The sequence below is a fragment of the Micromys minutus genome, assembly GCF_963924665.1.
Source record: "Micromys minutus genome assembly, chromosome: 1".
NCBI lineage: Eukaryota > Metazoa > Chordata > Mammalia > Rodentia > Muridae > Micromys > Micromys minutus.
This window is the reverse complement of record NC_137969.1, coordinates 70,299,305-70,363,573: the sequence shown is the minus strand read 5'-3', so window position 1 is coordinate 70,363,573 and position 64,269 is coordinate 70,299,305. Positions and strand designations below refer to the sequence as shown.

At 45.0% G+C, this 64,269-nt stretch overlaps 1 protein-coding gene across 1 annotated transcript; it reads left to right on the top strand.

Moving 5' to 3' along the window:
* Window positions 1-11,015: 11,015 nt before the first annotated feature.
* On the top strand, window positions 11,016-34,956 carry F11R (F11 receptor). The gene is made up of 10 exons (XM_080929297.1): window positions 11,016-11,142; window positions 31,329-31,397; window positions 31,499-31,606; window positions 31,782-31,928; window positions 32,156-32,361; window positions 32,517-32,619; window positions 32,739-32,846; window positions 33,558-33,570; window positions 33,889-33,940; window positions 34,061-34,956. Exons 1-10 carry the CDS (start codon window positions 11,082-11,084, stop codon window positions 34,094-34,096), a joined length of 903 nt encoding a protein of 300 aa, XP_080785423.1. The 5' UTR covers window positions 11,016-11,081; the 3' UTR covers window positions 34,097-34,956.
* Window positions 34,957-64,269: the final 29,313 nt, after the last annotated feature.

Sequence of the window (64,269 nt, the reverse complement as noted above, 5' to 3'; positions counted from 1 at the left end):
CGGAACACCTGTACACAGAAAAGGAAATTAAAAGTTTATAATGTAATCCTTTAGCTTAGAAGAGCAGGCTGGCTCAAACAGGAATCCAACTTTCTGATTTTTCAAGTGCTTGAAACAACGTAATCAGACAGGCCCTGTTTTCTTTGCTTGCGCCCCTCCTTCCAGCTCTGGACAGCAGCCAGCAGCCCTCCTGCATCATCTGCCTCACCATCTACACTCCGTAACTTCTCCAACCCCCTGGAGTCTTAGCTTCAGTCATTGACCCAGCCCACTTCCTCCTGGGCTTCTGGAGTTTAGCCAGACCCTGTTGCCTTTAGTTTTTGTTTGCTCATACTCTCCAGGTGCTCAACTACTGAGCCTTGCTCACAGCACCCAGTCTGCAGATGAGAGGTTTTAACCTCAGGGTCCTGTAGGTGGCAGGTGTCAAGTTTTCCTCCCAAAGTCCAATCTCTGGGATAGATTGGGAAATCTCTCCCTTTGTGAGTCTACACACTTCTTCCATCATCTTTTCTTTTTATTTTTAAGATTTATTATATGTAAGTACACTGTCGCTGTCTTCAGACACACCAGAAGAGGGCATCAGATCTCATTACAGATGGTTGTGAGCCACCATGTGGTTGTGGAATTTGAACTCAGGACCTCTGGAAGAGCACTCGGTGCTCTTAACCACTGAGCCATCTCTCCAGCCTTCCCGTCATCTTTATTATGGATCATAGTAATTCTTTACAGTTTTATAATCATGAGACAACAAAATATAAGCATAGTTCATTGAAGGATTTTGTTTTTGACAAACCAAACAGGATCTTAGACACTTTAAACTTTTTAACTTAATCTGGTTTGGGGAGACAGGGTCTCATGTAGTTGAGTTGAAGCCCTGACACTTCTGTTTCCACTGTTCTGCGCACTAACATTCCAGGTGTGCGCCATTTGATGTAGTGCCAGGGACTGAACCCAGCCCTAAGACTGTTTTATAAAGCATTACTGGTAAGCTGGTTCAGCCAATAAAGGTACTTGCTGCTAAGACAACCTGAGTTCATTTCCCAAAACCCACAGGGCAGAAGAAGACAATCAACTCTTGCAATTGTCCTATGACCTACACAAACACATAAATAAATATAATTTCCAAAAGCATTTACCGAGGGCTGGGGAGGTAGCTTAATGGTCAAGAACACTTCCTGCAGAGGACTTGGTTCAATTCCCAGCACCTATGTGGCCCGTTGCAACTGTTAGTAACTCCAGCCCCAGGGGATCTGATGCCCCCTCTGACCTCCCCCAACACCAGGTACATACATGGTACACAGATATTAACACTCATATACATAAATAAAGAATTTACTAAAATAAAATGAAACTTCCTTTTTAAAACAAATTTTTAGGGGGTGGGGTCTGGCTCACAGTAATCCTTCTGTGTTCTATTCCATACTATTCTGTCGTGTAGCTGGTCCCTCAGGAGGAAGAGATTCCCAACATGGGTCCCCCAGAGAATCCCTCGCCTCCAGGCCTCGCCACACCTCCATGGGCCATATCCCCCCACTCTCTTCATCCTTTTCCTAACACTGGTGCTGAAACCCAGGATGTCATCTTTTCACAACATACAGTTTATAAAACATGTTGAGGTTTGCCTGGTGGCTAATTTTTGTTAATGGTCAATGATCACTTAAAAGATGGTATGCTGGGCTGGAGAGATGGCTCAGCGGTTAAGAGCACTGACTGCTCTACCAGATGTCCTGAGTTCAGTTCCCAGCAATCCCATGGTGGCCCTGTAATGGGATCCGATGCCCTCTTCTGGTGTGTCTGACAGCTATGGTGTACTCATATAAAGAAAATAAAATCTTAAAAAATAAAAGAATGGTATGTTGTCAGGTATAGTGGCACACACCTGTAATTGTAGCAGTGGGAAGGCTGAAGCAGGAGGGTAATGGGTTTGAGGCTAGCCTCAACACAGACATGGGGGTACCTAAAGAATTCCTATTTCAGGAGAGCTGGTAGTGGTGATTAATGTACTGGGAATCCTGGTTTCTTAAAAACAACACACACATAAATATTGTAAGAACATGCTTTTGTTTTAATTCCAGGTGTGGGCACATGGAACTTCTTTGTAGCAGCTGACTGTGATTTGCCTCGTGCTCTAGCAGAGGCATGGTTTTGCCAGCTGCAGATAGTTTCTGTGATTGTGTGGCATTTGGAATTCCCGCAACTTTTCAGAGGGTCTGTAAATGCTAGGGTCCCTATAATCATGGTTGGTGGCTGGTGGTTATCCAGGGAGGTTAGTTCTGGTTTGTCAGTGGTTGTACACAAAGAAGAAATAAGACATTAGATTCAGGGTTCTCTCTCTCTCATCTTTTCTTCTTTATCTAGTGATAGGGGATAGAACTGGGGGTGAGAGATAAAGGGTGGGAAAAAGAAGAACCCACAAAGTAGCAAAGACTAGCTACAAGTGGTACCACAAGGTGGACCTTAAAAGTTAAGGATACAAATGGGAAAGCTGATCTCAAATGCTGTAGAGAAAATGGCAAGGGACAAAGGAACAGATACTTTTATTCAAGATACAAGCCCCTCCCCCCCAAATTATTTTGACTGCTACTGCTGGAATACCCAACCCCACACCACCACTTTATTCCTAGAGGGGTTTTTCTCCTCCTCCTTTTTGTATATTCTGTTTCCGAAGGAGGTTGGAAGAATGGCTGAGTCGTCGGAAAAATGCAAGTAGAAATGGAGAAACAAAAATGGCTACAATGGGAAATCAAAAGGGGGTCATGTCATTCTGCTCTCTCTTTTCTGAAAGGGTTGCAAAGTTGGCAGTGACACTGGAGAGGTTGTGGGTGGGGTGCTAGTCCTTGGGAAGTGAGGCCCAGTCCTGGTAACTGAGCAAGAGAGCAGGAGCTTCCTGCACGAAGACGGAGAGAAAGAAACTATACTGGAGGGCAGCTGAGTCAGAGAAAAACTGGGAGAACAATCTTATGAAGCAGCCATTTTAAAAGAAAGGGTTAATCTTGAACTGTGAAGCCAGAATTAGAGAGGAGGGGGTAGTCTGGGGTTACTAGACCACCGTCAGCTTTCCCAGTGGTCATACAACATAGGCCTGATGATGGAGTGAAACAAGGTTATGGTGAGACAGAATGGCTCAATGATAAATCTAAGGTTTCTTCATTGGCATCACTCACAGATGAACACAGCAGTCGCCTAGGATGGCAGGGCAAAGCTGAGTGAACTTTAACTGTTAAACTTAAGTCCTACTTTTCTCTAGTTACTGTAGGGTGTACGTAAGCAGTCAGTGCATTTAAGTTAAAGCAGTTGAATTATGTTAAGCGATGCTCTTATACATAACTAACCTACATGGAACACCGTTGATGCATGTTGAAAAGACATGCTTTTTTGTAAAACTATAGGAGCTGTGTCTACAATTAAAAGTGAAATAGTTGATATGTTTGTTAATTCTAAATTCATTTGATAACCTGTAAGGCACTTGAGTTTAAACCTCTTTTTCTTCTTCTTCTTTTTTTTAAGTTAATGGAGAAATTTTGAGGCTTAATACCATTACTTTTTATTTTTGGTCTTGGTGTTTGTATAAAATTCTGAGGCCTTGATTTAAATCTTTCATTGTGTTGTGATTTCCTTTTAGGTGTATTGTGCTAAGTGAACCATGTCAAATAAATCTTCCTTTTAAAAGCTGAAAAAAAAAACCAAAAAATACGTTTTTTTAAAAGAAATATTTATTTCATGTATATGAGTACACTGCTGCTGTCTTTAGATACATTAGAAGAGGGAGATGAATTCCATTACAGATGGTTGTGAGGCACCATGTGGTTGCTGGGAATTGAACTCAGGACCTCTAAAAAGCAGTCAGTGCTCTTAACCGCTGAGCCATTTCTCCAGCCTCATCTAAGGTGTTTTAAAGAGTGTAATATTTCATATGGGGTGCACTCACCTTATGTGAAACGAATTATAAATAACTGGGCTACTCAAAATAGAATTATTCCTCATGAGTGGGATTGGTAACAGCCATACTAGAGGATGGCCTGCCCGTTGTTGTAATGGATGATGTGGTGGATGGAAGAAGCCTTGAATATTTAACAGTGAAATTGAACGAGAATGAATAGTAAGAGATCAGTTTCCTGGTGAAGGGCAGCCCTCTGACATACAAGAACAGATTCAATTTGATGACGTTACTACACAACAATGCTGCTTAGTGGCTTTAAGAGCTTGGGACAAAGTTAAAAAGCTTGGGGAGGGGGCGATACATTTACAAGGATTATACAAGGCTCTGGAGAAGCTGCCACTGATTGATTGCTTTATTTATTTATTACAAAGATTAGTGTCAGCTGTGGAAAAAGCCATACCAGACACTGACATAAGGAGATACTGATAGAAAGATTGGTGTATGACAATGTGGATACTGATTGTAAAAAGGTTATTAGACCATTAAGGGTATGGGCAGCATTCCATGCTAATATAATAGGTCAAGCTAGAGTTCTCAAATATCAAAGTGACTGGTGCTTCAATTACAAGAAATATGGTCATTTGTAAAAAACCTTGACCAAGCTGTTAAAGGTCTCAGATTGCAAAATGTGAGGTGGTTTAACTGTGGGAAATATGGTCATTTGTAACAAAACTGTGAACAAGGCATTTCTAAGGGATTTGGTTGATCTAAATATAAACCAGAAAGAAGGCCTAGGTTTCCAGAGGTGTGCAGGTGATGAGGCAAGGTTTGGACCAAGGTATGTAGGTTCAAAACAAACATTCAAGATAATTTTTTAAAAGATGTATTTTTATTTATATGAGTACACTGTAGCTGTCTTCAGACACAGCAAAAGAGAGCATCAGATCTCATCACAGGTAAGTGTGAGCCACCATGTGGTTGGTAGGATTTGAACTCAGGACCTCTGGAAGAGCAGTCAGTGCTCTTAATCACTGAGCCATCTCTCCAGCTTGAGGCCCCACAGCAAAACTTATAAGCCATTTCAGCCAGTGAGTAACAAGATCAAAATATTACTTGGTAATTGTAGATTGTCCTGAAGCTGTTTGTATTTTAATGTTAATTCTACTTCCCCAAGAAGGGCTGTTTAGTCCTGTGACTCCAACTGAACCTTCCCTTTTTAATTAGTAAAATATAGGAAAGCCAGTGACTGGGTGGGGTGAGGGAGTTGGAGAGGGCTGTGAGGTCTGAGGAGGTCAGAGGACGGAGGGTGAAGGTCGTGGCAACGTGAAATTTCCCAAGGACCAGCTAGACCCAGGTGATATTGGTTCGAGTTAAATAGCTATGAACATTAAGGATTTTATAGGTCTAGTATCTCATACAGTAGGGCAGTTTGTATCTTTGTCTACTTGATGTAATTTTGTTGTGAGGGTTTATGGATTGAGAGTTGAACATATAAACTTCTATGAAAAGCTATGGGCTGTAGAATTGTGTTTGTGGGATTTTGGGGTAGAGAAACACCCTGGGACAGAGGCAGAGAACAGGTGGTAGAAAGCTGGCAGGGAAGGGAGTTACAAGGACGAGCTGGGCCGTGACGGCTCTGACCGAGGGCCAGAGGTGCACTTGGCTCCATATCAGGGTCCGGTCTGAGGAGTGAGACCTCAGGGCTGGTAGAGAGATAAACCGATTTTTCATTTTTTAATACTTACTGCAACAGGTATTAGAGATTTTAATGCAAGCTACTGCAGGCAGCATAGGTCACAAGGTAAATGTCTTAATCTATTTCCAAAAGTCACGGTTATAAAATAACTACTGGGACTTATGGTTCTTTGCAGTTGGGGAAAGTGGGGATGACCTTGGGAAGGAGTAGATTAACTTCCCAAAGAGTCATTGTGCGTCCAGGAATTATACATGAAGCTTACAAAGGAGAAATTAAAATTATGGAGTAAATAAAAAAAAAGAGATATACAATTTAATGCAGGTGATGGGATTGCTCAACAGCTACTGTTTCCTGACATCAAAGGCAAAGCAGGAGAAAGAACAGAGAGGGTTTGGAAGTGCTAGAAAACTGTATTCTGGCAGTTGTTAATTATCAAAGGCTAAAATTTCAAATTGCAAGTAAAATGGTATTGAAATGGAAGTTTTGGTGATGTAACCATCATTTCACAAAAATCTTGGAATTCGGAATGGTGGCTTCAAAAGGTTTGCACCCAGTTTCTGAGGATTGGAAAGTTATCTTGGATGAAACAGTGTGCTATGGGTTAAGAGTGTGGGACCAAAAGATCAAGGATGTTACCTAAACATTTTAGGGGGAAGGCATCTTCTACAGCAGTGGGGTACTAGGATTATTTTCCCCACAACCCCAGAAACAGCCTACGAGGAAATAAAGGGTGGGAAAAAGAGCCCCAAAAGTAGAAAAAAAAAAAAAAAAAAAAAAAAAAACATCTACAAGCAAAAAAGAAAAAAGGAGAAATTAGATTCAAGGACCAATGGATGGATCTCTTCCTGCCCCCCCAGCACCCCTTGTTTCTTTCCCAGGGAGTGAAACTGGAGGGGGGGATATATATAGGGTGGGAAAAAGAAGAAGCCACAAAGTAGCAAAGACTGGCTACAGGTTAATCTTGATTGTCAACTTGGATTGGTTTAGGAGCCTGATGTCTCTGAATGTGGACCCCTGGGCTGAGGTCCAGGACTGGACAAAAAGAAGGCAAACTGACTATCGATCAGCATTAGTCTCTCTCTGCTTTCCTACTTCAGAGGCAGGGTGATCACTTCCCTTTTCTGGTGCTGTTCTCTCTACCATGCCTCTCACTGCACAGGCTGACTCTGCTGCATGCCAAAACAAACCTTTCCTACCTTAAATTGCACTTGTTGGGTATTTTGTCCCTCAATGGGAAAAGTAATGCAGCACTAAGCAAAGAGGATAAACAGACAAGTTCCATCCCGGAGAATACAATACACATGAGATATACTTCTATGGACCAAAGGTTGAAAATGTGGAAGCTACTGAGAACAGTTATCACCTTAAAGTGGTAAAAACATCCCTAATTATGACTCAAAACTGGAAGCCATAGAAGAAACTGAGGAATCCAGGCATGGTGGGGTACACCTTTAATCCCAGAACTCAATAAGCAGAGGCAGGAGAATGAGACGGGGGGGGGGGCAGGACGCACCCAGTGTCTGCATCCTGGTCTGAGATGTGACCGTTTGCTTTTGCATGAATTTCTGCCATTGTAAACTGCCTGATTCAAGGGGGTTGGGGGGGACAAAACAAAAACCAAACAAAACAGACAACCCTACGAGAACGGAGCTGATGCAGGCAGCATGCCTCTGGAGGATCCTCAAAAGTTCCAGGTTTAATACACCTCTGTGGCCCATGTCGAGGATTCTGTAAAAACGCAGACTAGGTGTCCCAGTTAGGATTTCTACTGCCATGATAAAACACCAAGACCAACATGAGCAACTTGAGAGAAGGGTTTATTCCAGTTTGTAGTCCATACCAGGGAGGTCAGGGTGAGGATTCAAGGCAGAAACCTGAAGACAGATTGATGCAGAGGCCATGGAGGAGTGCTGCCTACTGGATTGCTCAGCTCCCTTTCTTTTACCATCCAGGTCTACCAGCCCAGGGATGGCACCACCCACAATAGGCTGGGCCCTCCCCCCTTGATCACTAGTTTCCTCAACTGAGGCTCCTTTCTCTGTGATAACTCCAGCTTGTGTCAAGTTGACACAAAACCAGCTTGTACAACTACCAAAAAAAATAATAATTAAAAAATATATGAATAATAGCAGAGGAGGCAGGCAGATCTCTGTGAGTTTGAGGCAGCCTGGTCTACAAATCGGGTTTCAGGTCAGGGCTGTTACACAGAGAAACCTTGTGTAACAAACAAACAAACAACAACAACAACAAAAAAAACAACCAAACTCCAAAACCAAAACAAAACTAAAAACTACAAAAGCAATATGGCTGGCAGCCTTTGTGTGTCAGTTCCTGGTGGGGGTGGGGTGGGGATGGGGGTGGGGCAGGCCTGTGGAGCAACATGCCTAAGTTTTACTTAGAATACTGTGATCCCTATCTTTCCCATGATTACCCGTCTGTGGGGAAGACACACTGCAGTGGTTGGAAACACAAAGAGAATGTGATTACCAGAAGTGGACGGAAGAGCAGGCCCACAGCACCTGACTGATCAAACAATGGCTGCATTTCTACAAGGTAAGATCCCTCCAGCTCCAGTCTCTGCTCCTCGGCCTGCAGGGGCCATGTCCCACCTTACCCCAGCCTCCTGGGTCCTCCTTGGCCTGGCATGAAGCCCCACATGAGAGGCCCTCCCATAATGCCAATGTTGGGCCCTCCTCCTCCTCTTGGGATGATGCCTGTGGGACCAGCTCCTGGGATGAGACCACCCATGGGAGGCCACATGCCCATGATGGGGGGGGGGTACAATGATGAGACCTCCTGCCCGCCCTATGATGGCGCCCATGGCCTGGCATGACCAGGCCACAGGTAAGAGCAGAAGCGCTCACTCTTTGTTGTTCTTGTTGTTTCACCAGGAGATCTTGGTGCTGAGCCTGAGTGTTTACTAGATGCTTGACAAAGAGCCTCCTTCCAACACAGAATGCTTCTGGAGAAGTGATACCAAAAAGTGTGGTTTTTACCTGTACTATAAAATGTGAAAATAAAATCGTCAGCTCTTTAAGTTAAAACAAATAAACAAACAAACAAAATATGGCTAAAATTTCAGTGGGTCTTCTGGAAGAAAGGTGTACACTCTTTAATCACTGAGCTATCATTCTAGCTCCATATATATATATAAATAAAAATATATAAAAATATATTTTTAAATGAAAAGGCTATCAGGTGAAAAGAATAATTTTAACATTTTGTGTAATGCCAGAGCACAATGGTTGGAAATTAAAAAACATTTGTACATATTTATTAGGTATGTAAGAAGAGACCAGAACCCAGCCTGTCTTAGAGGCAACTCTCCCATTTTTCCTCTCACATTTTGTTAACAGGGTCAAGCCAGGTTCACATTCCCAGGCTGGGGGACACTCCTACCTCATCCCTCCAAATGTTCGTTTGTTTGTTTGTTAAACTGGCAAAAGAATGTAAAACTTGCTGTTATCTTAACCAAGGTGCTTAAGCTATAAAAATATATGGCCAGTGCCAGTCAAGGCGTCATTAACTGCATGCAGCTGACCCTCTCCTTTGTTCCCTTATCACCCTGAGCTTTGGACCAAAAGTCTAGGAGGATGAATTGAGAGCCCTGGATTCTGGACCCAATGTCTAGAAGAATGATGCTTTCAAGCCAGGTGTTCTGGAGGAGGTCCAGTCTTCAACAAACATTGCCTTGCTTAACCCTAAATGTCAAAATATGATTGGATGGCCCTGCAGCTCACCCAAGCCCCTCCTCCTTTTCAGGTTTACCTTTTAAAAATGCAATACAGCTTCTCTTTGGGCACATGGTTCAGATCCCAAACTGGCCACTTCCTGATTGCTCAGAAAATAAAGCTTTTGAAATTTCTGTGTCTGAAATGAGTTTTCTCAGTTCCCACCCTGAACCCAACAGGTGTAGTGGTTCACACTTTAGACTTGGTATTCAAGGAGGCTGAGACATCCTGAGTTCAAGGATACTTTGGATTATAAGTGAGTTGCAGACCAGCCTGGGCAAAAGTGAGATCATTCCAAACAAACCCCAAACTGTATACAAGTCTCACTTTAGGACTTCAAATTTCCTTGAGGGTGAGTAACAAGTTTGCCCTTGGCAGATACCCAAATATTTGTTTCAGTTTAGTAGTACAAAGTTTCTTTCTTGGTTACATACTGTCCTATTTATTATAACTGCCAACCTTGAAGTCAGAATTGTTTTAATTTATTTGTACTTTCTGATCTCATCCAGTAGATGCCTGGTAAACTTGTTGGTTTGAGCTCATTGCAGCTCTGGCTGTCCTGGAACTCACAAAGATCCACCTGCTTCTGCTTCCCCATGCTGGGATTAAAACCATGTGCTACCAAGCCCAGCGTAGCACACACTCTTAACTGCTAAGTTATCTCTCCAGCCTGTTTGATTTTTACAATGGGGTCTCTTGTAGCTTAGGCTATTCTCTGGTTTGTTACCTCATCAAGGATAGCCTTAAACTCCTAATCATCCTGCTCCTGTCTTTTAGAGTGTTAGGATTATAAACATAAAACACTACGTTGTTTTTTCCCCCTCCTCCTATCTTCCCCTTCTCTTCCCTCTTCTGAAACAGTGGCTCACGAATCCCAGGCTGGTCTACAACTTACTAGATACTCGAGACTGGCCTTGAGCCTCCAATCTTCCTGTACCTCCCTCCCTCTTGGGATAGCCATTTTTATAGGCCACATTCTGAGGCCAGCCTCAGCGATATAGCCAGCCGTGGTCTGGAAAACAAATGTAAGGCCCAGCAAAGGAGCTACTGACGTATATCGTATGTGTAAGTATAAAAGACACATTTCAAGTCCTCCCAGGAAGTGTGGCTCAGCTTTTATTACCTGGATGTTTCCTGTGTCCGTCTATTTAGGTTTTTTTTTTTTTTTTTTTTTTTCTTGAGAGTAACCCAGTTTGAGGTAGTTAAGATGTCTCTCTTGCCTAAACCCTCTTCCTACAACTTCCCATATTAATTTGTTGTTTTTCACTTACCAAGGGGGAGGGGACCAAAGATTCTGCAACATCAAGCAATTTAAAAATAATGGAAGAGAAATCAACCAAGCGAACTCCTGCATCTCACAGGCCGTGACCTTACCCACGTCCTCTTTAGAGATAACATCGAGAGTCCGGCAGTCAGAAAGGTTCTATCTGCATGCCTTGCTGCCCAATCGGGATGCCCTTACCTGTCCAAGGGGAGGCCTTAGTTTCTTTAAGCGACAGTCTCTTAGGCCAACCAGAAGTCTCTAAAGGTGAAAGCCACCAATCGGACATAAGAGGGAGGAAAGTTCGGGGTTGCACCTGCGTACGGTGCAACTCATGGGAGCTCCCTCTCACTTCACCAATCGGAACGCGGGGCAGCTGGGCGCCGCCCACCGGGCGTGGAGAGAAAGGCGGACCGGGCTTAACCTGGCTGCTAGAGTCCAGCCCAGGGCACTGGATCGTGCGGCTGTTCCCATCGGACTTGCGGCGCCCGTCGCGTCGGCATTGTAACTGTAATGGGCACCGAGGGGAAAGCCGAGAGGAAACTGTTGTTTCTCTTCACGTCTGTGATCCTGGGTGAGTTTCCAGAGTTCTTGGAGGAGTAGGTGGGTCCGGTGAGAGGTTGGAAGAGGGCGATCCCCACGCGCCGACGGGAAGGGAGGAGCCCAGAAACCTGCTTGCCTGCCTGCCTCGCCCTAGGAGTCCACTCTTCCGCCCGGGTCTGGTCACTCTCCATTCCCCTCCCCCACATGGAGACTGGCTGGCTCCCCTCCTCCAGCCAGTGATCTGTGACCCTACCTCCTACTCGGTGCCGGGAGTACCCTCTCTGCGGAAGCACCAAAAGTAACCGGGAGGGTCCACGGTTCTAGGTCTCCCCTAACGTCCCAAGGACCCTTCCCACACCCAACTATTTCGCTAACCATTTCTCTCCATTGTATGCTCCTGGGAAGGTCTATCCTGCCCCTTCCGACATCCTCTGATGTCTCAGAGAAACCTTGAGCTTCTCACCCAGACTTCTTGACTCAATGTCCTAGAAGGAAATGTAATGAGGAGGGGTTGGATGGGTATGGAAGGTTTCTTTTCTTGACTTTTGTAGAAGTGTCTCTCTTGCTAAGTTGTAGACCTGGGGTTAATGCCGTGGTTCAGCGTCTGAAGAAAAAATGAATTCCCTAAAAATTCTCAGATTCAGAATTCCTTTTCTTGAATAGCTAGCGAGGAGTCCTTAATTAAGGTTGTTGACTGAATGAGGATTCCCTGGGGGAAAAGTAGGTCTGTTGGTTGGCCGGATCTCCCTAGCGCCAGAACTCTGCCCTCCCCCTTGCCCGGAATGGGAGTTTTTTTTTTTTTTTTTTCTTTGTCGACTCCTTTTCCTGCGAAACAACCAGGCTCGCATGCTAGGGCATGAATGTCTCGAGGTGTGTTTGTATGAGGTTGAGTGTGAGGTTGGTTGGTTGGTTTGTTCCCTTGGTCAGTGTGTGTCAGCACCTGTGTATTTATCTGTCTCATTTCCCCCGCCACCACCCTTTGGAGCTGAGGACCAAACCCAGGAACTGGGGTGTGCTGTGTCTGATTCTTGAGTGTCATACACTACTGTTGTTTTGTTGGAATGTGTTCCGCACGAATGTCTTACCCTTCGAGGTTCATATTTTAGAGAGGGTAAAGGAAATTAACCTTTACAGGCAGTAGTGCTGTTTTCTAAAGACCGAATGTTTTGATACCTTTTGGGAGAGCAAAGATAAGACTTCTTCCCCAAGATGGAGAGATCGAGCCCTTGTTTCTCATTACAACTGTAAAACCTTGGAGTGTCCAAGACAGTAGGTGAGTCTACTTCTCCATTCTACAGAAGAGAGGAGTCTAGAGAGAGGAAATGGCCTTTCCAGTTTACAAGAAGGTCGAAGCTGGGGGTGGAACCAGAGGCTTCTGACTCCCATTCTGTGGGAGTCTCCGGCATAAGAACTGTCTAAACTACCGGTTCAGAATCGGCTGCCTTGTTATTTAAAGAAAAATTCCTCCCAGCTTCTTCTCACTTCACCTCTGAATTCTGTTTCCCCGTTGCCCCTTCCTTTCTTTGCCCCAGCTCTCCCTTGTTTCTTTTTTGTTCATATCTTAGATTGTTAGCCACACCCACATTCCTGTTTTGTGTACTGTTTCCTCTGGATCGGTGACTGAAGTTGTTAGGCTTATGTAAACTTCTGGAGCTGCTTCCTTCCAACCCTTTTCCCCTTCTTCCTTTTCTCTTCCCCCAATTTCCTATACTGATTCTAGTGCACACCATCATAGAAAGGATTGTGACAAGATCATTTGGAGCAAGCAGCCATGGTTCAAGTGAAGTTGAGGTGGTGCATTTGCTTGGCGGGGCAGTGGGTCATTGAAAATAACATGCCGGGGGTGGCGGTGGGCGGAGGAATACTCGGAAATCAAAATAGATCTGGGGGAGGGGAGCCATTTGGTTAATGCAAAGGAGGATGACAATGTCAGGCAGGCCACTCATCAGGAGTTCTGGCTTTTTTCTCTGTCTTGTGACCTTAGGCTAGTATCTCAGTCTTTTCTACTATAAAACAGAAGTAATAATACTTGTCCTCCGCATGTTATGAGGATCAATGGGGGTAATAGCTGCCCTACACAGACATGAAAGGATCACCATGGCACAGCGTTACCCCTTTGGATTTTGTGAGGATGTAAGGATGCTCTCTAGACTAGGTCAGAGGAAGCAGGAAAAGTTGTAAAGTGGGGGCTCTTGTGGGGGCATCTGGTGGGAAGCACAAACAGCTTGCTCCAGTTACTTCTTTTCTCTCTGAGTTACTTCTCGCCATGGGCGAGGTAGTTAAGTATGAGCCCAGCCCGCTAAGTGGACGGCTCTTCCAGCCTGAGACACACCGTGGGCAGGATACACAGACCACAGTCAGGCTGGGAGAGCTGAGCTTGGGGGGTGTGGCTGGTGACCCAGAATGCTGCATTTCATTCCCTAGAGAACCTGAACTTGGAAAAGGTTCAGGTACAAGCAGGGGCCAGTGGATAGGTCAACTTTTATTGTATCTAAAAGTAAGACAGAGTTGGAATGCTGACTTTTTCTACACCACACACACACACAGCGGAGACACACCACTTTTTTCCTTGATTTTTATCAGAATTGGGATGTTTTCTGTTTGTGCTTTTAAAGAAAACCCTTTTGAGTATTTCCAACCTTCGGTCAGGTCCAGACCTCCCCCAAAACCATGGTTTGATAAGTCGTGCTATTGTTCCCCCCACCCCCACCCCCCAGGAAAAAATGGTTCTCTTGAAGCTAGAAACTAGTGAGTAGCCACCTCTTCAGGAGGAAGTGCCAGGCAGGATGCCAGCAGGCTTGGCTCTGGAAGGCTTTCGTCAGTGATACTTTGTCATCTTTGTGACCTGGGCTTGTCAAGGGACCCTAGCCTCATCCTCCTTTGGGCAGAGCTGCTGTGGTTCCAATGATTTGTTTATTCAAAATGCATTGGTTGATAGGGTTTGAGATTCAGGATCTATCAAAAGGTGGAGTAGCTCACTTCTACTCTCTTCTTGCCCCGCTTCTCTACCTGCCAGAGTTTCTTATGTATATTTTTCTACTGTTTGGTTATACAAAATGTATAACCAGGCTTGGAGTGTGCATTCGATTACATCTAGGTTTTTAATTAATATAGCCTGAAGATATCTCTCTTTCTCTCTTTTTGTTCTTTTTGAGATAGTCACTGGGTGGTAGCCTTAGCTGGCTTGAAATTTGTTGGGTAGACCAGGCTAGTAGCCTTGAACTCACAGAACTTGGACTGCGTTCTGTTTTTTACACTCTGGTATTATTGAGGATATGGTCTTGGCTGCTTGGCTCTGCCACCCTCTGCACACAGCAGGAATCCACAGGGGAGGCTGCTGACATGCCCTCTCCCAAACCCCCAAAGGTGGGTTGAAGTGCTACACGCATGTTATGTAGTAAATTAGGAAGTCATGGGGCTTGATTTTCACATCTGTTGGATTTCAGACTAGGAAATCTTAAAACTCACGGGCTCAGCTAGGTGTCCAAAGCAAAGGTTAAATGAGAAAGAAGTTTCTTTGGATTGGGAGGAGGGTGTGGGTAGCAGTATGAGCAAATGCATATTGGGGTTTTCCAGGCATTGAAACCCTGGAATTCATCTGCCTGGGACTCCCTGATAAGCAGAGTTTCTGTCCAAAGTCCAGCATGTGTCATTTGTTTTACGGTTTTGGGGGTGGGACTAGAGGAAGCAGCTGGCTGGCAGGAAGTTTGATGCCAGGTCCCTTGAGCGAGTGCTGTCCCTGCCGTCAGTGGCTATCCGTTGCTCTGGGGGAGGCGGGGGAGGGGGTCTGAACAGGTAAAACTGGAAAGTCTGCAAAAGGCCGGAGGGAGCCGGGGAGTAAAAGCCACCCCTCCCCCCATGCCCTAATCAATTCTACCATCTGCAGAGCGTTGAGCCTGCTCTGTAGTAGGACTCAGTTTCCCTCTTGCTCAGGTATTGTATCCAGGCACTCCAACATCTAGAAAGCTTTTGAGAGGTCTTCTGAAGTTCACAGCCACAGGCTGGCTGGCTGGCTTCTCTTTCTCAGCTTCCTTCTTTTTTAAAAACTAGTAGCATAAAAGCACCTTGGAATATTCTAATAGTTAACAGGATGTTGTATAAAGAGAAAACAAAGGGCTTCCTATTAAAACAGTAGAAGGAAGTAGCTGCTTTGCCCTGGGCTCGATACTCTAGTCCAAAAACACCGACGTTGGGGTGGGGGGTGGGGCCCTCTGTTCAGTATCTGAAGTCTCCGTGGAGGTTCAGAGACAATCCAAATCAAGAGCCTGGGAGGACTGAAGCCGACTTATTTCTTTGTTTCCAGCTTGAGCTCCAGCTGGAATATGCGGCTGGGCTGTCAGCTAAGCAGAGTGAGTTGGGAGTGAAAGGCAGGCAGTGAGTTTAGCATGGGTCAGTAATGTCAGCAGGCTGAGGCAGGACTTGTAAACAGTTTGTGATGGTGCCGTTGTATCAGTGCATTCTGATCATGTGCACACTTTCTTTCCTCTCTGCCTTTATCCCATTTTACAACCATCCATCTCCTTTTCTCCCAGCAGGTTTTCTTCCCGATTTCACCACTTTCCTTTTATTTTTTATTTTTTTAAGAACTAATTTTTTTCTTTTCTTTTTTCTTTTTCTCCAAGACAGGGTCTCTCTGTGCAACTTCCCTGGCTGTCCTGGTGTTCTGGTACTCACTTTGTTGTAGATGTAGATCAGGCTAGCTTTGAACTCAGAGCTCTGCCTGCTACTTCCTCCCAAATGCTGGGATTAAAGGCATGCGCCAGCACACCCAGCCTAGGACTACTTTTTTTTTTTAATTTCATTTTTTTATGTGTATGTGGAGGTCAGGGAAGAGCTAGTGTGAGTTGGCTCTCATCCCATGGGATTGAACTGAGGTTGTCAAATTCGACGGCCACTTCTTTACCTGCTGAAACATCTCATTGGCCTTCTGCTCTGCTTGTGTTTCTGTTTTGTGATCCATTGAGTTTAACCAGGGCCTTGGTGGTGGTAATGCAAGCTATTGGTTCCTGAGGAACACAGCTGTGGCAACACCACTGTAGCTTTTCCAGTAGCTACTGAGGGAGTGAGTGCTAGGAGACCAGAAGCTCCTCCCCATCCTGACCAAATCTCAGTAGGTCCAGACTTGTGCAGGCAAACACAGCTAGCTACCTTAACTCAGGTTAAGCGTGAAACTGGAGTACATTGCCTAGAAGACAGCCTTTCAGGCTGGAGAGATGGCTCAGCGGTTAAGAGCACTGACTGTTCTTCCAGAGATCCTGGGTTCAAATCCCAGAAACCACATGGTGGCTCACAACCATCTGTAATGGGATCTGATGCCCTCTGCCTCTGGTGTGTCTGAGGATGACGGTGCACGTACATAAAATATAATAAGAGTATGTATAAAGAGCCTTTCATAACTTCTCTGCATTCTCCAGCTGGTACAGCTTTTAAAAATCTATAAAATTATATTTATTTATTGTGGTGTATGTGTGTGTGATTGTAATGTGTTGAGGTGAGCTGTTGCGTGTTTCTTTTCACTTCCTGCCCTGTGGGACTTGGGGGTTGGATCCAGAGTTGGGAGAAAGCGCCTTCACACGTCTCTTCAGTTTAACCTCTTTGACATTCTTTCCACTCCCCTTTCTGTGATGTCCTCAGAGCCTTGGTGGGGATGATTGTAGATGTCCCATGTAGAGATGAATACTCAGTAGTCATTTATTTTCAGTATCTCCGTCTTTAACCACTGTCGTCTGCAAAAGGGAAGTTTCTTTGGTTACTCCTATAAACAGTTAGGAGGCCGTTGCATCGAGTGTTCATTTAGCAGATTAAAGTAGCAGGTCTCATGGCCTATGGATGGTGACTGCCCAGTTCTTTTGATGGAGTCTGTGGCCCTGCGCATAGCCTCCCTCCTGTGGAGTGGTACTCTGGTGTACTCAGAATGTAGTTGATTATTCCTATAACAGCCCGGCCATTATTACATCAGTGAGCCTGGTTTGCTTGGTAGGTTGGGATTATAGCATACAAGGTCCACAGCTCAGTAACACTGTTTAGCAGTGGAGTCTTACTGTCTAGTTCTGGTGGGCAGCTAAGAGCAAACCTTCATAGTTTTGGGGCCCCTGGGGCTGCCTGACCAAGAATTATATAAGGGATTGTTATCTGTGTTTGTCACTGAGATTCCTACTTAATGACCTATTGGCTTCTGGAATGGGCATTATCCATCTTTGCCTCTATTCATATTTTTTGTTGGTTTATTATTTATGTGTATATGAGCATATATGTTTGGGTGCCCGAGGTGGCCAGAATTGGGCATCAGATTCCTTGGAGTGAGAGATACAGTCAGTTGTGAGCCACATGGCTGGGTATTGGGAACTAAACTTGTGTCCTTTGCTGGTGGTGATCTGTTCCCTTAACTGCCTGGCCACCTACCTGTGCTGTAGGGTGAAGTGGGGAGAAAAGAAAATGGAGGGAGGAGGAGGAAATTAAAATAAAAAAAATCCAGGGCTGGTTCAGTGGTTAAGAGCAGTGACTGCTCTTCCAGGGGTCCTGAGTTCAATTCCCGGCAGCCTCATGGTGGCTCACAGCCATCTGTAATGGGATCTGATGCCCTCTTCTAGTGTGTCTGAAGACAGCGACAGTGTACTCATACACATAAAATAAGTAAATAAATCTTTAAAAAAAACCACACACACAAAACCCCTGCCCCTAAAACCCTACTAAAGTAATGGAAGTGTAGTTGGTTTCTTTGGAGGCTGTTTATAATCTCTCACCAGGAAGCCTGAGACAGGAGGGTGGTGAGTCAGCTGGAGTCTTGTCTGTGCCTACAGAGTGAGTCACTCTCAACAACAAGAGTGATAGCCTGCTCCAGGTAGGCGAAAGGGAAAATGAAGCACTGTATAGAAAAATCACAGTACTCTTAAACTGAAGCACTTCCCACTCCTTCATTCTAGGCATCTATGGATGATTGCTGTGCGTAAATATCAAAGCTTAACTTCTCGGTGGTCCTGCTTCACTTTAATCCCAGCACGTGGAAAGCAGAGGCCGGCAGATCTGAGTTCGAGGCCAGCCTGGTTTACAGATAGAGTGCCAAGACAGCCAGGACTACGTAGACCTTGTATTTACTGGGAAAGAACAAACAAAAACAAAACCTGAAACTTGAACAAAGGGCATGAGTGTTGTCACAGGCCCTTAATCTCAGCACTCAGAAGGCAGAGGCAGGTAGGTCTCTGGGTTGGAGACTAACCTGGTCTACAGAGTGAGTTCTGAGACAACTAGGGCTATACAAAGAAACCCTGTCTCAAAAAACAAACAGAAACCTTGAACAAGCTCTGTTGCATTGTATGATGTACGACTATGCTATAATTTAGCCATTTACTTTTTAAAAAAGGATTTATTTGTTTTATGTATATGAGTATACTGTAGCTGTCTTCAGACACACCAGAAGAGGGCATCAGATCTCATTACAGATGGTTGTAAGCCACCATGTGGTTGCTGGGATTTGAACTCAGGACCTCTGGAAGAGCAATCAGTGCTCTTAACTCCTGAGCCATCTCTCCAACCTCATAGACATTTATCTTTTATAAATATAATTTAGTTTCTTTTTCTTTCTCATTCCATTTAACAATAAGTTAATTTTATTATATATTTATCTTTAAGCTTATCTTTGATTATCAGGGAAGAAGAGGGATTAAGGGACATTTGAACTAGATCTTGAAAAGTAGACGGGTTTTCTTTGCTTGGGCTGTGAGTTTTGGAACCTCAGAAGGCAAAATGGAAATACTTGGCAAGAGATGGCTTGTGGGTTGAAGAACACTGGCTGCTCTTCCTGTGTTTAATTTCTAGTACCACCCTGCAGTTTACAACCATCTATAACTCCAGTTCTAGGGCATCTGAGGCCTTCTGTGGCCTCTACAGGCATATGTTACTTACATGGATGGTACAGACATACTTACAGGCAAAATACCCATACACATAAAATAAAAATGTTGATAATTGTAGATTTATGTTAAGTCAATACATGATTAGACAGGGAGAAGAGGTGGGAAAAAGGAGAGGAAATGGAAGAGGAGGGGTCAGGGAGTAAAATGGAAGAGGAGGAGTCTAGGGGAGGAGAGGAAGGAACCGGAACAGGAGGCCTGGAAATACAGCAAGAGATAAGGGATCTCCTAGAGGGGACTAGAGAGTGTAGTGGTAAATTTGCCCGATATAGACATGCTGCTTGTGTTCCTAATTACTGAGTTGTGTTTTCATTGAATGGGTTTATTTGAGTTGAAGAGGATATTGCAACAGATAATAGTAATAATGATAATAATAATGATGATGATGATAATAATAATAATGACAATAATAATAATAATAATAATAAAAATAAAAAACATGGATAGAGTCCCTAGTACTAGTAAAATAAATGCAAGCAAACAAACAAAACCCAGAAGAATTGGACAGGCCTAAGACCCTTTCTTACCTTCTTATGAGGTAACTATTCTAAGCCTCAGTTTCCTCGTCTATGAAATGGGCTGAGAGTCTGGGGAAGTAGCTAAACATTTGCTGTGCAAGCATGAAGACCTGCATTTGATCTGGAAAAGCAGTTTGCCACAGCTGTTCATTCTATCATTCTATTGTTATTTCTTCGATGACTGATTTCCAGGGCTAGCTACAAAGTCAGTGTTACACCTCCTTGTCTCCACTTCTGAGGTTCTGGTTGCCTGAGGTCAATCTGGGATTGAAAATGTTACAAGGATGGGCTGGAGAGATGGCTCAGTAGTTAAGAGCACCGATTGCTCTTCCAGAGCTCCTGAGTTCAAATCCCAGCAACCACATGGTGGATCACAACCATCTGTAATGGGATCTGATGCCCTCTTCTGGTGTGTCTGAAGACACCTACGGAGTGTGTGTGTGTGTGTGAGTGAGTGAGAGAGAGAGAGAGAGAGAGAGAGAGAGAGAGAGAGAGAGAGAGAGAAATAATATCTCTTATGGAAATATATGGTGGCTGACTTGTTAATATTTTGTGACTGTTCCAGTTCCTGTCCTCTTACTCATGTATGTTCATGTATGTCCCCATTTTTCGTTCTCAGTGTCCCCCTGACATCTGTGCTCTGATATCCTTGTGCCCTCCTCCCCACAGCTCACATTTCTTTCTCATCTGTTACCTCAGTTCACCTTTAATGTGTATGTGAACATTCTTCCCGTTCTGATACAGTGTGCCACTGTTAACTGATATCAGGTCCTTCTCCCCCTCTTCCTCCCGTCTCTTTCCTCCTTTCATAGAGCTGGGAACGGACCTCGGGGCCTTCTGCAGCTAGACAAGTGTCTGCCGTCACGCTGCACTCAGTCCTGGCCTCCCTCTAGTTTCTGGCCTTGTGTTTGCCTCTCCTATTTATTTGGCTGTGTTTCTTCTTGTAGTCTATCTGATTTTCCTCCCTCCCTCTTGTTTTGAGACATGGTTTCACTCTGTAGTCCAAGTTGGCCTGTGCTCACCCTTCTGCCCTGGTTTCCCAAGACCTTCCTAGCTCCTCTTTCCTCTAGAGTCTGGTTCTCAGCCTTGGGTCTCAACCCTTTCACAGGGGTCAGCTAAGACCATTGCATTACGATTCATAACAGTAGCAAAATTACAGTTATGAAGTAGCAATGAAAATGATGTTATGGTTTGGGTCACCACACCATGAAGAATTGTATTAAAGGGTCACAGCATTAGGAAGGCTGAGAACCAACTACTGCTCTAAGTTATGATATTTCAGATATATCTGTTTATTTCAGAAATATAGAACATGGGGCAGAAGAGCTCAGATATTGGAGATTGCCAAGTGGAATCATTCTTAGAGATTTCATAATAATATGCTTGGGCTATTTTATTATTTATACATTTTATTTTTATTTATTTATTTTTTAAAAAAGATTTATTTATTTTATTTATATGAGTACAGTGTAGCTGTCTTCAGACACGCCAGAAGAGGGCATCAGATCCCATTACAGATGGTTGTGAGCCACCATGTGGTTGCCAGGAATTTAACTCAGGACCTCTTCTTAACAGCAGAGCCATCTCTCCAGCCTTAAACATTTTGTCTTTAACCGTAGCACACAGAAGCCACAGGAATGTTGCCCTATGTGAATTCCAGGGGAGCATTGACTGCACATCGTGTCTGCGCATCATTTCATATGTTAATTTTATATTTTGGAGATACTTGGCCAGTTCAGACTGATCTAAATTGGCTTTGGGGGTGCCACAGTGTTATTTTGTTTGTTTCCCCTTAAGGTAGGAGTTTATGCAGCCCAGACTTGGCCTGTGTGTAGCTGAGGAGGAATGACCTCGAACTCCGATCCTCCTCCCTCCCGAGTACTAGGATTACAGGTGTGGGTCATCATGCCTGGCTTGGTTTTCTTTTGTTTTACATTTGCCACTTCATTTGTTATTTTCATTTGCAGAAGGAAGAGGGAAAAAAAGTTAAGGGTTATCTTTTTCTCTAAAACATGAATCATAAGGACATATATGGGTTATATTGTCAGCGCATGTGAAATTTTGTCTAAAAAAACCAAAAGTGTCAGCCAGAAGACTTAATGGGTAGAGAGGCTTGCAACCACACCTGTCAACTTGAGTTTGATTTCTTGGATCACGTGGTGGAAGAAGAGTTCCACAGATTGTTTTCTGACCTCCCTGTGGGCACATTGGTATGTGCGTATCCATACACACAGGCAAGTCCATACACACTGGAGGTGGGGCATTAGAGCAGTTGATTGATTCAGTATCACGTACTGGAACCAGATAATGTGAATTCCAATTTTAGCTCTGCCACCTACTCGTTTTGTGACCTTGAGCAAATAAATTTCTGTGCCCCACTCACTCATTAGAGACCAGAGCTATAGGTGCATCTGTCTCATATAATTAGTGTACAGTTAGGTGAATAAATCACTGAAGGGCTTGGAGTATCTGGCACATAGTGAATATTCAGAAGATGTTTGCTGACATTGTTCCTTTAGTCGGTGGCTTTCCTGGTCATGCTCTGTTTACAGTTCAGATGCAATGAAGTCACTGGTAGAGCAAGCTGACCTGTTTCTTTGCAGGCATGTCCTCGCACCTTCTTTCTATGCATGCGATGTGCAGATATGGGTGCACACGGAAGTCAGAGGACGGCTGTGTTAGTTTGCTAGGGCCGGTGTCACAACAGATACCACAGGTCGCATAGCTTGTCAAAAATATTCTCACAGTTCTGGATGCTGGAGGTCTAAGAAGAAGGTGCTGGCTGGAATAGTCCTCCAGGAGACCTCCTCGCTGGCAGATGGACCTGCTCTTGTCGTCTGTCAACATGCCACATGTTCCAAGTATGCCTCTCTGTGCCTCTGTTATGGGGAGACCAGCTGAGTTGGAGTCAGTGATAACTCATGTTAACATTATTGCTGCTTTAACGATTCTGTCTCCAGATATGTCCTCTGAGGTATTGGGAGTTAGGATGTAAGTTTGAGAATTGGGGAAACAGTGCAGCCCAAACAACATAAACCTGTTTGGAGCTTACCTCAAAAGCAGTGTACTGGTCAACGAGTTTCTTTTCCGGCTGACTGAGTGTTCATGAAGTTTTGTTGTTGTTGTTTTGGTTCCTCTTGTCATAAAAACAATGAAGTGATTGGATTCTCCTCCTTTCTCTTTCCCACCCCCCCCCACCAAATAAAACCCACTTTAAAAAAAAACTTACTCATTTATTATATGTGAGTACACTGTAGCTGTCTTCAGACACACCAGAAGAGGGCATGAGATCTCATTACAGATGGTTGTGAGCCACCATGTGGTGGCTGGAATTTGAACTCAGAACCTCTGGAAGAGCAAGCAGTCAGTGCTCTTAAACTCAGAGCCATCTCTCCAGCCCTAAAACTCATTTTTTAAGCAGTTCTCACTTGTGGTTTGTTGTGCTGTTTTGTTGTCTTTGAAACCTGGCCTCATGAAGCGCAGGCAGGCTGGCTTCAGATGTACCAAGTACCTAAGGCTGGCCTCAAACTCCTTATTCTCTGGCTGCTCCTTCTCAGGTACCGGGATTACACTTATGTGTTCCTGTGACTAGCTTTCACTTGATTTAGAACCACAGAATGAATGAGGGTGATGATGTGTTTTATTGATACTGGTGTCACCTCAGTGACCAAGTGGTAATGTCTGACTCTCTTCCAGCCCTCCCGGAGCTCTCACCTCCCCTTTGTGTTCCGTTGACTCGAACCAGCCAGCACAGGCATTTCTCTCTCCCATCTCTTGCTCTTTTGGACCTTGCATTAGTTTTTCTGGCTCTTCTACTCTTGGCTCTCTGTCCTTTCCGTGGAGGTCTGCGGGTACCAGTGTGCACCCCTAGATGCAGGAAGCAGCCTCTGCCATTGTGTGTGCAACACCTGCAAGCTCATGGCATCCCAGGTGCAGCCTCAAGCCACTGTGTGTGCAACACCTGCAGGCTCATGGCATCCCAGGTGCAGCTGTTCTTTCCATTTACAAACAGTGGGAATTATGGGTGGAGAACATAAATATTGTTTCAAGATGATAACATTTAAAATCACTTTGTAGTCTGGAGAGGCAGGGTAAGCAAGCAATCTCAAGCACAGTTCTAGCACTCACTCAGAAGGCAGGGCCATGAGGATTTCTGTAAGTTTGATGCCAGCCTGTTCTAGACAGCCACTTCAAGGACGGTCTGGGCTACATAGTGAAATACTGTTTCAAAAGACTAAAACATCAGAATAAAAAGAAAACCCCTTTGGTTTTCAAATGCAGAACTGGGCTGGAGAGATGGCTCAGTGGTTAAGAGCACTGACTGCTCTTCCAGAGGCCTTGAGTTCAATTCCCAGAAACCACATGGTGGCTCGCAGCTGTCTGTAATGGGATCCGATGCCTTCTTCTGGTGTGTCTGAAGACATCAGTGTACTTATATATAATAAATAAATAAATCTAAAAAAAATTACAGAACTAAGGGGTCTGGAGAGGTTAAAAGTACTTGTTCTTCTAGAGAACTGGGGTTGAGGTCCCAGCACCCTCATGATCATTTCCTACCATGATGCTTTGCCCAAACAGCAGCAGTCATGTCTGGTTTGTTAGTCTAAATATTACTAAATACTACCCTAGCGTAAGTCCATAACTCCGGTTGCAGGGGATCCAGGGCCCTCTTCTGACATCTGCCTAGGTTTTATGACTTGTGAGATGGCTCATCAGTTTAGAGCCGAGTTTGGTTTCTAGTTCCAGCGTTGGGAGGCCAACAACCACCAGTAACCACAGCCCCTGTGTGTGCATCTGTGCCCTCTCCTGGCCTGTGTGAAATAAGAACAAAACCTTACAAACAAAGACAAGACTAGGTTTTAGGCATTGGGAACCTTGGCAGAGTGCTTGCCTCACACGAAAGGATGAAGCCTTGGATTCAGTCCTCAGTGATGCATGAAACACGCATGACGGAGTATTCCTGTAACCCAGAATTCAGGAGGCCACGGCAGGAGGTACAGAAAGTGGAGGCTAGCCTGCTAGCCTGGGCTACATGAGACCCCATCCCAAACAAAACAAAAAGAATTAATAATTTTAGTTGTCTTCTTCCTGAAGCTAGGACTTAAAAAAAGTGTGCTAGTATTAAAATATTACAGAGATTGGATTTTGAAACAAGCCTGTTTTTGGCTGAATTTGCTGTTCCCCCATCTGACATTCCCATTTAAGAATTGGACTTGTTTTTGAAGATTAAAACCTCAGCAATAGATAGTAAAGTGGATGGTCTGCTATGACCTAATTTGTTTGTGTTCCATGACACTCAGCACTATGCTAGGGGTTGAGTAATATTTAGATTAACAAATCAGACATGGTCTCTGCTGTTTGGGCAATTACCGGAGCGTCATGGGACTTTTATACATAATAGCAGAGTTCTGGGTTGGGTCCCCCCCCTAAGACAGAACAGCCCTGGCTGACTGGACACTTACTCTCTGTAGACCAGGCTGGCTCTCAGACTCAGAAAGCCACCTGCCTCTGCCTCCCAAGTGCTAGAATCAAAGGCTTGAGAAACATTTCAATGGTGTTTTTGCAGGGGATAATGAAAGAAAGCCTAGGGAAGAGCTTCTAAGAGGACTAGGGTGTGGCTGGTTATTTCCCGGAAGGAGGAAAAGGGACTGGTGCCTACCAGATAACCAGGGGAAAGGGCGTTTCCCATAGCGAGGCAGCTAGAGCGAAGGCAGGGATTGGGAAACAGCTGGGAAGTGGTTTTTTGTGTTGCAACTGCAGAGTTCGTGAGAAAATGGGAAGCTTATCAGAACTCAGATAGGGCTGGGATTCCCTTGCCTATCTGAGTATTTGCATTTTGCCACCGAGGCAGTGTGGTGTCATCACAGACTGGACTTCTGATTGGATCTGCCAGATGGCTGTGGAGTGCTGAGGTTGAATAGCACCACCTTGCAGTTGGACTGTATATATAGGTTTGAGACCTTGCCAGCCTTCCCTGTTACTTGGTCTGTGGGCAGCTTCTGTTTTTCCGTTTGCTTGGTTAGTTACCTGGTTTTCGCTGCTGTTGTTTGTTTTGAGATAGGCTCTTTCTATGTAGCCCTGGCTGGCTTGGAACCCACTGTGTATTCTGGGGTGTCCTGGAACTCACAGGGATCCTCCTGCCTATCTTAAAGGTTGGTTGGTTTTTTTATTTGGCAGGTTTCTTAACTGCTCCAGGTCTCACTTGTCCACGTTGAAAATGGTGGTCCTGAGACTGTCTCAGGATCGCGTAGCATTCGAGCAGCTGTTTAGAGCACTGCCTGTCCACTCCAGCTGGGACGGAAGATGGGGAGCCCAAAAGGCTGATCTTCTGTGTTGGGAGTTTCAGGAAAGGAGGTGTATGTGCTTGCGTGCACCTGCAGCTCAGCATTGGGGAAGCTGAGGCAGGAGAATTTTTGAGTTCAAGGCCAGCAGTGAGCCCATGTCTCTTTCACATACAAACACAAAGCACCCGGAACAAAAACGAAGAGGAACTGGAGCTGGAGAGATGGCTCGGGGCTTAAGTGTGCTGCCCCTGCAGAGGACCGAGGTTCAGTCCCAGCGTCATGACTCATCAGTGCCAGTTCTAGAGATTTTTCACCCCTCCCCGCTTCCTCTGGCTTCTCTGAGCACGGCACACATACGATGCACAGACATCTGTGCAAGCAAAACACTCAACACATAAAAGAGGAATAAATGAAGTCACCAGAAAGAGATATGTTGTTTGCTTGTTGGTTTTGAGACAGGTTTTACTCTGTGTAGCTCTGACTGTCATGGAACTTGCTCTTGTAGACCCGGCTGGCCTTGGACTCGGAGATCCACCAGCCTCGGCCTCCTGCGTGCTGGGACTAAAGGCATGCGTCAGCACACCTGGCTTTAAAAATAAATTTTTTTTTTTAATTTTAAGATTTATTTATTTTATGTGAGTACACTGTCGCTGTCATCAGACACACATGAGGAGGACATCAGATCCCATTACAGATGGTTGTGAGCCACCATGTGGTTGCTGGGATTTGAACTCAGGACCTCTGGGAGAGCAGCCAGTGCTCTTAACCGCTGAGCCATCTCTCCAGCCCTAGATTTTTTTCTTTTAAGTAAGTGAAACTTTATAATGGGAAGGATGGAATTTCCGTGTTTTGATTTACCATGTAAGAGTATGTAGCGGGTCAGAGGTTAAATTAGAGGTTGGGATAGAGGCGGTGTCCGTGAGGGAGATCTGGGGTTCAAGCCTCCCTTGTGTACTGCTCACTGCTTCTTTAAATGTCTGGTCAAAGAAAACGTTGATGTCGGAAGACGAGGTGTGACTAGGGAAGCCGTGAGTAGATGGACTGACAGTAAGACAGGTGCCTCTTTGGGGCCTCGTGTTGGTCAGATGCTGTTCTCAGCTCTTTGGAGTTGGTTTTGAGATGGAGTCTCACTGTGTATCTCTGACCGTCCTGGGACGCAAAGATCCACCTGCCTCTGCCTCCCGAGGGCCGGGAGGACAGTGTGTGTGGCACCCCCGGCTCAGTGCTTGATCTATATTGCCCTGTGTAAGCTGCGCTTTGTAGAAGTGGTTGTCATCTCCGGTTTACAGACTGCCAGAGTGTTCGAAATGGCTGACGTGGCCTGCCCCGTCACACGGTCAGGTAGGAAGCACAGCTGCGGTGGGTAGTCTGGTTCCAAACGCAAGTAAGGGAATGAGAAGATGTGGGCCAGATTGGTTGAGATGTCTTTGGATGAATAGGAAGAGCAAGTGTGGTGCTGAGGTTGGATTTGAATTGTAGGCAGGCGTGGTAGACATTACTTTATTTTCTTTAAAGATTTATTTATTAAATGTAAGTACACAGTAGCTGTCTTCAGACACCTAAGTCACTGCGTGATTGGATGGAGGTAAAAGGAAAATTTGAGGGAGTTGACTCCCTGCTTTTGCCATGTAGGACCTGGGGACTGAACTTGAATCACCAGGCTTGGTAACAAGTAACTATACCTGCTTGAGCCATCTCAGCTCCCCATAACAGACTGAGTCTCGGAGTAGGTGGGGCATAGCCAACAGGCATTTGTGCAGTGGAGGGAGCTGGATAGACATTGAAATGCAGGCCCCTGTGTTTTTACAGAAGACAGCATGTGGTACAGTCAATCCCTGGATTTTTTAAAAAAGATTTATTTATTTTATATATGTAAGTACACTGTAGCTGTCTTCAGGCACATCAGAAGAGGGCATCAGATCCCATTACAGATGGTTGTGAGCCACCGCGTGGTTGGTGGGATTTGAACTCAGGACCTCTGGGAGAGCAGTCAGTGCTCTTAATTACTGAGCCATCTCTCCAGCCCTTCCCTGGCTTTTCAAGACAGGGCTTCCCTGTGTAGCCCTGGCTGCCCTGGAACTGGCTGTCTAGATCAGGCTGTCCCGTAACTCACCAGAGATCTGTCTGCCTCTGCCACCAGAATGCAAAGCTTGTGCTATCACCACCACCTGGCATCTTTTTGATCTCATCATTTCGAAGGAAGGGCTCAAAAAACAATTTTGAGGGCTTGGGAGCCGGGGATAGCCTAGCAGGTTAAAAGCACTTGGTGAGTAAGCCTGTTCAAAATTCAGTCTCCAGAACCAATGTTTAAAAAAAAAAAAAAAAAATTCAAGATTTAGGAAGCTTGTGGGCCAGCTGGCCTGGAGACACATGGCAGGAACAAGAGCCGGTGTGGACAAGATGGAAGGGGAGACTGAGTTCCAGACCGGCATGTGCACACACCCTCCTAACTAATTAATTACCTGATTTGTGGGAAAACTTCATTCACTGTCAGAAGTGACTGAGGAATGACTTCCATTCATACACACACTGTGGCTCTTGTGTGTGCATGTGAATTTCAGAGGCTGCTTCTCGGCTTAATTAGATGTTCGCTTCTATTTTGGGTGGGGTCATAGGTTGGGTTCTTGGGAAGCCGCCTCTGAGATATGTTATCACACAAGACACGTTATTAGGGAGTGTTCTTTGGAGTCACACCTGTGGAAAGAGGAGGGGGGAAACTAGATTGGGCAGGAGGAGGGGCTGGGGTACATTGCCGTCTCTACCTCCTATTCAGGTGTTGGGAAGTGAAGTGGGGTCTTTACACCACATCCCTCCTGTCCTTGTCAAATAATGATCTCTGGGTGCTCCTGCCCCTAGTAGAAAGCAGGGCAAGGCAGTGTTCAGCCAGCTTTGAGCCCGTAACTTTAGGAAGCACTCCAGTAGCTGTGGGGGTAAGTTCTTCGTTTCTAGTGAGAAACCTGGTTCCAGCATCTGTGTGGATCACAGAAGGTAAATCGAGAAACTTCTGAGGCTTTAGAACAAGGTTCCCAGCATCCAGGCGAAGTGAGCTTGCCTGGAATTCACTGCATAGACCAGGCTGGCCTTGAGCTCACTGTGTAGACCAGGTTGGCCTGGAACTTGCATCAGTTTTCTTACCTTTGCCTTCCGAAGGCTGGGATTAGAGATTACATTTAACTTTTTAATGTATTATTTGTGTATGTACCCATGTGTGTCAATGTCAAAGGACAACTCTGTCAAGTTGCTTCTCTTCTTTCATCTTGACATGGGTTCTGGAGAGACCAAACTTTGATTATGTTTGCTTCCTCAAGTGGGAGGTGCCTTTTCCTAACTGAGCTTTTCAATCACATTGCCGGGAAGAGTTTCTAATTTAATAGGGTTATTTGATTTAATTTCCAGATCTATTGTTAAAATGAGTATGAGTTCAACATTAAAATTATAATGAAAAATATGCAAAGTTAAAGTATTAGAAGTAATTTATAGGACTTCCAGATGTCCTGAGTTCAATTCCTAGCAACCACATGGTGGCTCACAAGAGACTATAATGGGATCCGATGCCCTTTTCTGGTGTGTCTGAAGACAGCTACAGCGTACTCATATAAATAAAATAAATCTGTTTTTAAAAAGTAATTTATAGATCAATGAGTTGGGGCTTTTAAAAAGCAACATCTGGGCTGGGCAGTGTTGGCAAACGCCTTTAATCTGAGGCAGAGGTGGGTGGTTCTCTGAATTTGAGGCCAGCCCGGTGTACAGAGCAAGTTTCAGGGCAGCCTCAGCTAAACAGAGAAACCCTGTCTTGAAAAAGCAAACCAAACAGAAGAGTGAGGGTCGCAGAGGTTACAAGCGCATGCTGCTCTTGCAGAGGACCCAGGTTTGGTTTTCTGCACTTACATGGCAGCTCACATCTGTCTGAAAGTCTTTTTTCTTCTGACCTCCTCTGACATGTTATACATACGTGCAGGCAAAACACTCACAGATCTGGGACGCTGTGTATCACACAGGACTCTGTGTTAAGGAAAGCTCCTGGGATGATCCACACGTGTGGAAAGGAGAAAGGGACAATCTGGCAGTGGGAGCATCACCTCTGTAGGTGGAGATTTGAAAACAGGAATGATCCTTCAGAGATCTCCCTAATCTGAGTTAGAAAGATGGAGTATGACACAGCAGAAGTGGAAGTCCCAAGCCAGTCTGGTCTACGGGAAGATCCTTTCCCAGCAAAACAAAACAGAAACAAAACCCGACACAAAATAATACCTCGACTAATTCACCAAATTGTGTCTGGTTGAAGTAAATGCACATAAAAGTCCTTTAGGCCTGGCTGGGTGTGTGGCTCGCTAGTAAAGCACATGCCTATGATGCACTAGGCCCTGTCTTTGATCCTCAGCACTGCAGAGACCAGGAAAGGACTCTTTAAATAGTGGTGTCAGGGCGTGAGGAAGACAGAACTTTGGAGACCATCTAGTTCAAACGCCTACGTTTCGTATAAGAAATAGGCATCTCCCAGGCCAAGACTATATTCAGTTCTGTGGGTGTTTAAATAAAGGAAAACATTTGCATGCTTGCACTGTATGTGTCTGCGTTTATCCAAGGACTCATACTTAAAGCTACAAATAAACATGTCTCTACACTTTGAAATAAAGGTGTAGGTGCTTGTATATTTGTGTGTGTGTGTGTGTGTGTGTTTGAGAGTGCGTGTGTTCACAGGGCTCTCTGTCACTAGTGTGAGGACTTACCTGTGAACCCTGATAATTTTCCCACTCCTGTGTTATTTTTCCTGGTATGCCTCTACCCACAACCTGTACAACCTTTTCTTCATTTAGCAAATGTGCAATTCTAATGAGGCGATCTGGGATCACCTCTAGTCCTCACCGACTCACAAGCGTCTGTGTGATCGAGTGCATCTGTCTTTACTTGTAGTGTGAGTTCTGCATGTAAAATTAGGGTAATAACTCTTGTCCTGCTGGTATGTCGGGCTTGTTTCAAAGATCAAGCAATGTAACATCTCTGAAAACGCCTTGAAAAGTAACCAGTGTTGTATAAATATCAAGTTGCTGTATAAATATCCTCATCCTCACCTCCCCCATTTGCCTCCAGCTTGCTGGCTCCCGGCCAGGACTGGTTTTTTTGTTTGTTTGTTTTTTGGGGTTTTTTTTTTGTTTTGTTTTGTTTTTGACAAGTGTCTGCAGTGTTTTGTAGAGCTTTCTCTGAACCATGATGAAATGTCATTCTGGAAGTTCCCTTTAAACCAGTAGAGATTTAATTAGAGTATTGGGAGCCAAAGAGGAAGCCATTAAAAATAGAAGTTGTACTTGAAAGAAATGTCATATTTTCCACCCATAGGAATGGAACTGGTAGAGCAGAACCTATTAAAAATGTTTAGGGTACCCTCCAGCTTGACTTTCCTTCCTTTCACCTTATGCCCTCAGCCTCATCTCCTAGATCCGTCTGTTCTTCCTACTACGTGGCAACTCTTGTCTCCTGATGGGGTCTGTCTTTTTTTCCCCTTAGGCTCTTTGGTACAAGGCAAGGGTTCGGTGTACAGTTCTCAGTCTGACGTCCAGGTTCCTGAGAATGACTGTGAGTTGGGCAGAGCTGTGGAGGGTTAGGGCGGGGTCGGAGGGCGTGTATTCTAGCTTGTGGTTTCGGGGCTCCATCTTCCATTTTGATCCTGTCTGCAGCCGTCAAGTTGTCCTGTATCTACTCTGGCTTTTCCTCTCCCCGCGTGGAATGGAAGTTCGTTCAAGGCAGCACCACTGCGCTTGTGTGCTACAACAGCCAGATCACAGGTAAGTTGTCGGGAGTTGCTAAGAGTTGCCCAACCTGGATTCCAGGGGTGGGGGCACACCCTGGAGCTCAGAGCTCTGAGTACTTCCCTTCAGTGGAAGATGGAGAATGTACCTTGGGGGCCATGTTCATCTTAGTTTTCCATTTGACCCCGTCTCTGCTCTCGCCTCCTGGTAGTTCCCTACGCAGACCGAGTCACCTTCTCATCCAGTGGTATCACATTCAGTTCTGTGACCCGGAAAGACAATGGAGAGTATACTTGCATGGTCTCTGAGGATGGTGGCCAGAACTACGGGGAGATCAGCATCCACCTCACTGTGCTAGGTATGTGCCACCTAGTCTCATGGAGGCTTAAAGCTAGTGGCTTCTCTGAACCTGATAGCACACTGCTAAGCTTTAGACCTTACGGATGGTGAGGATGTGGAGGGGTGAGCCTCCCGGGGTGATAGGAGCTTGGTTGATGCTGTCATCCTGGTTTCTTACCCACACCCATGTAACGCTCTTGCCCCTTGTATTCAGCCCCTTTGTAATTTTATTGTCTCCCTTCCTAGTGCCTCCATCTAAACCAACGGTCAGTGTCCCCTCCTCTGTCACCATTGGGAACAGAGCAGTGCTGACCTGCTCAGAACACGACGGTTCCCCGCCTTCTGAGTACGCCTGGTTCAAGGACGGGATATCCATGCTCACGGCAGACGCCAAGAAAACCCGAGCCTTCATCAATTCTTCATACACCATCGATCCAAAGTCAGGGGATCTGGTATGAACGGGGAGAGGCTAAAAGATGGGGAGTGGGAGCGGTCTCAGGACCCCTGGGAGTAGAAAGATGCAGTAGGGCTCACTTAGGGTCAGAGGACGAATAGGACAGGTGCCTGATTTATCTGAGCAAGAAGCCAGCTTATTCTCTTCCTCTAGATCTTTGACCCCGTGTCAGCCTTTGACAGTGGCGAGTACTACTGCCAGGCACAGAACGGGTACGGGACAGCCATGAGGTCAGAGGCTGTGCGCATGGACGCTGGTAAGAGTGTGGCTGGGGCCTGAGTTTGGGGTGTGATCGGAGGCTGGGTTCCATGCGGTTGATGATGGCACCACCGGCTGCATATCAAGGCGAGTGACCCCCCCCTTTGTGTCTCACAGTGGAGCTGAATGTGGGGGGCATCGTGGCAGCCGTCCTGGTAACGCTGATTCTCCTGGGACTCTTGATTTTTGGCGTCTGGTTTGCCTATAGCCGTGGATACTTTGAAAGTAAGTATCTCCCCTTGGAAGCTTGTTGGTTTGTGGTAGGCCAGGCTGGCCTGATGCTTTGCCCTCCCAACTCACAGTGATCCTCCTGCCTCAGCCTTTCAAGTGCTACTGTACCCAGCTGGAAGTTCCTTTATCCCTGTGTTGTTTGTGGGTGCTGTCTGATTAAGGGCCTTGATAGCATGCTGTATGTGTGGCGCCATCTTCCCAAGGGAGCACAGCTACTCTATCTAGCTCATATGAAGAAGCACATACTGCTTCCCCTGAATTACCATGCTGAGTTGTGTTCTGTTCTGGTACTTTCATGATTGTTGTTCCACCCCTCCCACCTCCTAACACTAGATAAGAGAAAAGCAAGGATGGGGGAGAGAAGAATTAGACAAAATCCTTGAATCTAATTTCTGTCCTTTTGTTTCTTCTTTGAGCATAACTCCTAAAACCTCAGCTAATTCCCATGTTTGACCAGCAACCAGCCCAACCCACCTCTCAGGGGGCATCTATATACACTCTGAAAAGTTCTCAGAATTCCAAAACTGATCTGTAGCTGGTAAAACCACGCCTCTACCAGAGCATGAGGCAAATCATAGTCCACTGCTTCAGCCCCATGTCTCTGCACTTGGGATTAAAACATTCTTATAATATGCCTGTATTTTGTAAAGAAAGTAAAATTCCAGAATTGTCAGTACACATTTTTTTTTTTCTTTTCTTTTTCAGGAACAAAGAAAGGGTGAGCACAGTGATGTCCCAGGGTTCTCTCATGAGATCATGGATGTGTGTGGTTTGGAGCTGAGCTGAGCCCCAGGGTGGGATCTGAGCAGGGTTTGGGGGAGGGGGGTGTGGGAAAGGGGTGGGAAGTAGCTGTTTTGGAAGGAATGATACCTACCTAGACTTCTGTTGTCTCCTGAGCTTGTCCTGTCTGCTGCCAACACCTTCCTTCTAAACACTCAGTTTTTCTGCAAGTGTGCCTCCATTCTGGCCCCTGATGTTGGCAGGGATACATTAACTGCTAGGGCTTGAGTGTCTCTTATTTCTGGTTTGCTCACAGAACTGCACCGGGTAAGAAGGTGATTTACAGTCAGCCCAGTGCTCGAAGTGAGGTGAGTGTACCTGCCCAGAGGAGGGGAGGCTTTGTGTATCAAGTGGGTGTTTCTAGCCTGTTTGTGTGTTTGTGAGCAAAATGAGACAGTGGAGTTGACTGGGATTTTTTATCTCCCTAGGGGGAATTCAAACAGACCTCATCATTCCTGGTGTGACCTGCTGCGGCTCATCTGTTGTCCACTTGCCTTACTCAGGTGCTACAGGTTCCAGCCCCTGCTGGCTGTAGCTGCACAGGATGCCTTCAATGTCTTCTAGGTCCCATGGGACCCCTTGCTTTTATTCTAGCTAGGATATGAATTTAACGACATCAGCTATTTCTCCCTCTTTCCCGCCCTTCCTCCTTTTCTTGCCACCACTGGGTGGCCTGAGACTAGTTACAAAGTTTTCATTCCCCATTCCTATGTGGGATTGGACAAGAGTCCTAGACTAGACAGTAATAATGACTAGGCTGACAGGAACCCAAAACCAATACCTGGCTGTAAAGGCCTCTCAATAAGGACTTTAAGCCTAGTTCCCCAGCTTTCTCCTCCCAGATGGGGTGCCAGCTGCTCTAGAGTGGGGACTGGAGAAAGGAGGGCTGAGGCATTTGGTGGTGACCTCAGGTGTCTAGTCACTGGAGCCTGCTCTTCTGTCTCCACAAATGTGCCACTGGGATTCTCCTGGATACAAGTAAACTGACACCGTGTCCAAGCCAGGTGGGAGAGCTCGGTTAACTCCCAAGAGACTTGGAGTGAGAAAGATTTAAAGATCTGAAGAAAAGGCTGGAACTGGTAGCTGTCAGTCACTCTTCATTTGGCTGGAACTACTGCACGGACTCTTTTAAGATGTGTGTGTGTTATAGTCTTGGCTCTTTGGTGGGCTCTGTGTGTGTGTGTGTGTGTGTGTGTGTGTGTGTGAGAGAGAGAGAGAGAGAGAGAGAGAGAGAGAAATTAGTTGTATATTATAATTGTTATATAGAAGGGCTTTCTAGCTCTTTGGCAAGGTTGTGTTTCTTTTTGTTTATATTTGACAGATGTTGCTGGAAATAAAAACTTCATTTGACAAACTTTGTCAGAAGTGGGGGAATGTTTTAGGGACTCCGGGCTACTTTTTATAAATACATGAAAGTTCTGCTTCCCAACTACCTATGGCTGGTCCCTGGGACTACGTTCTTAATTCAAGGCAAAGCTTCTAGACATCAGAACCGAGTTCCGTAGTCTTGCGCTGCTTGGGCAAAGGTGGTGCAGTGCTGAGAGGAAGCAGCTCTTCAGTCAAGTGGGGGAGGAGTCCACACACTCTCCTGCCTGCCTTCATAATGGACTTCTGAGAGTTCCTCTAGTCATTTATTTCTTGAGACAAGCGGGAATTAGCAAGATAGGTCTGGTGGTCATTGCTCTCTAATATTCCAGGCCCTCTCTCAGCATCTGGAGATTAAAAACTCACTAAAGGGCCTTCCATCAGCGGTAGCTTTCCAGAGGAAATAAGATCCAAATGGGCAATAAAGGAGAAATTTGAAACCGCCAAGTCAAGGATAAGTTTCAGCTGGGTGGGGCTGGGGTGGGATTCGTCACCCTTATAGTAATCTAGAAAAATAATCCCCTTCCCCCCTCCCCCGGGACTTTGGATGAGTAGCAGTCAGTCACAGTTGGAGTTCACCTCTCCAGGTTAGCATATGCTTTGGAAATGCCGCCTCCGGTTTCATTTTACAATGTCAAAACTAATTTTTTTAATGTCCACTTCTCACATTGATTTTGTTTAAATCCCGAAGTTCTGCATGCAGTAAGAGTTGGGATGGAAGGAAAGCAAAAGTTAGTAAAGTGCTTGCCTAGCGTACCAGGAGCCCCGGGTTGGATCCCCAGCATTGCGTTAAATCAGGTGTGGTTGTGCACACTTGAGATCCCAGTGTTTCTGAGACAGAGACGGCAGGATTAGATGTTCCAGGTCATCCACAGATAAACAGGAAGTTTAAAACCATCTTGGGCTACATGAGACCTTTTCTCAAGACAAAAGCTAAAAATGAAAAGGTGAAATTAAAAGGGAGAAGGATTCAGATTCCACAGTGACCCAGACAACTGCAGTCTTTTTGGCTACTTGAGATGAGGGGTGACTGTTCCTGTGCCTCCTTGATATGTTTAAAATTCTTTAATTGTGTGTGTGTGTGTGTGTGTGTACTGGTGTCCAAGGAGGTCAGAAGAGGGCACTGGATTTCCCTTGGCCTTGAATTATAGGCAGTGTGTATGCTGGGAGCCAGACTTCGGCCCTCCGAAGAGCAAGCGCCAGGTGCTCTTAGCCACTGAGCCAACTGTCCTATAGCCATCACCTAACAGCTACATTTTAGAAATAGATACATTTTTATTTAGCTGTATTTTCATAGGCTTGTGTGTGAGTAAGGATGGCCTAGAAATTGCTGCTATATTAAAGACTGTGGGGTGGAGAATGGATATGATTTCCATGAGATAGACTTTGATGTGGTACACAATGGGTTTTAAGCATGCATTTGTTCCTGTCTTACTGTTAAGGTGACATGTACAATGTTGCATTATGGTCACAGTGACATTAACACTCATGTAAAGGCTTAGACAGCACTAAGGGTTCAGGAAGAGAGCCCTTGCCTAGCGTGTGAGAGGCTGGTTTCTGCTGCGGTAGAGAGAAGAGGAAGAATGAACGTTTCTCTCATAACTGCTGCACTTTAGACATCTCAGACGTCAGCGCTGCTGTTTCTATTTTGGCAGGATCTGTAGAGTAAGGCCAATGGTTGGGAAAATGGAAGGGAAGGGACTCTGTCGGGAGTGAGGTGACAGTTTTCCCTAGGGTACATGAGGACAGTTTAGCAATTTAAACTATTCCATTCCATGTTGGATTTTTCTAGGTTTTATTGGAGACAAAGTTTCTGTGTAGGCCTGACTGTCCTGGAACTCATTCTGTAGACCAGGTTAGCCTCAGACTCAGAGATCTGCCTGCCTCTGCCCCCCAAGTACAGGGATTAAAAGTGTGCACTGCCACCACTTGATACTGGATTTTCAAAGTGCCAGAGAAGGCATAATCAGTATACTGGAGAAGCTTAAGAATTTAGCTTTTTAAATTTTTTTTTTTAATTTAATTTATGGTGCCCATGAAAGCCAGAACAGGATGTCAGGTCCTCTGCAACTGGAGGTACAGATGGTTGTGGACCCAATTATGGGAATTCGACCTGGTTGTCTGCCAGAGCAGCAAAAGTGCTTTTAACTGCTGAGCCATCTCCCCTCCCCCATCCCCACACCCTTCTCCGTCTTCCTGTGTAGCCCTGACAAGACCTGGAACTTCCCACATAGACCCGTCTGGCCTTGGAACTGGAGGCTTTCTCTTGCATCTTAACTGAGTGCAGGGACGGTAGGCCTGGTAGAGAAGGCTTTTTGGTAAAGAAAACTCCATACCCATTGTGCACGCTCCAAGAGAATCCCAACGGGCCTTGAATAAGGACACTAGGAAAGGCTTTAGGAAAGTAAAGGGCTGGGTATACAGACTTGCAGAAGAGCACTTGCCTTGTAAACTGGATTCAATCCCTGGTACATTAGGAACCAAAAAAGCAGGCAACTGTGGGCCCATCCCTCCTAGGAAACATGAAGATTAGGAATTCAAGGGCTTTTTTTTTTCCAGACAAGCTGAGTTTGAGATCAGCAAAGGCGGACAGTGGTGGTGCACGCCTTGAATCCCAGCATTCGGGAGGCAGAGGCATGCACAATTTGCGGCCAGCCTCACCTTCAGAGAATTCCACAGTGAGCTGCCCAGAGCCAGCCTTGAAAAACCAACAATGAAAAACTGGATTCACCAGAGGATCGCCCAGGCTACATGAGAACATGTCTAGAATAATTAACAACGAATCATCATAAAGCCTGTCTAAGAAATAAGGGTTAGGGCTGGAGAGATGGCTCGCTAAAGAGCATTGACTGTCTGCTCTTCCAGAGGTCATGAGTTCAATTCCCAGCGACCACATGGCGGCTCATGCCCATCTGTAATGGAATCTGATGTCCTTTTCTGGTGTGTCTGAGGACAGCTAGAGAGTACTCATATAAATAAAATAAATCTTGAGAGAGAGAAGGGTTAGCATACTGGTCTAATCAACTTCAGTGTTTTCCCCACAGTGGTTTTTTGCTGGCCACTGACCATGAATGATAATGTAATAAACACAGCTGTCTATGTGTTCTGTGTCTTTTGAATTCATTTACTGGAAAACACAAGTCAAAGAGCCTATAATGAAGTATTTTCTTGCTTGTTAAGCCATGTTCTGGTATTGGCTCATACTCTTAGCCCTACGAAGTCAACTATGTTGCGTATCGGTGACCTTGCTGAGCAGAGTGGTTGGATCAAAGATGGCTGCCAGAGAGAGCCTTGTCCTCGTGATGTTGCTATCTGCAAAATAATGAGCCCTCCTAATAGGTAGCTGACAGTTTCCATGACAACAGTGGAAAGACCTATGTAAGTAGAGAAAAGATGGAGCTCAACTGACTGCCAGAAGAATAATTATTACTAGCCCATTCTCCCTTAAAAAAAAAAAAAAAAAGATTTATTTGAGTACACTGTCCCTGTCTTTATAAGATTCCAATTGAGCCTTAACTACCAGGAGATGCAAAAGCAAGAAGAGGTTTATTGTTCCAGTGCGCTATCTTCAACCCCAACTCTCCGTTAGTACAGTTTATACATTTTGTAGCCGGTGGGTTACAGCAATGGTGATTAGGCATACAAGCATGGGTGGGGGGTCAATTGACCTTTAAGATGATTGGCTGCTGCCACACTCCAAGGGCTGGGCCGAGTAGGGGCTGCTACTAGATAAGGTTGGGACACCTCTTGGTGGGGGTTGAGGGCTGCCTGGCGCCTCCAGGCATTCCAGGAACTGTGGCTAGATAAAATTGGAACACTCCCTCCTGGAGGGGAGGGGTCACTCTGTGCCCTGAGGCTGGTGGAAAATTAGCCTTTTCTTTTCATCTTCAGATACACTAGAAGGGGGAGTCGGATCCCATTAGTCTCTTGTGAGCTACCATACAGTTACTGGGAATTGAACTCAGGACCTCTGGAAGAGCAGTGCTCTTAACCGCTGAGCCATCTCTCCAGCCCCCAAGCCCTGTTTTTTGAAGATGTGGATTAATATGGTCTCTCATGTATTCCAAGCTGACTTTGAACTTACTGTAGTTGAAGATGGTCTTGAATTCTTGATCCATCTCCTAAATTCTAGTAGAACAAGTGTATGACTACACTCAGCTTTCTCTTTTTCTCTCTTTCCTTCCCTCTCTTACCCTTTTCCTTTTCTTCCTCTCTCCGCCCCTTCTCTTCTTTCACACTGGGTCTCAAGGTGGCATTGGCTGACCCGGAACAGAACTGGCTAGATGGATCAGTTTTTGCAAACCTCCTTCCTCTCTGTTCCCTGCATGATAAAAGAGAAGGTGCGGACCGTTGCTTCTTTTACTCAGTTTTAAAACTTCCTGGCAAAACCAAATCCAAAGGGGGATGGGGGGAGCTGGGCGTGGTGCTGCATACCTTTACTCCCAGCCCTCCGGAGGTAGAGGCAGGTGAATCTCTGAGTTCTAGGCCAGTATGGTCTACAATAGTAAATTCCAGGACAGCCAGAGTGGTTACACGGAGAGGCCCAGTCTCAAAACAACAACAAAAAGAAAACCAAAAACCCCTTTCTGACAGTTGCAACCCTGGGTTGGACTCAGGGGAGTGGCTCAGTGGGTAAGATTGCTTACTGAACAAGCTAGAAGAGCTAAATTTGAATCCTGAACACCCACAGGGAAGCCAGGTATGGTTTATAATCCCAGGGCTGTGGAGGGCTGGGACAAGATTACTGGGACCGGCTGTCAGGCTAATCAGTCTCCAGGGAATAAGACAGAGTTTGACAGAGGGAGATGCCCGGTGTCTCTGGGGTCCATCATACACTGACACTCCTTACACACACACCAAACGAAAGCTGGTAGAGAGATAGATCAAAACACTCATAAATATAGGAAGAACGAACAAAACTCCCTGATAACTCCCTAAAGTTTAAGAACTTGGCTGTTGAGTTTATCCCTTCTGTACTTAACCAATAAAAGTCTCCTTCTGGGCTGGAGAGGTGGCTCAGCAGTTAAGAACACTGACTGCTCTTCCAGAGGTCCCGAGTTTAAATCCTAGCAACCACTTGGTGCTCACAATCATCTGTGATGAGATCTGACGCCCTCTTCTGGTGTGTCTGAAGACAACTACAGTGTCCTCACATACATAAAATAAATAAATCTTTTTTTTTTAAAAAAGTCTCTTTCACTGTCCAATTGGCATTCAGTCTTGTTATTGGTTCCATGACTTCAAGAGGAAAAAGGGACCCAGTGTGGGGGAAATGTTGGCAATAACTTTCTTCAACTCTTTGGGACACTTTTTTTTTTTTAAGGTACTGGAACTGTAGCCTTCAGTAGAAGAGTAAAGTCCCTAGGCTGGCCTCTCATACTGTTTTTATTACATTAATTATATATAATGGGATTTTTATGTGTATACAGGTGTGTAGTGATTCATCAGCCTCTTTCTGTTTTGTCTCCTCACATTGGTCTGTTTTCTCTTCCCAAATAGCCCTCTATTTCCAGCTCTCTCTGCCCGAGTACACGTGTGTGTGTGTGTGTGTGTGTGCGTGTGCGTGTGTGAAATCAGTGGTGTTTTAGGGGCTCCATGGGCAAATGTATAAAGAGCACGTGAAACTGAAATATTGATAAAAGGATAAACCAGTAGCTGCTGCTCTGAAGGCCAGTTCACTTACTCTTATCTGCCAGGAACTTAGGTGTGTGTGCGTGTGCGCACACACACGCACACAGCTAAAGCAGAGTCTTGAGTCAGTTGGTGGCACACATGTTTAATCCCAGCCCTTGGGAGGCAGAGGCAGGAGGATCTTTGTGAGTTCTAGGCTAGCCTGGTCTGTAGAGTGAGTTTCCAGGTCTGTTAGGGCTGCTACCCAGAGAAACTCTGTTTTGGGAAGAAAAAATAAAAAACTGACAACAAAACAAACCTAAAAGCCACAGCACAATGACAACTAAGAAGGGCCTTGTCATCTCGCTGGGGTTACTGGCGCGGACCACACCTAGCAAGAGCTTCTCTTGTTTGATGCACCTCATGAAGTGGAAATACGGACCCTGAGCACTGTGAGCTAAGATTTGGTATAGAAATGAGGATCGTCAAAGAGGTCAACGTCAACTGGTTCACCTGCCCTTAATCCACAGTCTCTCAGCTAGCAAGCAAGTCTTTCTTTCCTTGCCAACAATGTGTGGAATGTACCTGGTTCTTTATCACAAGAGGAAAACCCCCAAGTGCAGGATATCTCCATGGTATTTTCCAGGATCTGTATCTTACATGGAAAAAATCAACTTAAGTCATAAGTAGATATTTTGCTGCTTGATTTTATTGTTTGAATATTTGTTTGTTTGTTTTTGAGGCAAGACCTCACTGCATATGTAGCTCTGACTGTCCTGGAACTCACTGTGTAGACCAGGCTGGCCTCAAAGTCACAGAGATCTGACAGTTCCTGACTCTCAAGTTCTGGGATTAGAGGTATATGCCATGCCTGTCTCCATAAGTAGGGATTTTAGTTTGGCTTTGTTTTTTTTGAACCAGTATCTCTCACTCTAACCCACAGTAGCCTAAAACTGCTGGGATAGTAGGCAGGCACAACCACACCCAGGTATTAAAAATAGCATCCTTATGACTAACGAAAACTTCCAGACCTCAGAACATTCCAATAACTATAAAGTGCTGTTCGTTTCTGTCCGTGGCCCGCATCTTTTAGCATCAGCTCCATCCTCTCTTTCCCTGGCTTCTTTCTTCCAATTAGAGCTTTGGTATGAATGCTTGTACTCCTTAAGTTTTTATTTCTATAATCCTTGGGATAAAAGTTTCCATATGTCTGACATTGTTTTTTGTTGGCTTGTTTATATAGGGTTTCGTGTATCCCAGGCAGACTTCCAACTCCCTACAAAACCAAGGCTGGCTCCTACCTACTGTTCCTCCTTTGCTCTATAGACCTTCTGAGTACCAGGATTACAGAAATCTGCAATCACTCTTGATTTATGCAGTGCTGGGGACACAAGTCAGGGTTTTGGGCATAGTAGGCAAGTACTGAGTCACATCCCCAGCGCAGGTATCACTAGTTATTTGAAATTTCTTTGAATTTAGGGTGGGATCCACGCTAAAACGCGAGAAAGTTTTAGTGCAATTATTATGATGCCACCAGGTGGCGCTAGACACGCCCTGGCTCCGCTCTTCCAGACTGATGTTGGTTACCTGCAGGATTTTCTGGAGGTAAGTTTGCATGAAGCTATTAAAAATAGCTTGGCCTATCTGATTGGCAGGGACTCAGAAGCTTGACAGCAGACTCAATTGTCAAAGTTATGAGAAACAAGCACTCTTATGTAGTTCTGGAAGGAACACAAAAATGGATAACTCTGGTAGAGAACAGTTTGGCAATATCTTAGCAAATCTACATATGATTCAGCCTGTGACCTGGCACCCCATGCCATTTACCCCGAGGATATATCTCTAAAAATATGAATATACCTATTTACAAAAGTATTTGATTGCAACATAATTTCATCATGCTAGAAACTATTTTTTTTAAAGTTCCAAACACAGGATATTAGCTTAATAAACACTGTTAAAAAAAATAAAAAGACAAGGATAATCTATACAAACAAATTAGAAATGTTTCCTTTCTTCCTGCCTTCCCCTGAACTCTTTTCTTTTATCTTGCTTTACTTTTCACACAGTGTGTCTGGGGGCTGGCCCCACCACCAGCTGCTTCTTCAAGACTTCTCAGAGATAAGACTCATAGGATGTCCTCTTTAGAGGCAGCCAGCCTCGAGGACCCAACTGACCCGCAAGCAGGGGTGACTCATTCATTCCTGCGTCAACCAGCAGAGACCTGTGACTGCAGCCTTCAAGATCTGGAAACAGGTGACTCTTCTCTGGTCTCTAAGCCCTCCAGAGCTTTCTAGTGGGAACACAGATGATCTCTCTCTTGGCACTTCTCAGTGTCACCGGGCTGGGACATCTGTCATTTAGTTGATTTCCAGGGTTAATTCAGCAGGTGTCCCTCTTCTCCACCACTTCTTTGTTCTTTCCTCTTGAAGCTCAAAGATCTTCTCCTTGGAGGTGGAAGAGTATCCCATTAGCTGCACTCTCTTGCTAGAACTTTCAAACGCACTCTTGACAAGAAGTCCCTTCCAAAGGAAGTGCATTTGTAAAAAGCTTTCTGGGTCACCTGCATATGGTGGGCTTGCCGGTAGATGCTTTATCTGCTACCAGTGGGAAGGTGGGTTTGGGTTGAGGGTTCAGGTTTCTTTGGACTGGTTCCCTTCATATGCTAATTCTTAGACTTGGTTTCAAACCTTTCGGCCCTCCCTCCCTACCCCTTTCTTAAAGAGAGCCCAGTTTGAGGTTCTAATGTGTGCTTCTGTCTGTCTCTCTGCTGCCCCAGGTGCACAGTCATAGAAGGAGCTAGAGGCCACAGGAAAGGAAAGGTATACAGGAAAGGAAAGGAACATAGCAGTGAGTTTTTGCTATGGTTCCTTTCTTACATGGCTCGTTGGACTTTATTTCCTGTAGCTCCTACATCCCTCTCTATCTCTCTCCCCGAGTCATGGTGATTTTTTCCCCTCCTCTTTCCTCCTGCGTCCTATCCTATGAAACTCTAAGGGTCCCACCCCATATCCCTTTCCCAGCCATTAGCCACTGGCATCTTTATTGATTGATCAAAAACCAACTGGGAACAAGGAGCTTTAGTGTTTGGGCAAGCAGATTCCTGATTGAATCAAAGCATTGGAATCAATCTCCCACAGAAGAGGAAAGGGGGTGGAACTCTTCATGGGTGGTCTCTCATGATAAGAATAGGACTTTAAAATTTTTTATTGTATTTATTTATTTTCCAAGATAGGGTTTCTTTGTGTAGCCCTGACTATCCTGGAACTCACTAGATGAGGCTGGCCTCGAACTCAGAGACCCACCCACCTCTGTCTCCAGGTATGCACCACCACCGCCTGGCAGAAATAAGACTTCAGTGCTGTGCTTCCTTTGAGTTATCCATGATCCTATAAAGAGCACTAATAAACTCAGAGCTTCACCGCACTGGACTCGGATGGAATCCTTTCTTTGATCTGTCAGTTTCTCTATTGGTAACAGTCATAAAATGGTATTGGTCATGCTTAAACTGTGACACATTAAAGAGAACTGGGTCATGTGACTAGGCCGTCTGGGTTTGTGAATTGACCCTGTCTAGGTGAAAAATAAACACTCAACTCAAAAATAATTTTTTAAAAGACAATACCTTACACTATAGCCCAGGCTGGCTCAAAACTCATGTTGTAGCTTAGGCTGGCCTTAGAGTGAAAACAATCCCACCTTATAGGCAGGGATTATAGGCATGAGACTCCACACCTGGCTTACCTACCAGGTTTAGGAAATACTGGTGTTTGAGTTAGAAGCCAGTGTCTCAGCCAGTGGTGTGTCACTGGCTAGGAGCTACAATAAGTATATTTTCCTTGAACCTGAATGTTAGTATTTTGGTTCTGGAGAAGGCAGCTCAGAGTGTTAGATTTTAATCAAAAAAGGAGTAGAGAAGCAAGGTGTGTGTGTGTGTGTGTGTGTGTGTGTGTGTGTGTTGGGGATCAAAAGTCTTTGAAAGCCGGATGTCCTGAGCCATATGCCTATTTCTCAAACAATTGCTCCATGAGATTGCTCTGGGAGCTGTCTTTATTACCAGGCTTTGACTAGAATAAACAGTCAGGTTTCTTGGCAGCACTGAGACTTTGCAGGCAGGTATTTTAAGGCATCATCTAAAGCCAGCCCAGGGACATGCCTTAACTTGCTAGAAGCCATATAAGAGTCTGGCTTTTGTGTGTGCACGTAGAATTTACCCTCTGGTGGTGTTGCTGGGGAACTGTTTATGTTGTGTTTTGAGACAGGGTCTCTCACTAGGACCTGGAATGCAAAGATTATGTTAGACTGACCAGCCAGTGAGCCCTAGGGAGTCACAGGTCTCCTCTGATGCTGGGATTACAAACACACTCATGTCCAATTTGTTTTAACCTAGATTCTGGGGATTAGACTTGGGTCCCCAAGCATTTTACAGATTGAGCTCTCTCCCCAAGTCATCTTTATCACCACATTTATTGGGAGTAAGGCAGTACTATCTTGATGATTTGAAACAAATGAGTAACTTGTATCACAACAGCTGAAAATACACATTGCTTTTAGATGTCTTGGGAAGAATTTTCTTTCTTTTCTCCTCCCTCTCTCCTCCCTCCTTCCCTTTCTCCCTCCCTCCTTCCTTCCATTTTTCTTTTCCTTCTTCCCTTCCTCCCTATTTCCCTCCTTCCCTCTCTCCCTCCCTCCCTCCCTCCCTCCCTTTCTTCCTTCCTTCCTGTGTTGTTTTAAGGGTCTCACATACCCCAGGCTGATCTCAAATACTATATATAGCTGAGAATAATCGTGAACTTCTGATCCCCCTGAGTCAACTTCCCAAGTGGGCCTGTAGTTTTAATTCATCACTTGCAGTTTTGTGTGTGACTGCGGATCAAACCCAGGGCTTTGCATAAAACACATGGGTTAGCATTCTGTCAATGGAGCTACATCTTCAGTTCCTCTGGGAAGCATCCATACAAGTTGTTGGCCATCTGCATTCAGGGAAATGGGGCTGGGTGGAGGCTCGGTGTGAAACCCTATGCGTAGGAAACACTTAAGTATGTAGCTGTGGTGGGGAGATGTAGCCTAGTTCTGATGTCAATAGCCTGAGGAGTTTACTACTTAGGGACCTAACTCAGGTATAGGCGGATCCTTGGCTACAGTACAGACAAGAGTTCCAGGACAAGTCAGAGTGAAACAGAGTCACGGAGTTTATTAAGTAGAGATAAGAGATGGTACATTCTTCAGACTGAAGCGTGGGTATTTAAAGAGACGCGTACAGGAAAAGGACAGCACACACCCAAGTATGGGTGTGGGTTTTCAAGAGAAAGTCTTCATAATGACTTTTTAAGTTATGCTGCTCAAAGGATGCAATTAGCAAGGTTTAAAGATGAAGTAAACTTTTAAAATCAAACGAGGAGCTGGAGCGCTGGCTCAGCATTCAGAGTACTCCTCGTTCTTGAAGAAGACCCAGGTTCTATTACAAACACCCAAGTGGATGCTCACGATATCCACAGTTACAATTCCAGGGGATCTCATGCCCTCTCAGAGTGCCAGGCACACATGTGGTGCATAGAAACACATGCAGGCAATCCCCATACACATAAAATAAGTGAATCTGGAAAAAAAAATTTGCGAATATTAGAAGTGCTGTTTCATGAGGTACATTGTTCAGACTCAGGATGAGGAAGAAGTGCCAATAGTAACCCCATTAAATTAAGCCCAAAGTTGCAAACATGCTGACTTTAAGGGAGGAAAACTTGTCTCTTTTAATATCCTTGCTTGAGGTGTCTAGCTGAAGAAAAACATTAGCTCCTCATGCGTTAGAATCAATATGTCTTCTCAATGAGAGATCATTCTGCCCATTTAGAGATCAATAAAGGAAAAAGTTCCTTAGTAATAGCAGGTGAATGGTACTGGCTAATTTACAAAAAGAAACAATTGTGGAATTCAAAACAAAACAAAAACCAACCCAATTTATGTAGGTCTTGGGCTTATATATTTACATATTCTGTCTGTCATTCTTAAAACTCTTTCAGGTCCTGGCTGGTCCCAGTCCACTGTGACCAATTTAAATGGAAACAGGAGATACTTTTAAGTTTTTTTGCTTGTTTGTTTTGTGACAGGGTTTCTCAAGGAACTCATGCTATAGACCATGCTGGTCTCGAACTCATAGAAATCCACCTGCCTCTGCCTCCTGAATGCTGGGATCATAAGCATGTACCACTATGCCTGTCTAAATTTGCTTTTCCTGTTTCGAGGCTGATCCTCAGGCCTCGGATGAGATCAGAGATAGAAACTGGTCAGTTAGGGCAGGGACCACAAGGCGGCTTCCAGATACTCTATCTGGAGGCTGACAATGCAGGAAGAGAGCTCTGGTTTGTATTATCTCCTAAATGAGTACCACTGCATAAAGGATATGGGTGACCGACCTTGTGATTGGACCTGGGGGAGGCACTGGGCCACCTGGTGGGACAAATGGACTATCTCATCCCCATCCCATCCTGACTCCAGTTTCTGTCCTTTAGAAAGGCCCCCAACAAGCAGTTTCACAGTACTAGTGAATAGTACTGAGGTTTTTTATCACATGAGATTCTCCTGTGTGCGTGTGTGAATGGTAGGGGCTGGGGAGACAGGATGGTTTAATGGTTAGGGGGTAAAAACCATAAAGCTGAGACCAATCCTTTTCTAGCTTCAAGACTGGTCTTAAGGTTGTGAAACAGATCTCTCCCCACCACCCCTTCCCTTCCTTCCCTCTTTCTCTTCTTCTCTCTCTCTCCTCCCTAAACAATATTTATTATATTTAGCCTAGACGAGGCTTAAAATTGCTATATAGCTTACGAAGGTCTTGAACTCCTCCTGATCCTCCTGTCTTCCTCCTTCTCGGTGGTGGAATTAGAGATGTGCGGTACTTTAGGCTGTGGTCTTAGCTTGTGAAACAGGATTCTTCATTACTGGGTGTCTACAGCTTTGTCTGTACTAGAAAAGCTCTCTGTCAAAGGGTGTAACCAAACAATGACCAAGTCACTTGTAAAAGGGGTTACTAACTGTTAACCATGATATTTGTGTCAAAAGATGTCACCCATTGGTAGCCACACATCTCGATGAAGGTCACAGTCGGGGTAGGGAAGCGCTTGCTTATGGTCTACCTCAGAAAGGGTATTGTCAGTCTGGCTCTTGGCATTTGTAGGGGAGGAAGCTGACAGATGGACTTCCTGTCCCTGTTCATGCCTGGGAAGCAGCTGGCTGTTAACAACTCTTTTTATTCCCCTCTTCCTGCCTAGCAGCCTCTATCAAAAGGAAGTGGACCTTGAGCTAAAACACACATTCTTTTCTCCTCACCCCCTGGGAGATGTGTCTTTTAGACCTGGGAGAGATGCAGGAGCAAGTACAGCATCAGCATACTGTCCCAGAGATGGCATCCAGATGTGACCTCTCTGAGTGTGAATTTGAGGGTCACTGTGGTCTAACTTCTCATAGTGATTCCTGAGGTCTCCTCTAATTTGCCTCCACAGTGGCCCAATGGGCGATTAATGAACACAAAAACTTTAGGGTCCAGGCAAGCACCCCATTGTTTTGGACACAGCAGATCAACTCTTGAGAGAGTTTTATTATTTTTTTTCCTTGAAGATTCTAATATATGTGTGTTTCTCATATGTGGCCTGGCCTCACCTGTCAGCTCAGATGACACGGTACAGAGGGAGTCTTGGGCCTGAGCTGGAAAAGCCATTCAGTGGTGTGCTGGGGTACAGTGAGTGTGTGTGTGTGCTTGTGTGCACGTGTGTGTGTCTGTGTGTGTACGTGTGTAAGGGTGGAACTGTTATTCTACCAGTCACATGGTGCACCCAGTCCTTGCCAGCTCCACCAACATTTCTGAGATCTTCATCTACCATCTGAGAGGAGATCCCGGACAGACCGGTTCTGAGGTACCGGGTAGAGAGAGGCCTGAACCGGAAGGGAAGTTTACTCAATCCAGGCAAGGCAGGGCCCTGCGTGTTGCAGGGTGGAGTGAGGCACGGGAGGGTGGAGGCAACCCTGCTAGCTAGGTAGGGCTGCTGGCTAATTATCTGTGGACAAGGAGAGAAAACAGAGAAAGGGATTATGAGAAGCCTTACTTAGGGCCTCTGAGATGGCTCGGTGGGCATGAGCACTGAGTCTAATCCTCGGAACCCATAAGCAGGCAGGAGAGAGCGGACTCCACGAAGACGGGCTGTGGTTTGGACACGCATGCGCACACGGACACAACTACCAGGACAGTTTTTTAAAAATGTTGAGATTGTAGAATGTACTTTAGGAAGCTGCTATAAAGAGGACTCCCCCCACTTAATATCTGTGCTCTCCCCCTTAATATCTGTGCTTTCCCCCTTAATATCTGTGCTCTCCCCCTTAATATCTGTGCTCTCCCCCTTAATATCTGTGCTCTCCCCCCCTTAATATCTGTGCTTTCCCCCCTTAATATCTGTGCTTTCCCCCTTAATATCTGTGCTCTCTCCCCCCTTAATATCTGTGCTTTCCCCCTTAATATCTGTGCTCTCCCCCCTTAATATCTGTGCTCTCTCCCCTTAATATCTGTGCTCTCCCCCCCTTGTTTTTGTTTTGCTTTTTGTTTTTTGATACAGGGTTCACTCTGTAACTCTGGCTGGCTTTGAACTCAAGGATCTCTGCCTCTGGAGTGTTGGGTTTGTTTTGTTTTGAGGAAAGATTTTCTATGGCTCAGGCCTTGAACTTGGTCTTTTGTAGAGGTTAGCCTTGAACTTTCTTAAAAACAACAACTATGTGTTAGTGTGTGTGTATATGTGTGTGTGAGTGTGTTGTGTGTGAATGTGTGTGTATGTTGTGTGTGAGTGTGTGTATGTATGTGTGTGTATGTTAGTGTGTGTGTGAGTGTGTGTGTGTGTAAGTATGTGAGTGTGTATAAGTATGTGTGTGTGTTCAAGCTTGGGAATGCTAATAGGTATTAGAGGAAGAGGACAATTTTGTGGAGAAGGTTCCCTACCACCCTTACTTGGGCTCTGGGGTTTGAACTAGGGTAGTCAAGCTTTCTGAGCATTACCCACCGAGCCACCTAGCCTAAACGTCTGTAATTTAAACCACTTAGTTTGGGAGATTTGGAGATTGGCACTTGCTGTTCTTGCATTACTCTCCATGTTACTGGAGTTCTAGGGGATCTGATGCCCTCTTCTGGCCTCTTTGGGCACTACATGCACAAGGTCCTTGTATGTACGGACTTGCAGGCCAACACTAAGATACATAAAATAATAAATAACAAATTTCAAATGTTTAATGAACTTTAATGACCCATATATGTGTGTCTGTCTGTTCCTACCGTCCTTTATAGCCATATGGTAGTTTTAAAGTTATTTGTGCAGGGTAATGGTGGTACACACCTTTAATCCCAGCACTCAGGAGGCAGAGGCAGGAGGGTCTCTGTGACTTCGAGGCCAGTCTGGACTGCCAAGGCTACACAAAGAAACCCTGGCTTGAAAATGCAACATTACAAAACAAAATGAAACAAAAATCTTACTAGGTTGTGTTGGTCTGTTGCGGTTGAGGACTCGGTGGCGGTTTAGCTTTCACGCTGCGTTAGATGTACCTGAGTCCTCCTTATCTTTAAAAATACAGGGGAAAAAAAGCAAACAGACAATTGCAAGAGGCATTTACATTGAGAATCCACTTTTCCCTGTGTTAATTAATGTTCAACAACAATAAAAAGTCCTCAAAACCACATCGCTAACCTTTAGCCATTCCAACTCAAACCAAAAAACAGGGAATAATATACTTTTTATCTTGAAGGTGTTAAGTTTTGGGGGACTCTGGGCTAGTAAGTAGTCATAACCTTTTGGGGATACATTAGAGCAGCATGTTTCAGTGGCCATAAAATCGTTCACACCCTGAAATCCAGTGCTGTCTCTCATGGGAACAAGCCCCAAGGAAACAATTAAACAAGGCCCAGAACATATGCAGATGCATGTGAAAGCCAGTCACTGTAGCGTGATTTGTAAAGTGACGGGCTGGAAGGAGACCAAACTCTGCACAATAAGCATATTGTCAAACCAGACCGTGTAGACCAATGGGGTTTTCCCCGGCTATTGAATAATAATTACGGAGAACACGTAGAAACATGAAAATATTTATGATTTGGGGGTATACGCTTATTAAATAAAAGGTGAAAGAAAGCCAGGTATGGTGGTGCCTGCCAGGAGCCCCACCACTAAGAAGGAGGCAGAAAGATGAGTCGTTCTAGTTTGGATAATGGAGAGAAACTGTATTTTTGTTTTCTTTTCTTTCTTCCTTCCTTCCTTCCTTTCTTTCTAATATTTGTTTAATATATACACTGTTGCTGTCCCCAGACACACCAGAAGAGGGCATCAGATCCCATTACAGATGGTTGTGAGCCACCATGTGGTTGCTGGGATTTGAACTCGGGACCTCTGGAAGAGCAGCCAGTGCTCTCCACTGCTGAGCCATCTCTCCTGCTCGGAATGCATGCTTCTTGAGAACTTAGGCTTGGGTCCACTTCCTGCCCCATGTTCTCTGGGTGCATCCAGCAGCTGTATAGTGAGTCCCAGCAACAGATCCTCCTCTCCCCCAGACAATAAAGAAGCTCAGGGAAAATAAGTAGATCTAATAGTTGGCCAGAGGGCTAGAGACATGGCTCAGTGGTCATAAGCACTGGCTGCTCTTCCAAAGGACCAGGGTTTGAGTTCCAGCATCTACATAGCAGCTCACAACTGTCTGTAACCTGAAACTCTGGTCCCAAGGGATCTGATGTCCTCTGCTGGCCTCCATGGTTCGCAAAATATGCATGCAGACAAAACACCCACACACATAAGTAAATTATATATGTGTGTGTGTAATGACATGAAAAACCCTAGGAAGTTGAGGTTATGGTGTTCCATAGAGAAGGCTGGGCAGTGTTGGCACATGCCTTTAATCCCAGCACTTAGGAGGCTGAGGCAGGCAGGTCTCTGAGAGGCCAGCCTGCTCTACAGAGAGAGTTTCAGGACAGCCAGTGCTAGATAGAGAATCCCTGTCTCAATAACCCCTCCCCAAAAAGAAAAAAAAATAGAAGAAAAGAAAACTATACCATAGAAGACTAAAGATACTATCCAGCTCAGGGTCTTCTGCCTATGCCCTGCACACTTCCCTACGTAAGAGTTCCTTTCCCATGCATGGGTTTCTGGAGATGCTCCTTTGTGGGGGGGGGGTGGTGGTGGATGCTAGCCTCCTCCATCTGTGCTGTGTGCAGGTGTCCTTGAATAACCCTGACTTCCTGTCTGCTAGCTCTTGCCTCCTTAGTTTCACTTTCTGGCTGAGCAGATTCGTGTGTTTTGGGTAACAACAATATTGGACTCTGCGTGTCTATGCATTGCTATTTCTCCATATTAACTCTGCAGCTGCTCTAACCGTCTTACTAGTGACTAAGGGTGCTTTGGGTCTTAGAGCAGACCAGCAGGGTAGTGTGAGGTTTTGACATGCTACCCACAACAGCATGAGACTTGAAAACATATATATTTTTAGTTTCTAGACGTCTTCATTCCATATTTCTGGGCTGCAGTTTAACAGCGCTAACTGAAACCTTAGAAGATAAAACCATGGGTGGAAAGGGAGCTGTATCTTTATGCTTGACGGATGTGTGGCGAACAGCCAGAGCATGTTTCAAACGGGAGGCTTTGAATTCAGGTTTCTTAAAATACCAGAAACAAAGGAGGTGCCCGTGAGAGAGGCAGGACAAGCAGGTGAGTGAGGGGAAAGTTTGTTTTGCAGGTTAGGAGTCTGAAGTTTAGTTACCCTCCCCTTCCTGGTGCAGAGAGGAGACACTCCTGTAAATGGGACCTGCCTTCTGCGGGGACGTGGGAGAGCGACTTCTACTCTTTCTAGAGCAGTTTCTGAGGCAGGGCGAGCGGAGCGGCTCAGTGGTGGGAGCATGCGCGCTAAGCAGGTGCAAAGCTATAGGCTTCCCTGGGGCCAATTAGATCTATATAACCAGATGTTTGCTCCTCTTTCCATCCAAGGAGGGATGGAAAAGCCTCTAATTGGTTTTCGATAGGAACTCATGAATGGTGGCTGTCCTATTGGACAGGAGCAAAACTGGGTTTTGAGAGAGTGATAAGTAAATAGAACAAAAATGGGGCTGGGGAGATTTGCTCGGTAGTGTGAGGTTACAGGTTTTTGTTTTTCTCCCCTGAAAGAATTAAAGCGGAAGGGACTTCCTCACTGTGATGACTCAAGAGTGGAACCTCTTGTTTGTGAGAAAAATGGCTGTGCTGGGGCTTTATCCACTTCCTTAATCTTTCCATCTGATTCAGTAGATTTTTCTTTTTGGTTTGGTCTGGTTTATTTTGAGCCCCACAATGAACTCAGTCCAAAGCGATGCCCTCTCATTATTTCCATTTACTACATTAAAAGAAGATTTTTTCTTTATTTTATATTTATGATGCTCTCTCTTCATGCACACCAGAAGAGGGAATCAAATCCCATTACAGATGGTTGTGAGCCACCTTGTGGTTGCTGGGACTTGAACTCAGGACCCCTGTTAACCACTCTTAACCTCTGAAACATCTCTTTAGACCCTTACTACATGTTTTAAAAGAATATTATTTATTGATTTATTGTGTATGTGAGTGTGTGTGTGGGGGTGTATGTTGTGCACCATATGTGTGCAGGAGCCCTTGGAGGTCAGGAGACCTGGAACTGAATTTACAGGTGGTTTGTTGTGAGACATCGTCTGGGTGCTGGGATTGAAACCTCAATTTGCCTTTGTTTTTAAGACAATGCTCACTAAATAGGCCTGGCTGTCCTCACTATTCAGACTAGGGTGGCCTTGAAGTAGAGCCCAGCCTGCCTTTGCCTCCAGATGGATTAAAGGTGAGGGACACCACACCCAGCTATACCCACTTCTTGATGGGAGAGTGCTTGTGTGCTTAGAAGAGGGGGCTTGTGGGTGACATCCTTGGATTTGACTTCATCATTTTAGGTGAAACCTTATTGCAAGAGAGGTGGGGACAGCAGTGAGGTAGCACTCAGCATCTGACTAGTTTTGAATACTATACTTTGAGCAAAATGGACATATTTCATTTCAAGATGGAAGTGATTTAGCAATCTCTATGATCTTGCAGATCTGCAAGGCCCACAGTTCCATCCTTCTGCCATCCCAGAGGCCTCAGGGTGAAGTGAGCTGAGTCGGGTTTCTTGCAGAATCAGGCAGACCGTCAGTGACTTTGCATTAGTAAGCATTAAAGCCCTCTTGATTAAGTCATTGGGGTTTTGAGTTTGTCTGGGCAGCATTTTTAACGAGCCTATCTCTGTTCCAGCAGGTGGCTCACATTCTTACCTGCCCCCACCTCAGTGTCGGACACTGCTCTGACATCCAGCTTCCTCTCGGAGTTTGTCCATTTGTGTAGCTGCTTCTGTCTTCTGTGGGCCAAGTTTGCCTACAGCATCAGTGCACAATACAGCTTTCACCTCAGGTGTTTTTCTTAAGCCAAATATGAACCACAGTCTAGGCACATGGATTCTGGTTGCCTTGAAAGACATGTTCTAACATGAAAGTAGTTTCATGAAGTTTTTATAGTTCATGGAGTTTTTATGGTCATGAAACAAAAGAAAGCCATAAAGACACCTTTCAAACATGTTGATAGGAACCCCAGGCAGGCAGATGACAGCACAGCTGGAGGTTGTGTTACAGGTCTTAGAAGCTAACATTTTAAAAAAGATTTGTTTATTTTATGTGAATACACTGTAGCTGTCTTCAGACACACCAGAAGAGGGCATCAGATCCCATTACAGATGGTTGTGAGTCACCATGTGGTTGCTGGGATTTGAACTCAGGACCTCTGGAAGAGCAGTCAGTGCTTGCAACTGCTGAGTCATCTCTCCAGCTACTGGTTTGTTAGATTCATATATTTTAAAGGTTTTTTTTTTTTTTTTTTTTTTTTTTTTTTTTTTTGACTGCTAGTTGAAAATAGGTTGATGCAGATGTGGTCAATGAAGGTTTGTATAAAGGGACTAAAGATGGCCCAGAATAATTTGGCTCTGAATCTGCAACATTCCAACTCTCCCTAAGTAGGAAGTTCTGATATGACAACCAGCCTTGAAGCATCTTAAGTTAGGTAAGTTTTTCATCTGGAAACTTCAGTTTTTAAGCCTGGCTTTGGAACTATACAGACTTGATGGGTTGGTTTTAGACTCCACTAGGACCTGGTATAACCACGCAATTTGTTTCTTGTGACTGAAAGAGCCAGGGTTGGGGTCAATCTAAGGCCAGTGGAAAAATTCCACCACAAACCTCCTAGCACAAAGACCCCACCCTTCCAGGAAGAAAAAAAAGCTTGTTTGGTTCCTGGAACAGCCTCAGACTATCAAACAAAGCTGTGACTCCCAACCAACGCCCCCTTGGAAAGTCCTTACAGTACACTAAGTCTGAAAGTTGTTCTGCTCTGCCAAATGTGCACAGTACCTTGCCTAGTTACCGTGTGCAAGTTCTGCCCCAATTGTTTGTAAGGTATATAATCCTGTTGGAATCTGCTCAGGTTCGGCTCCCCCTTGAAGTGGGCCGACCCCAATATGTTGGAACAATAAAATGCCTCTTGCTTTTGCATCGATCACCGCCTCTGTGAATCTCCTTCAGGGGGTCCCTAAAGACATCCAATTCGAGCCTCACAGGACTAAGTAGGTGACACAAAGGTGTCCCAAAGTTTTTCATTATTATTGTTGATTTTTTTTCCAAGACAGGGTCTCACTATGTAGACCAGGCTTGCCTTGAACTCACAAAGATCCACCTGCCTCGACGACTTTCTAAGTGCTGGGATTGAAGGCCTTGTCCCAGGGTTTTAATGTGAAGAAAAATTTGGGGGAAAAAATGAACAGGATGTGCCAATGATGGACACAGAAAGGAGTTTGCTGACGGACGCAGGGCATATGGCAAATATACAGCAAACTGTGGCGTGAGGTTGAAGAAAGAGGGATCAGTTAGGATCATGTAATTCTTTATGCTAAAGGCGCTAGTGATTAGATTTGTCTAATCTTTTAAACTAAACTTTCATTGCATCATCAATCCATGTAATCCTGTAAAATACTGTTCTTTCTTTGCAGCTTGAAAATCAAGTCCTAGGCTGGTGATTGTCATTACTAAGAGGCAAAGCAGGCACTTTGGTTTGTTCATTCACACACTCTTATTTGCATTCATTCATTCATTCATTCATTCATTCATTCATTCTTCATTCATACCACCTTCTCCTAAGTCCTGCTGCACTGATGCTTTCAAACCTTTGCATCATGGAGCATGTGCAAAAAGACTCGTTTCTCCCTTCTGCTTCTGGGAGGAGTTGTGCTCTTTGGTGTAGCCAATGAAATATGGTCTTCTGGGGTGTGACTTCTGAAGACTTTTGCCAAGAAAGAACAGAGATAGTATATAGAAGGACCCATTTAGATAATATTCAAATACTGGTGGTTTTTCCTTCTCCTTCTGGTGTTGAATTGAAGGACTTGAATACACTAGGCAGGTGTTCTACTACTAAGCTGAGTCCTGGTCTCTCAAATGAAGTTTTTACCTTAACATTAAATGATTACAGGAACACTTATGGGTTCTGTATTGTTGTTGACTTTGATTTTTCATTTCTTTTTTAAAAAAGATGTATGTATGAATGTATGTATGTATGCATGCATGTATATGAGCACACTGTCGCTGCCTTCAGACACACCAGAAGAGGGCATCGGATCCCATTACAGATGGTTGTGAGTCATCATGTGGTTGCTGGGACTTGAACTCAGGACCTCTGGAAGAACAGTCAGTGCTCTTAACTGCTGACCTATCTCTCCAGCCCCTGGCTTTGATTTTTTTCAAAATCTACTTTTAATAAGGGTTCTCAAATGCTTTAAACTCCCCTCTAGCTCACTACCCACCAGAAGTAGTGGAAAAGAAAGGCAGTTAGGATGCAGGGGAAGTGGACTTGTTTTCTTTGGAGCAAATCTATTCTGTGTTGTCCAGTTAAGTAGTGTCAGGATAGCAAACACGAACCAGCAGCAGTGATACAACCCAGCAGAAACAGCCAGGCCTCTGCCACATCAGCATGTGAGCAGGAGTGTCCAGGACCAGCAGGGATGCCAGGAAAAATTCTCTTCGGTGGCTCTCTCAACCTATTGAGAGAGTAAATATTCATGGTTGCAGTAAAATATTAACAGAAAACCTTTCTTCAGCCCCCGAGATCTCGCCACCTCTAGCGCTACCACCCCTTTGTTTCTGTCCTTGGTAGATAAGACAGCCCCGGCATGCTGTTTTCACTCACTTCCCCTTGGCATGTTGTTGCCAAGCCTTAGACATACTCGTCCCAACTCTGTGGCGGGCTTTATGTGTTCCGCCACTACACCCTTTGAACTCAATTAAGTAGTCACATCAAAGAACACACCCAACTACTCTGATCCAATAGGTATAATATAATTTGTTAGCCTTTATAAGTCAAATGATCTTGTACATTCCATCCCTTACAAAACATTCACTATAACCTTATTTATGAAGAGATGCGCCGAAAGAAACATACACATCTGCCTCCATCTTCGTTCCTCCCGGAATCCCTCCTCCTCTCCTCCTCTTCCATTTTCTTAGCTTTTTCCCCGCCTACCTTTGCATTGTCCAATCAGGTATTGTTTAACATCAACCCACAAAGCTCAGTGAAGACTGTAGATCGAAGAAGCACTGCAAAGCAGGCTGTGAGAGCTCGCCATCCCTGTCCGTTGAGTCCTGTTTAAATAAACTTCCTCCAAACATCACACCACGGGCTTTCCTTAGCAAAACTCTATGTGAGTCTGTCTCAGTTGACATCACTCTGCCAAGTCCTCAGAAGCAGCAAGAAGCCTCCGGAACACCACCAGAAGTTGGTTTTTTTTTTTTTTTTTTTGGTGTGTTTCTATGAAGTCATGACTAACATTGACCACTGAGGAATGGCCAGGCATTGGCCACCATCTGTAGGGTCTTATTTATACTCCTTCTTAACATCACATGTTTGCTTTAGCAAAACACCCTTTCACCTGCGTCCACTTCAGTGAAACATTCCTTCTCGTGTTTGCCCCAGCAAGACACCATCCAACACAACGGACTTTCCAAAGAAACTGTAAATTTCCACTTTGTGTCATTATAAAAACTTAAACCAGCATCATCACCTGATGTGAGCCATAGGTGACATGGCCTGGAACTCTTGCCAGCAGCAGAGGTCTCTGATTGTTTCTAGATTGTCACTCAGTAAGGCCAGGTCATTGGCTTTGTCACAGAAAAGAATGTCAAGATGAGTCAATCCAGTGTGGGGTTGGAATTTGTTTGTTCATAAAATATTTGTTGTATTTTACTTGTGTATGTGTGTTTATGTGAATGTGTGCGCAGATGCTCCTAAAGGCCAGAGGATCCTCCTAGAGGGTGCCTTGGAACTGGAGTTACAGGAAACTGTGAGCTGTCTCAAGTGGGTGCTGGGAACTGCACTCCAGTCCTCTGCATGAGCGACGAGTGCTCTTAACTACTGAGCAGCTAGCTTCGAAGAATTCAGTGACAAGTGACTTGCACCATGTTTTAGAGTTTACAAAAGTGTTATTCAAATTGTCCTGTTGGAGCCTTAGCTACTTTACAAGTCAGGAGACAGTTTCCCCAAGCACAGGCAAGAGTTTGCTTTCCTAACCATGTCCCCACCTCAGCCTGTTTCTTACCTGTTTGCTTTCCTCCTCAGAAGCCCCAATGGATCACCATCTTCCCTTATCACCCCAGGACTGGGCGCTTCACCTTAGTGTGTTGGTCCTCAGTGAGGGGCCCCTTCAGCCAGGCATTAGCAAGCTCCACCGTGGAAGAACAGGCTTTAAGGCTCTTCGGCTGAGAAAACTCTTTCGACTTAAATAAAAATGGAAAACGAATCTATAAATATACTGAGATTCTCTTCAGGAAGAGTGACACATTTCTGGGATCGCCAAGAACGCAGGCTGTCTAATTCCTGGGTTCTCTGGTGTATCTTTGTAGCTGAGCCCGGCGTTTTCCTTTGTGTCTCTCATCAAATTGCTCTTCCCTAGACCCCTAGAGAGCAGTGATCCCTGGCAGAGCTCGTACATCTAGCCAGAAGCAGACGTGAATGATTGTCTTCTTAAGCAACCAGACAGCCAAGGAAATATACAGAAACAGGCGGTGAAACAGTCTCTCATGGCAATTCTTGTTTTGGAGGAAAAAAAAAAAAAAAGAGCTTTATCTCCTGAATTTTCAGGGTGTATTTAATAATTTAGAACAGTTAGAGTTACCCAGTTTTTGTCACAGATAACACAGCAGCCAATCATAGTGAGGCGGCAGTGACATCAGTAATTAACATGCGTGACGTAACGATTTTTTTCTTGCTTTTCTCGCAGTTCTTATTCTTTTAGGTTTGACAAGGACTTACGACAGAACAACCAGAGCTTTGACTCCTGTTGAAGTTTTTATTACTGAAGAACGACCCAGAAGCGCACAAGACAGTACCATGAAAGCTTACAGCCACCAGAAAGCATTATCTTACAAACTTGTGAGACCAGCTGGCGATCCCCCAAACCAAGGCGTTGTTCCGATGGTGTTCTTGGTCATTTGTCACAGGCTGGAGTCACCTTGGAGGAGGAAGCTCCATTGAGAGGATGCCTCCCTAAGACTGCCTTGTAGGCAACTCCATTTTCTTGATGTAATTGATGTGGGAGGCTTGGCTCACCAGTGGTGGTGCCATCCCCTGTGCTGGTGGCCCTGGGTTGTACCAGAAAGCTGAGCAAGCCAGTGAGCAGTACTCTCTATGGCTTCTGCTTTAGCTCCTGCCCTGCCTTCCTTTTGTGACGAGCTATAACTGCAGTCAGAAATAAGTCTTTTCTCCCAAGTTGCTTTTGGTCATGGTGAGTGGTGGCCATTCCTGGTTGTCAACTTGACTACATCTGCAATGAACTACAATCCAGAAGTGGAGAACACTTGTGACTCAGATCCTGAGGCTGGAAAACAGAGGTTTCTGATCTGGATCTTGACGTGGAGATCCCGAGGCATAACAACCATGAAAAGCTTAGGCCAGGAACTACAGGACGTTGGTCTCAGGAGACTAAGGCAAGGAGATCTCTGAGTTCAAAGTCAGTCTGGAACATAGCAAGGATCCAGGTCACACCTTCTGCTGGAGGCCTACATAAGGACATCGGAAGGAGGAAGAGTCAGTCTTCGACTGCTTACGCTTACTTGCCAGCACATCTGCTGGGACGACTTCTCCAGAAGACCAGCTGAAACTAGATTTGTGGGACTGGGCAACTACTAGATTCTTGGACTTCCTATTCACCGCTGTCCATTGTTGGGTTAATTGGACTGCAGACTGTAAGTTATTACAATAAGTTCCCTTAATATATAGACATTCCATGATTTCTGCAACTCGCCCCTCTTCTCCCAACCAAGGAGCCTTGCTTTGGCTTTCCTTTAATTATATTTTATCCATGGATCAGGTGCTAGGGAGCAGTTGATGAGCCCAAAACTGAAAAGGCTAAATATGATCAAACACGTTCTCGGTGTGTTATAATGTACGAAGTCCTCATCTATCATGAATTTGTAAACCTTAAAACAACCCTTAGAGCTCACAATTCTCCAAAGAAGAACCATGTTCCATTGTTGTGGTGGGTTGAGTGGGAAATGTTTCCCCAAGAGCTTGGCCATGTGAACACTTGGTCTCTAGTCGGTGAAGCTGCGTAGGTATCCCAGGCTGGACCTTGAACTTCCTATACTCCAGTCCTCACCGATTCATACTGAGGGTGATAAAGAAAAGTGGGGTGTTCTCGGAAAAGACCACTTTCCGAGCTTGGAGTGTTAGGGTGCCAGACAATTCAGTGGCTGCTAGAGTCACCAAAACCGTTGGCGTTCAGGTCGTTTGTTTTGCAAACTCAGAGAAGGAGTTCCAGAGAGGTTAGAAGGGAGTTTTGTTACAGTGTTACAGGTGGGAGTTGTGAGAGAAACCAAGCAGAGCTCCTATACAACCGAAGTGGGCCCCAGATGGGGGCACTGCTAGCGAGCGCTTATCTCAGGCAATTATTTTAAGATTTAATTTAACTTATATGAGTACACTGTCGCTGTCAGGCACAGAGAGAAGGACATCGGACCCCATAGTAGATGGTTGTGAGCCTGATCTCAGGACCTCTGCAAGAGCAGTCAGCGCTCTGAGCCATCTCTCCAGCCCCCAGCAATTTTTGTAAAAACAGAAGTGAGGCACGAGGAGGGAAATGAGCCCCTCCGTTTCCACCACGTTTTCAAGTCTGTTCCAGGCAGATAGAAACTTCAAACCAACTTCTTTTTTTTTGGGTAGGCTGAACCGAGGGGGCTTTGACGTCACTACCAAGGTAATACTTCTGGCCACTTTCTGTTCCTACTAAGGGATTTCCTGGGCTAGTCCTTCCCACATATCTAAGAATAATCTACTCCTTCGGCTTGAATGTTGTTTGGTGTTGAGGGAAGCCAGCGGAAAGCGCTAGGCCTTCAGAGCGGTAGAAAATAACCCGCTAATGAATATGAAGTATATTTCTTATGGTCTACTTTTATAACACGATTAGTAGCCTTACAAACGCAAGGCCTCAAAAAATTGGTTTAAGACTCAGAGTTGTTCCTCTCCACGGAAATCTTTAGTAAAAGGCGAAAGATTTATACGATCTGAAGAGAAACCAGAGTATGCCCGTATAGCTCTGGTTTACAGTTCTCGGCCGACTGTATCTCCTAGAACACCAATGGTCACTACTGACTCCTAAACACTGTGACTACTTTATTATATAAGATAAATATTGAAAGTTTCTATCACATCAAAGAATAAAGTGAATAAAATATAAGAACGAAAAAAGCACGTTACTCTTTTAAATTATATAACCACCGATGTGCACTGCATTGTGGGTATGCAAATATCTCCGGAAAGCCGCGTAGCCGCCTCGGTTTCCGGAAGTGCCCCGAGTTTGTCCCAGATGTTGCTATGCTCTGGGCCGCCACCAGAGGGCAGAGCAAAAGCCAGATTTACCAGCGTACAGACTTCCCATTTCAAAGTGTGATTTTGGTGTGCTTGTAATTCCAGCACTGGTGGTAGAGGCAGAGTCAGAGGCAGGGGAATAATTGAATTTAAGGCTTATCTGGTCTGCTTAGCGAGTGCCAGATCAGCCAGGTCTTTACATAAGGAAAAAAAAAAAATAAAGCAATCATAAGAAAAATTTACAAAAGAAAAAATTAAAATCAAAATGTGACTTTCATGGGCAGAGCCCACTATAGGGCAGGAGACTACTGAAAGACCTCCGAAGGGAGACCCTCACTCAAATCTCAGGAGAGGCGCGCACCCAGCGAGGCACCGAGACCAGACTTGCTGCAATCGCATGAGGAAGTTTATTGAAAGTGAAACAGAGTGAGATCTCAGGCCAGCATGCTGGGGTCGAGACTCATACACCACGCAGGGGTAGAGGAGTTCGACCCCGGCCTGAACTTGTAACGGGCTTATAAAGGCAAAAATCACAAAGGAGGGGGAGGACAGGAGGAATGAGGAAATTGAAAGGGGAAGAATCATACATTTTTTTATCAGTACACCCCCAGGCACACCTAGGGCGTTGGAACATTCCACAGAGGTCATCCGGACCTTCTGTAGTATTTTGGGAACTCAAATCTCAAGAAAGTGGGATTTCCTGGGAGCGATTTCCTGCAGAGGAAATCCCTAGGGCAAGGAATCAGTGTCCTTTGACAACCTTTTACTCTTCACAGCAAGAAACTGCAGCACACCACTAGAATTTTCTCTTGGTGTGTTTCTGTCTATGGAGTCCCCACAAATGCAGGTCAACTACTCAGTGTAAGGTGGACCAATACACACGTGTTAGCAAAAAAATCCATCATCACGTGTCTTTCCCCATGTTTGCTTTAGCAGAATATCCTCTCTCCTGTGTCTGCTTCAGTGAAACGTTCATGAGACGAGTCTGCCTTAGTCCTTCATCTGTGTCCACTTCAGGAAAACATCATCCGACACAGCTGATTTTCCAAAGAACCCTTAGGTTTCCACTTCATTCCATGTCTGCTGGGTCAACCTCAAATCTCCCCCAAAAGAAAAAACAGAAAACAAAACTTGAACCGAACCAAACCAAGCCAAACCACTGAAAACCACAAAACCAAGTCCATTGGTGGTGTTCATATGCTCACTGGGGTAGGGTGAAACTCCTAGTGGCCTAAGGAAAGCTGAGCTCTTCACCCGTGCCTCCTGCCAGAAGTCAACTGTGGAGAGCTAGGGTACACTCCAGCATTCCTATCACACTTTTAAAATAAGATATTTTTATGTGGTTTTTTCTCTCTTTCTTTTTTTACAATTTATTTATTTATCTTATGTGAGTACACTGTTGCTGTCTTCAGACAGACCAGAAGAGGGCATCAGATCCCATTACAGATGGTTGTGAGCTACCATGTGGTTGCTAGGAATTGAACTCGCAACCTCTGGGAGAGCCGTCAGTGCTCTTAAGCACTAAGCCATCTCTCCAGCCCTTAAGAGTTTTCTTTGATGGCTTTCTTTTTATGCTTTTTCTTGGGGAGGGGGCGCATGTGGAGGTAGGTGTTGTCACAGAAGCTTTCAATGTCCGTGTGACTCTCTAGTAATTGATACCCCTGCAAGAGTAGCTTCCCTGCCCTTTACAGTCACCAGGAGATCATGAACTTCTACGTGATTTCTGTCAATGGCACAGGCCACGAACATCCACAGGCTTTCCAGCATCAGCACCAGCATGCGCCAAGGACATTCGCTTGGTCTCTGGGGGCGGTATGACCTTCTGGCCCAGGATCATATTTGACAGACCTTTTAATGCAGAAATTTGAAGGGCTGATAATTTTGGCTTGGCAAAGATTACCAGTCGACTATTTCACAAAACTGTTCCTTTCTGGACAATATTGTCTGTAGATGAATAAGGCAATTTTTGCCAAGTGACTGTCTCGCTGGGTGGTGCTAATACAAGCCTTTAATCCTAGCACTTGGGAGCCTGGCAGGGGGATTTCTATGAGTTAGAGGCCGGCCTGGTCTACAGATCCAGTTCCAGGACAGCCAGGGCTACACAGAGAAACCCTGTCTTGAAAAACCAAACCAAACCAAACCAAACCAAACCAAACCAAACCAAACTAAATCAACCCAACCCAGCCACCCACCCACCCACCCAACCAGCCAGCCAACCAACAAATCAACCAACCAACCAAACAAAACAACCAACCAACCAAACAAACAAACAAAAAAACAAACCAACCAACCAACCAACCAACCAAACAAACAAACAAAAACCCAGCAACCAAAAGCAAGCAAAAAAGCTAACCCAAACTAAATCAAACCAAAACAAAACAAAAAACCCAAACCAAACCAACCAACTAACCAACCAACCAAACAAAAAAACAAAACTCAAAAGTAGAACTGGAGAGAGGGTTCCAGTTTGGTGTCAGGTAGCTCTCAACTGCCTGTAACTCCTTTACTGATGTTCACAAATACAAGATATTAACATATCTTGCCATGTTTGTTTTCCCCCTCTGTCCATTCAGCTAATTGCACACTCTTAAAATCACTTTGAAGGCAAGTTAATCATTGCCCTCTCACCTTATGTAACTGTGTATTTTCTAATAATAGGGCCATTCTCATATTCTACTACAGGGCAACCTCACATCATTAACTTCAACATAACCGATCCTTTC

Coding starts and splice junctions, on each gene's coding strand:
- F11R (XM_080929297.1), top strand. CDS start 11,082: ATGGGCACCGAGGGGAAAGCCGAGAGGAAACTGTTGTTTCTCTTCACG. Junction 31,398..31,498: donor CCAGGTTCCTGAGAATGACT/GTGAGTTGGGCA, acceptor TCCTGTCTGCAG/CCGTCAAGTTGTCCTGTATC. Junction 33,941..34,060: donor AGCCCAGTGCTCGAAGTGAG/GTGAGTGTACCT, acceptor TTATCTCCCTAG/GGGGAATTCAAACAGACCTC.